We start from the raw sequence: 72,089 nt of genomic DNA, 5'->3' as shown, positions 1-72,089 counted from the left end.
ACAATCCTCATCATGAACCAAAGTATCATCCAAAGTCATATCATTTCTTGAACTATTGACACCCCTCCCCCAGGCCAATTTTTCTTTCACACTTTACCCCACACCTCCAAGGTAATTTACCCCTTCTTAAGTGAAACACAGGATGTTGACCTAATTAATTGTAAGTAACTTGAAGAACTCTTAAGTCCTGGGAGGATCTGGAGGTCTAACTGAGAACTTTACAAATGATTGTAAGTAACAGAGACATTGCTTCAGGTCCTAGCAGATTATGATGACCTCATTAGACAAGGTGCTTAGCATCTTGTGAATAAAGTCAGTCATAGTATAATGAGACACTTAAATTGAACTGAATACTCCTGCTTTTTTTTTTCAGGGCTTTTTGACTCAAACATAGTGATGCGATCTTAGATCTCTTCAATTGAGAGACAGGACCCAATTATACCCATAACTTTTATGTTTATTCTCTTAAATTATATTCTACCCTCTAATTTTCTTTAGAGAAATGAGATTCTAAAGAATTAGAATTGTTATATCTTCCCTTTTAGGGATCAACATTTTTTTAAAGCAATTTTGTTTTTCATGCCCCTTTTCAATTACCTTTTGTTTTTTAATGAAACTCTTCAGTCGTGTATTTGGCAATTGAATTGAATTTTCTGTTCATTTCTAGTCTTTGTGTCAGGAAGTTATGGAAGTCCTGTGTTTCACTGAACATCTATCTTTTTCCCTGACAAGTCCTTAGTTCTCTGAAATATGTTATTCCAGTTCTTCAGATCCTTCAATGTTGAGGGTGATATGTCCTGTCTAATTGTGTTCCATTTGTATTTGAATTGTTTTCATTTTGCTGCTTGCAATATTCTTTTTTTATTTGAGGGTTCTGTAACTTGGCTATTACAGCCCTTGGAGTTTTTATCCTGGGGTTTCTTTCTGGAGGAGTTCTGTGGATTCTTTCAATTGTTATATTGTCATCTTGTTCTAGTAGGTTGGGGCAATTTTCCTTTATAATTTCCTGCATGGTGTTTCCAGGTTCTTTTGTTGGTTCGGGCTTTCTGGAAGTCCAATGATTCATATATTGTCTCTCCTGAATCTGTTTTCCAGGTCATTCATTTGCCCCAGAAGATATTTTACAATTTATTCAATTTTTTCATCCTTTTTATTTTGTTTGATGGAATATCATAGTCTTGTAGATTCATTAGTTTCTGACTGTTCAATTCTAAGTTTTAGGATTTTATTTTCTTCATTTATCTTCTGTGTTTCCTTTTCCAGTTGGTTATTTTTACTTTTAATGGTTCTGATTGCTTTGATCAACATATCACAATTTTCCTGCATGACTTTCATTTCTTTGTTCCATTTTTCTTCTTCCTCTCTTCTTTGGCTTTTAAATTCTTTTTTAAGCTCTTCAATGAGATCTTGTATTTGAGTCCAACTTATAGACTGTTTTGATACTTCCGTGAATAATTTTTTTCTGTTTTATCCTTCATACATGGCATTGCTGTTATCTTTATCTGTGAAGTATTTTTCTATAGTGAGAATTTTTTTTTAGTTTTTTTGTTCATTTTTGTTGTTGTTATAGTTCTGCTCCTGGGGTATATGGAGTATAAATACAAGCTTTTATTTTGCCAGGGCTGGAGTCTGATCCTGGATTGTTGTTGGTCAAAATGTTGCCTATGCAGCCCAGGCCTTGCCTTTGCAGAGGTTTGTTTCATGCTTTTTGTCCACGTTCTGACTTAACAAAGGATTGTTCCACACCCAGACCTGTCTTTTATCCTGGCATTTCAGGGTTCAGATTTTGTTTGGGATTGGGATCCATCCTGTTGGCTTGCTGTCTAGCTGCCTGAACGTCTGTTATTATTAAACTATTGGGAACCGGATGGCACTGTGACTAAAAACCTCCTGCTGGCTCTCTCGGCTCTCTACATCCTGGACTTTACTTTCCCTTTTCCCTCAAAAAGACAGACCTTCACTGAAGATGCTCCATGATGTCTACAATTGAAAACTTTTTTGAATCTTCTCTTTATCTTGGTGGTATCTGTCCCATGAATGTCAGAGTAGAGATTTCATTTATCTTGATAGAGAAAGGCTCCAGGAGCAAGTGAGCTTCATGGCACCACCTTGGCTCCACCCCAGAATTCTCCAACACTAACTTTTTTTTGTTAGAAGGGTTTTATTTATTTTGTGGTTTGAAATTTTTCTCCATTTTTTCTCCATTCTCGCTTCCCTTCCCCCACCCCGCACAGAAGAGAGTCTGTTAGTCTTTACATTGTTTCCATGATATACATTAAATTAAGTTGAAATAGCTGAGAGAGAAATCATGTCCTAAAGGAAGAAAAATAAAGTATAAGAGAGAGTAAAATTACATAATAAGATAATGGGTTTTTTCCCTAAATTGAAGGTAATAGGGGAAGCTAGGTGGCATAAATAAATAAATTAATTAATCAATCGATTAATAAATTAATAAATTAATGGATTAATGGATAAATGAATGAATAAATACACAAATAAATGAATAGATGAAAAATGAATAAATGAATAGATCAATGAATAAATGAATGTATGAATGTATGAAGGAATAAATGAAGGAAGGAAGGAAGGAATGAATGTATGGATAAATGAATAAATAAATAAATGAATGAAAAAATAAATAAATAGGTGAATGAATGTATGTATGTATATATGTATGTATGTATGGATAAATGAATGAATAAATGAATGAATGAATGAATGAGTGAATGAATGAATAAATAAATGAATAGATAGATAAATAGATAAATAATTAAATAGATGAATAAATAGATGAATGAATAAATGAATGAATGAATAAGTGAATAAATAAATGGATATGTAAATAAATAAATATGTAAATGAATAAGTAAATTTATAAGTAAACAAATAAGTAAACAAATTAATAAATTAACTGATAAATAAATAAACAAACAAATAGCTAAATAAATGAATGAATTAATGAATAGGTAAACAAACAAATAATTAAATAAATGAATGAATGTACAAATAAGTAAGTAAGTAAATAAATGAATAAACAAACAAACAAACAAATAAATAAATTGAAGGTGATAGTCTTTGGTCTTTGTTCAAACTGTACAATTCTTTGTCTGAATACAGATGGTGTCTTCATTGCAGATAGCCCAGAATTGTCCCTGATTGTCGCACTGATGGAATGAGCAATTTCATCAAGGTTGATCATTACCCCCTTGTTGCTATTAGGGTGGTTCTGGTTCTGGTTTCTGGTTCTGCTCATCTCTCTCAGGATCAATTCATGCAAATCCTTCCAGGCTTCCCTGAATTCCAATCCCTCCTGGTTTCTAATAGAAAAACAGCATTCCATCACATAAAGCCATTCCCCAATTGAAGGACATTGACTTAATTTCCAATTCTTTGCCACCACAAACAGGCCTGCTATGAATATTTTTGTCCAAGTGATGTTTGTACCCTTTTTAATGTCTTCAGGGTATAGACCCAGTAGTGGTATTGTTGGATCAAAGGGTATGCACATTTTTGTTGCCCTTTGGGCATAATTCCAAATTGCTCTCCAGAAAGTTTGGATGTGTTGACAGGTTCACCAACAATGTATTAGTATCCCAGATTTCTCGCATCCCTTGCAACATTGATCATTGTCCTTTCTTGTCATATTAGCTAGTCTGAGAGGTGTGAGGTGGTATCTCAGAGATACCGTAATTTGCATTTCTCTAATAAGTAATGATTTAGAGCAATTTTTTATATGACTATAGATCACTTTGATTTCCTCAGATGTAAATTGTCTTTCTATATCCTTTGAACAATTGTCAATTGCGGAATGACATGTTTTCTTTGAAAATTTGATTTAATTCTCTGTATATTTTAGAAATGAGTCCTTTGTTAGAAATACTAGTTGCAAAAATTGTTTCTCAATTTACTACATTTCTTTTGATCTTGTTTACAATGGTTTTTCTACAAAACTAACTTTTTACAAAAGATAATTCCCTAAATAAGCTTATGAAAAAGAAAGACTTCCTTGAGAATTATTAAGAGAGGGGCAGCTAGGTGGTGCAGTGGATAGAGCACTGGCCCTGGAGTCAGAAGTACCTGAGCTCAAATCAGGCCATAGATACTTAATAATTACTTAGCTGTGTGGCCTTGGGCAAGCCACTTAATCCCATTTGCCTTGCAAAAACCTAAAATAAAAATTATTAAGAGAATCTGTCCATTGTCTGCTTTTATTCAATCTTTTCTCTTGTGTTCAGATTTTTTTGATCCCATTTGTTATTTCCTTGGCAAAAACAATAGTTAAGTTTTTCATTTCTTTCCTCTTATCATTTTATCAATAGGAACAAACATGGTAAGTGACTTGTTAAAAGTATGTAGAGTCAGATTTCAACTCAGGAAAATGAGTCTTCTTGACTCTCAAGACTGATATTTTTTCTGCCATACCATCAAACTCCTCATCAAATATCTGTCTATAATTAAATTTAATAGAAAATAGAAAAAAATTTGAAATAATTATTATTCAAAACCTTAAGGAAACTTAAAAAAGTGAACTCTTTTTGTTTCAAATGAGAAATAATTCTTTCACTATGAATTCAGTGCTATTTTTTCTACAGTAGATACAAAATATGCAAAAGAAATTTTTGTTCCTTAAATTCTTTTCCTTTATATGTTTAACATTTATAATACCTGAACTTCAATAGCATCATAAATATGCATTATGCTATTATTTTAAGCAAGGTTAATTCTTCTTTATGAGGGAAACTTAATCTGTTGATATGTATTAAAATGAGAAATAAATGTTGATATCAGTGTTGATATCAGTTCCATTGGATCTTTAACAGCAGATGTATAAACACCTCTAAGAATATCATTTTCAATTTATAGGGTCAAGCAACACTTTTCATTCCTCCCATTTCAGATTAGAATTCATAGAATTCATTTTTGTCTTTTAAGTTCATTGTTACTACTAGATTGCAGTACTAAATTATCAGTCTTTTAAGATAACTTAACAAAAATAAAAGGCCTACTAATTCAATAGTTTTTTTAAATATTAATCTATCCTTAAAACTTCAAATGAGTTTTAGTTTGTCTTTTTGTTTTGGTTTCTCTAAGGCAATGGGGTTGTGACTTGCCCATGGTCAAACAACCAAATAATGAGGCTGGATTTGAACTCAAGTCTTCCTGATCCTAGGGCCCAGTGCTCTATCCACTCTGTCAATTAACTGCCCCTACTCAATTGAGCTTTAAGAGTTTTTTTGTAAACTTCACACTCTAATTTCCTTTAAATATAGCATTACAACTATACTTTTTTGAAGTATTCTCTTATATAAAGTATTTTAGCTAGACATAAATTATACTGTGAACACTATTGCTCCTATTTCATGGGATTTTAATTGAAAAAGAAGAAAACTTTTTATTGGTTAGGGAGTGTTGAATTAATTCCCAAATAAATTGTTATTCATGCTCATTCTTCTGTAGGCCTAAGAACAGATATACAGACAGAAAAAAAATAAGTATTATGCCATATTGTATTTTAGCATTTAGAACCTTACTCATAATTAGAAATAATAATTCTACTGTGAAACAGAAAATAGGAATACACATATAATACATACATGCAAATATGTGCTTGTATCTATATCATCTCTAAATCATATCATTATATCTATCTAATCTATCAGTCTACCTAACTTTCCATGCTGGTAAATATAAAAGCAGAATCAAATACTTGAACATACAAAGATTTTAGGTGCATTCCCAGAGCATTCCTCTTGGCTGAACAATAATTTATTTTGCTTCTGTTGTTCAAATTTCATCATTCTTAGATTTTTCAATCACAAACATGTACAGGCAGAAGGTAATCAACAGTTTCATGCTATAGTGTGTGCAAATGTTTTCATACAGCTCTGGTTATTAACAATAATGACTTTAGTACAATGTATTTCAGGGAAATTAATGACTGGGCTTAATGGCTCGAGGCAAACCTAGCCAGTCATGAATCCTTAAGAAATGTCTTTTGCTTTGATCATTATTGTTTCTTTACAACATAGAAATAATCAGTGGCAATTACAGTATACCAAAATAGCTCAGCCTTGAAAATTAACTCTTTCAGACTAGATGTTGCTTTCATGGCCATTATTAGCAATGAGTTTTATCTAAATATATCTTGAAACTAAAGGAATTGATATAAATGATTATGAATTGCAATGTGATTTTCATTGACCAGAATTTCAAACAAATTTGAGAATATGTTACCTGTAGAAAGTAAGTAAAATGAGATTGAACATATGAAAGAACCAGCAACTCACATAAAATGGAGCAGCTCATATGTAGGAAAATGAAAAAATGGACTCAGTGGGGGCCATGTTCTGATGAATCCCAGAAGTGGTATTACTATACTATGCTTTGAAACAGCTAAATTTATTTTGATGGTAGAAACCATGGAATAGATATTATTTTCACAGGAAAAAATCAATATTGGTTTTGAATTAAAAGGAAAAATGAATGAATATATGGATTTTATTCTTTGTATAACTATTTGAAAACTTCCATATTTACACAATTTATTTTTTCCAAAGTAAAGCATTCAGTGCTTGAATAAAAATATTTTAAATATAAATATTTTTGAAAGTTAAAAGTGTTGTATATCCTATACAGAGATTATACAAATACATCTGCCAATTTAAACTTTCTAAGCATTTTCTTATAATGAAATAAAAAAAAACTGAAGACATTTTCATTCGCATTCCTTATAAATTGAAAAATATGTAGACATGCGTTATTGAGTCTAGAAATGCAAATAGACAGTGTTTTATTGTCCTATTTGGCAACTACAGAAACTGTTGGATTTTGGAAAATAAAAATAATTATTTGAATTTCTTTTACATTTTGAGGATATTAATTTCTATTAAGTTCAGTTATTCATAAAAGTAAAAAGTATTATTTTCATATTTCAAAGTAGGTGCCTTTTTATAGGCAATAACAACATCATGCAATAGCTGCCAATGTAATAGGATTTGATGCATCCTTAGGATAAGTATTTTCTGAAATCTCAAGTATATTCCTCTTTTTTAAGGTTTTTGCAAGGCAATGGGATTAAGTGGCTTGCCCAAGGCCACACAGCTAGGTGTCTGAGGCTGGATTTGAATTCAGGTACTCCTGACTCCAGGGCTGATGCTCTATCTATTGTGAGACCTATCCACCCCTATATTTCTCCTTTTTTAAAAAAAAATATTTATTTAAGGCAACGGGTTTAAGTGATGTTGCCCAAGGTTACACAGTTAGGCAACTATTAAGTATTGGAGGTCAGATTTGAACTCAGGTTCTCCTGACACCAGGACCAGTGCTCTATCCAATGTGCCATCTAGCTAACCTCAACTATATTCCTTCTAAAAAACTAAAGAGACTCCCTTGGCTAAATACTTTACCTTAATTTAACCCTAAATATATACCTTTAATAAAAAGGTTATGTGAAACATCATGATATACACTTAATCTTTAGAGTAGACAAATTTGGTGAATTTTAAGCATGGAGAAATGCACAAAATCTATCATCCTAACAGTAGGTTACCATACATACTGCTGTTACTTTTACACCTAATCTATTCCACTATTCCACTATTCCAATTTATTTCTTAGCCAGTACCAGACTCTGTCTTTAAAATATAGTTTATGATCTGATATGGCAAGGCCATCTTCCATTGCATTTTTTTCCTTATTATCCTTGCTAGTTTTGACCTTTTGTTGCTCCAGATGAATGTTATTACTGTTTTTCCCTGATCTTTAAAATAATATTCTGGTAATTTTATTCGTATTCTGAATAAGTAATTAAATTAACATAGAATAGTCATTGCTAGTATATCATCTCACTCAATCCATGCCTAATTGACATGTTTTCAAGGGTTTCTTTGTATGAAAAGTGTTTTGTATAATTTCTGTTTGGAAGAGGGATTTCCAACTATTTTATGTTATCAGCAATTAATTGCCAGGTAATTTCTCTTTTTTATCTTTTGCTGCTGGACTTTGTTGGTTGTATATAGAAATGTTGATGATTTATGTGGGTTTACTTTATAACCTGAAAATGTGCTAAAGCTGCTAATTGTTTCAGTTAGGCTTATAGTTGATTTTCTAGGATTCTCTAAGTCTATAATCTTGTAATCTGAAAAGAAATAGAGTTTTGTTTCCTCTTTGTATATTATAATTCCTTCAATTTCTTTTTTCTTTTTTATTGCTACAGCTAGTATTTCTTTTTTTGTCCTTCATTATTTTAAATTAAAGATTTTATTTATTTTGAGTTTCACAATTTTCCCCCAATCCTACTTCCCTCCCCCCACCCTCTCACAGAAAGCAATTTGTCAAACTTTACACTGTTTCCACGTTGTACATTGTTCCAAAATGAGGGTGAAGAGAGCGAAATCATATCCTTAAGGAAGAAACATAAAGTATAAGAGATAACAAGATCAGACAGAAGATATCAGTTTTTTTCCCCTAAATTAAAGGGAATAGTCCCTGAACTTTATTCAAACTCCACAGTTCTTTCTCTGGATACAGACAGTATTCTCCTTTGCAGACAGCCCCAAATTGTCCGTGATTGTTGCACTGATGAAATGAGTGAGTCCATCAAGGTTGATCATCATCCCCATGTTGCTGTTAGGATGTACAGTTTTTACTGGTTCTGTTCATTTCACTCAGCATCAGTTCATGCAAATCCCTCCAGGCTTCCCTGAATTCCCATCTCTCCTGGTTTCTAATAGAACAATAGTGTTCCATGACAAATATATACCACAGTTTGCTAAGCCATTCCCCAATTGAAGGACATTTACTTGATTTCCCATTCTTTGCCACCACAAATAGGGCTGTTATAAATATTTTTGTACAAGTGATGTTTTTACTCTTTTTCATCATCTCTTCAGGTTATAGACCCGGTAGTGGTATTGCTGGGTCAAAGGGTAGGCACATTTTTGTTGCTTTTTGGACATAGTTCCAAATTTCTCTCCAGAAAGGTTGGATGAGTTCACAGCTCCACCAATAAAGTAATAGTGTCCCAAGATTTCCCACAAGCCTTTCAACATTGATCATTGATCATTATCTTTTCTGGTCATATTGGCCAGTCTTAGAGGTATGAGGTGGTACCTCAGAGAAGTAAAGCTAGGATTTCTAGTACAGTATTGAATAAAAGTGTTTTATCCCTGATCTTATTTGGAATGTCTAGTTCATCTTCATTAGAGTTCATTGCTAGTTTTAGATAGATAGTATTTATCATTGTAAGGAAAACAATTTTTTCATTTACTCTCAAGTGTTTTTAGTAGCAATGAATGCTCTATTCAATCTGATAGTGTACAAGTTGGTATCAGTGTTGTTGTAATTTGCATTTCTCTCATTTCTAATGTTTTAGAGCATTGTTTTTTCAAATGACTATAGATAGTTCTAATTTCTTCATCCAAAACCTGCCTATTCTTATCCTTTTACTACTTGCCAATTGGGGAATAATTTATATTCTGATAAATTTGAGTCAGTTGTCTGTATATATTAGAAGGAAGACCTTTATCAGAAACAGTAGTTGTAAAAATTGTTTCCCAGTTTTCTGCATTCTTTCTAATCTTGGTTGCATTGGTTTTGCCTAGGCACAAAAGTATTTCAATTTAGTATAAGAAAATCATTCATTTTGCATTTTACAATGTTCTCTTTATCTTGTTTGGTTATAAATTGTTCTTCTCCATAGATATAAAAAAGAAATTATTCCTTGCTTTCTTATTTTTATTATCATTTATGCCTAAATAAAGTAGTCAATTTGACCTTATCTTGTGAAAAGTTTGTCTATGCCTACTTTTGTCATACTATTTCCAGCAGTTTTTGTCAAATAGTGAATTCTTATCACATAAACTGGAATCTCTGGGTTGAAAATACTAGATTACTCTAGTTATTTAGAATTGTGGCATGTGTATCTTACCTATTCCACTCTATTTCTTCACTAGTATCAAATAATTTTGATCATACTCAATTTGTAAAATAGCTTTAGATCTGGGATGACTAGACTGTTTTCCTTTGCATTTTTTTCACTAATTCATTGATATTCTTGACCTTTTGCCCTTCCAGAAAAATTTTGTTAATATTTTTTGCTGACTCTGTAAAATATTTTTGGATAGATTGATTTGTATGATAAGTAATTAAATTTAGAATTGTCTTTTTAATTGTTATTGGCTCAGATTAACTGATATTTTTTCCATTGTTTAGATTTTATTAGTGTGAAAACTGTTTTGCTATTTATGTTCGTAGTAGTTCCTGGGTTTGTCTTAGAGCTAAGCCTATTTTATATATAGTTATTTTAAAGGAATTTTGATCATATGTAAAAATGCTGATAATTTCTGTTCAATGTACTCCTAAGTCTCCTTAGTTCACTCAGCATCAGTAAATCTAAGTCTTTCTCAGCTTTTCTGATGTGTACTCATTATTTCTTTTTTTATTTAGAAATTTTTTTATTAAAGATATTATTTGAGTTTTACAATTTTCCCCCCAATCTTACTTCCCTCTCCTCACCCCCACCCTCACAGAAAGCAATCTGTCAGTCTTTAATTTGTTTCCATGTTGTACCTTGATCCAAATTGAGTGTGATGAGAAAGAAATCATATCCTTAAGGAAGAGACGAAAAGTCTTAGATAACAAGATCAGACAATAAGATATCTGCTTTTTTTTCTAAATTAAAGGGAATAGTCCTTGTTCAAACTCCATGGCTCTTTATCTGGATACAGATGGCACTCTCCTTTGCAGACAGCACAAAATTGGTCCCGACTGTTGCACTGATGGAATGAGCAAGTCCTTCAGGGTTGAACATCACCCCCATGTTGCTGTTAGGGTGTACAGTGTTTTTCTGGTTCCGCTCAACTCACTCAGCATCAATTCATACAAATCCCTCCAGGCTTCCCTAAATTCCCATCCCTCCTGGTTTCTAATAGAACAATAGTGTTCCATGACATACATATATCACAGTTTGCTAAACCATTCCCCAATTGAAAGACATTTACTTGATTTCCCATTCTTTTCCACCACAAATAAGGCTGCTATAAATATTTTTGTACAACTGATGTTTTTACCCTTTTTCATCATCTCTTCAGGGTATAGACCCAGTAGTGGTATTGCTGGGTCAAAGGGTATGCTCATTTTTGTTGCCCTTTGGGCATAGTTCCAAATTTCTCTCCAGAAAGGTTGGATGAGTTCACAGCTCCACCAACAGTATAATAGTGTCCCAGATTTCCCACAACCCTTTCCCACAACCCTTCCAACAATGATCATTATCCTTTCTGGTCATATTGGACAGTCTGCCACTCATTATTTCTTAGAGAATAGTAGTATTCTATAGCATTCATGTAACATACTTTTCCAGCCTTTCCACAATTAATGGGCATCCCCTCAATTTCCACTTCTTTGCCACCTCATTAAGATCTGCTTTAAATATTTTTGCACATATGGGTTTTTCCCTTTTTTTCATAATCTTTTTGGAATACAGATCTCCTAGTGATATTACTGGATCTAAGTGTATGGAAAGTCTTATTGCTATTTGGGTGCGCCTAGTTCCAAATTTCTCTCTAGAATGGCTGGATCATTTCATAACTCCACCAACTATGCATTAATGTTCCAGTTTTTCCATATTCTCTGCGATGTTGACCACTTTCTCTTATTATCATTCTAATCAATCTGATTCATGTGATTTGGCCCCTCAGAGTTGTTTAAATTTGCATTTCTCTCATCATTAGTGATCAAGGGAATTTTTCATAACTATAAATTACCTGTTTATACTCTTTTGACCATTTATTAAATGGGGAATGGCTTGTATTTTTTATAGATTTGACTCAATTCTATATATTTTAAAGGCAATCCTTTATCAGAAACACTAGCTGTGAATTTTTTTCCCTAGCTTTTTTCATTTCTTCTAATCTTGGTTGCATTGGTCTTATTTATTCAAAAAAGTTTTTTCTTTCCCTCCATCCTATCTTCCCTATTTGTATTTTTCTTTCTTCTCTGCCCTTATCCCTCCTCATCAATATTTTGCTTTTGTCTGCTACCTGGCTCACACTGTCCTTTTCCCTATTCCCTCCTACTTCCCTGTAGAAGAGAACAAATTTATAAACCCATTTGGAAATGTATAATCCCTCTTTGAACCAAATCTGTTGAGAGAGTAAGTTTTATTCATTGTTTTCATTCCCCTGACTTTTCCTCTGTTTTACTTGTACATTGTAATTCTTCATGTGGTTTCAAGGATCTTTTAATGACTCTGCCTTCTTCTCCCAATCCTTTTTTTCATGTATTAATTGTGTTGTAACTATCTTGTACCCATAATCTTTGTCAAAGTATACTCCTTTCAACTGTCCTGATAAATGCGCAATACTCAAGAGCCAAAAAAAAAAATCATCATAATTATATTCAATTTTTACCCACACTCTATGTTTGACACTCCCTCTAGGTGTCCCAGGAGACATACAAACTTCATGAGTTAAAGTACCATCACATATTGACCACTCACACCATGTCTAATTATGTTCCTTTCAACTGCCCTAAGAGAAATATAGCTCTCAAGAGTTACAGGTATTGTTTTCCTATTTGATCTTATTTACTAACATTTATTACTTTATTCTTTTTAACTAGCATTTTTTTCTTTGTTTACCTTTTTATGCATCTCTTGAGTCTTGTATTTGAAGATCAAATTTTCTTTTCAATTCTGCTCTTTTTTTGAATCAGATTAAGTTTGAAGGTTCTCTATGTCTTTGAAAATTCAACTTTTCCTCCCCAAAAATACTCAGTAGCTAATTTTTGGTTGTAATCCAAGCCCTTTTGTCCAGAATATCAAAATAAAGGCCTCTCATTTCTTTTTTAATATTGAAGCTGACAGGTCTTGTGTATTCTTGATTGTGCCTTCCTAGTATTTAGATTCCTTCTTTTTTGCAACTTGCATTATTTTCTCTTTTAACTGAGAATTCAAAATTTTGACTACAATATTTCTTAGAGTTTTTATTTTGGGATCTGTCTCTCAGGGTTATTTGATAGGTTCTTTCAAGGACTATTTCATCATCTTGTTTTAGGTTGTTAGGGAAGTTTTCAATAATAATTACCTGTCTTATATTATATAGGGTTTTTTTCTGATTTAAACCTTTGAGTAGACTACTTAATATGTAGCTTATCTCTTTTAGATCTGCTTTTCCTGAAATATGCTTTATATTTTCTTCTATTTTTTTCTATTTTTCTTCTAATTTTTTCTATTGGGGGGGTTGTGGAAACTTAGAATGACAAAGTCCATTGTCTCCATTTGTCCAATTCTAACATTTAGATTTTGTGTTCTTCAAATAGTTTTTGTTTTTCCTTTTCAAGTTGGTTGATATTACTTTTCAAAGAGTTGATTTCCTATTCAGTCAAATTTACTTTTAAATATATTATTTTCTTTATTCAATTTCAAAATTCTCCTGCATGACTCATTCCTCTTCTCCATTTTTCTTCTTATTATCTTTTTTTTGGATTTTATACTCCTTTTTGAGCTCTTCCAAGAGAACTTTTGGATTTGAGAAGAATTCAATTTGAGAAAACTCCTTTTGAGAGTTCACATGTAGTATTTGTCACCACTCTCCTCTTCTGACATGGCATTTTTTATCATCCTTATAAGAATAGTAGCTCTTTTTTTGGTTAGTGCTTTTTTATTTTTTACTTTTGACTCAATCTGATAACTGAGCTCTGCTTCAAGATTTTTGCACTAGGACTATGGTTCTCATTTTTGGCTTACATCAATGGCATTTTATTTGATGTTTTAGATGGTAGCTATTTATTCCCTGCATGATGGTAGCCCAATCCAGTCCTATCTATTGCACAAGCATTCTTAGGTCTCAAACTCTTTCTTCTGCGTTGGATTTGGGACCCTCATTGCTGGTTTGCTGCACTACTGACTGACTGAGTCAGCACCTGAATTGTGCTGTAGCTAAGAACACCCCAAAGGCTTATAAGCTATCCCACCTACACTATGCTATACTGCATTTTTACCCATATGAGATAAACCTTTAATGAAATTCTTCCATGGTATCTTGAGATGAGAACTTGTTTGAGTTTGTTTTTTTGTGAGTTCTGTCACTTAAGGATCTGTTTAGAGGTTTAATTTAAAATTTTTTCAGGAAATGTTCTGTTTCCTAGTGTCACATGGATATCTTGGCTCTACCCCCAGGAAATGTGTCTGATATTTATTTTTGAATTTTACAATTTTTCCCCCAATCTCACTTCCCTTGCCTCATCCCCCACAGAAGGCAATCTGATCGTCTTTATATTGTTTCCACGCTATACATTGATCAAAATTGAATGTATTGAGAGAAAAATCATATCCTTAAGGAAAAAATAAAATATGAGAGCAAAATTACATAATACATAAGATAATCCTTTATAAAAAAATTAAAATTAATACTCTTTGGTCTTTGTTTAAACTCCACAATTCTTTCTTTGGATATAGATGGTATTATCCATCATAGATATCCTAAAATTGTCCATGATCAATTGAGCAAGTCAATTAAAGTTCATCATCAGTCCCATGTTGCTGTTATGGTTCTTCAGGTTCAGCTCATCTCGTTCAACATCAGTTCATACATGTCTTTCCAGGCTTCTGTGAATTCCCATCCCTCCTGGTTTCTAATAGAACAAAAGCCATCCATAATGTACATATGCCACAATTTGTTCAGTCATTTCCCAATTGGTGGACATTCATTGATTTCCAATTCTTTGCCACCACAAATAGAGCTGCTATCCATATTTTTGAACAAGTGATGGTTTTACCCTTTTTCATGATTTCTTCAGGGTATAGATCTTGTAATCATATTGCCAGATCAGATTGTATGCACATTTTTATTGCCCTTTTGACCTAATTCCAGATTCCTCTCCAGAAAAGTTGGTCCACCAACAATGTATTAGTGTCCCAGATTTCCCACATCACTTCCAACATTGAACATTGTCCTTTCTGGTCTTATTGGTCAATCTAATAGGTCTGAGATAGAATATTAGAGCTGTTTTTATTTGCATTACTCTAGTAGGTAATGATTTAGAGCAATTTTTCGTATGACTATGGAGAGCTATGATTTCCTCCTCTGTAAGTTGCCTTTGCATATTCTTTGACCATTTGTCAATTGGGGAATGGCTTGTTTTTATATAGATTTGATTCAGTTCTCTCTCTCTCTCTCTCTCTCTTTCTGTATATATATATATATATATATATATATATATATATATATATATATACATATAATATATATATATATTTTTTAGAAATGAATCAGAAGTACTAGTTGTAAAAATTTTTCCCAATTTACTACATTTCTTTTCATCTTGGTTACAGTGGTTTTGTTTGTGCGAAAGGTTTTTAATATAATGTAATCAAAATTATCTAGTTTGTTTTTAATGATGTTCTCCATCTCTTCTTTGGATTTTACTTCTGAATATCATCTTCTTCAGTGTGTTTGTCCCCTTATATCCACCCCCGCCCATCTTTCCCCTTTCCCTTTTGTCCTTCCTTCCCTTCCTTCTGTTTATATTTTATATTTTTTATATTTTATATTTTCCTCTCCCCTTTCCCCTTTTAATATTTGAAAGGTAGGATAATTTTCTTAACTGAGTGTGTTGTTAATCTTATTATTCATTCAATACTGAGAGAGATCTGCTGCCCACACCTGAGCCTGGGAGTGGGGGGGAATTTGTGTTCTCAGAAGAGTCCCTCTCTCTCACACACAGGATGGGTGGGTCTCAACTGGAAACACATCCCCTGGTCTTCCAGGCTGGTGGAGCTGACTGGATTGATGTCTAGCCATGCTGGAGCTCTTCTGCCTGCTGAGCTGGAACTCTCCCCCTAATCTCTCTAGAGCTCTCATGTCTGATTACAAAGCCAAAAGCTTCCATGGCTCTTCTGAAGTTATTCTGGATCTCACTCCACTGCTTCTGTGCTGGTTATCTGCTCTCTGTCCCCAGCTCACCCATGTTCCCCTGAGACAGTTCCTGTTTGTGAATGTTCTTCTCCTTTGTTCTTCTCCAGATTTTGTGGAATTGAATTCTCATATTTATTCTGAGGGAAAGCTACTGGGGTTTGAGGTGTTGGTAGCTTGCCATTTGCTCTGGGTTGATCCAGCATTTTCATACCACTTGTCTTAGTATTCTAACAGACCGCCCCAGTTGACCTGCTTTGTAACTGACCTGTTAAACTGTGACCGAGGGGCTTCTGTGCTGTGTCTGAAAGTTCCTGCCAGCTTGTCAGCACCTGCCTGGGCTGGGCTACTCTACCCCTTTTACCCAAGTGAGACATGCATGTTAATTTTAAATTGACTCAAAATTCTCTCTTTCTCCCCCCTCAAAACTCCTATATCCACTGAGAAAACAAATCAAATTATATTAATAATACATGTGAAATCATGTAAAATGTTTCCATCCAAACTATCTCACAAAAATATTTACATGAACAAATTATATTTCAATTTGCCCAAGACAATTGATTTAAGCATAAAGCGATAGGTCTCAGGAAGAGACAGATCAAGAAGTTTTTGGAGTAAAGGAACTTACTAACCCAGTATTTGACCAAATTGAGAACAAAAATTATTTGGGAAAAAAACTCCATATTAGATAAAAATATTTCCTGGGAAAATTATTAATCTGTCTATACCAAAACATCAAATGATACATCTCAATATATTCAAGTGAATTCATTACCCTGATCCCATAAAATCTTTAAATATAGAGAAGAAACATGTCATGTACCTCTCACAGTGATGAGTAAGAGATATATTCTAAGCCAAACAGTAGTTGGAGACAATTTCAAAAGTGAAATATTTGACTAGATAACTAATTGTGTCAGATAACTTCTCTCTCTCTCTCTCTCTCTCTCTCTCTCTCTCTCTCTCTCTCAGTTTTTACAAAGCAATAGGTTTAAGTGGCTTGTCCAAGGCCAAACAGCTAGGTAATTATTAAGTGTCTGAGGTCGGATTTGAACTCAGGTACTCCTGACTCCAGGGCCGGTGCTCTATCCACTGCGCCACCTAGGTACCCTGTCAGATAGCTTCTTAAATAACTTTGAATACCTGAAACAAAAACTTTTGCCATTTAGAATAAGAAATTATTGATTAGGGGAAATCTTTGTTTCAATTTTTTTCTGATAAAGATTTGGTATTCTGAACACATAATTTTCAAAAGACAAATTGCAAAATATTAATAACCATGTGAAAAAATGCTCAAATTTACTAATAAGGAGATAAATGCAAATCAAAAACAACTCTGTGAAATACCTTGTGAAATAGCAAATATAGTAATAGCAAAAATAGTAATAGTCACTGCCATTGAAGGGACGTTGAAAAGATAAGTGCACTAATCCTTTACTGGTGAAGCTTTTCAAAAGTACTTTGGACTAACAAAAATAAATTGACTAAAATGTCTGTCTCCTTTGAACCAGAGATTTTATTACTGGGCTTAGTTTCTAAGATAGTCATTGATAAGAAAGTCAACATATATGAAATTTTTGAGATATATATATATATATATATATATATATATATATATATGTTAGAAACAAAGTAGATTCCCATCAACTGGGAAATAGCTAAATGAATGGTGGTAAATGAATACAATGTAATACTACTGTGTCATAAGAAATTATGTATGTGATGAATAGAGAAGTTTTGAAAGATATATATGAAATGATGAAAAATGAAGAATCAAGAAAACTATATGCTAAAGTATATTATAACAGTAACTACAGTTTAAGTAGAAAGAATACACCAAAAAATTTAAATGTGGCAAAATTATAAAGTTAAGTTGAACTCAAATGAAATATTTCAAATGAATTATTAAAAAAGAGATTCCCAATCTACCCCTTCATAGAGGGAAAAAGATCTGCAGGTATTACATACTGAGCATGTTTTTGGATTTTCTTGAAAGGTAACTCAGTGGTGCTGACCTTTTTTCCCCCTCTAAAAATTCTTTGTCATATGAGAAAGTGGGGGAGGGAACACAGAGATACATGGGATGTCATGATGATATAAAAATAAGAAAACATCAATAAAAACAAAAATAAATTATCAAAAGAAATTCACAAGCCCTCAGAATTACCTCTAGCATCCTGTAAAAGAAATGTAGTGAGTTTTTGAAGTTACAGTAATTACCATATATATGTATATATTATATATATAGATAGATATAGATATAGATATATAGATATAGATATATACAATGTTAAAAATGAAGAGAAAGTAAAGGATATTAAACTACAACTCTATTAGTTACAGCATGTTCTTTTAAAAAAGTATATAATAAATATAATATGCAATTTTTCAAGGTTATTCAGATCATCTGTGTTTCCTTCTAAACTTCCAAAATAGAATTCAAAATTAGAATCAGAATTTAAGAATTTGGAATATCCTCAGAACTCATCTAATCTAATTCTAATGAGGAAAGGAGTCTTTTAGATATCAACTGATATATATTTAAAAATATCTTAAGCAATGCTACTAGAACTGAGTCAAGTAGCTAGGTTTCCTGATTTCCAGATCAGTATATTTGCAAATGAACCTTTTTATTATTAATCACACTGATATTGTGGGAGTCCCACATGAAATACAATGGGGACAATATTTTCTGGCAAGAAAAGGCAATACCAGTCACTCCTCTAGCAGCAAGCATGTGCACACATCTTCTGTATAAGAAATACTCAGCTTAATCAGTGATGATAATTGTGACATCAAATAATAAATTCTGATTTGATGTCAGGATTGATTTATTCTTTAAAGGAGTCAATTTCATTGTTCCCTTTTCATTTATTCATCAGAAAATCATTAATTTTATCCAAAAAAATATTTGGCAAAGACAGCAAGGTAAATACAATAACATCCTAATATGATAGATGGTCAGCAGCATGATGCATTGTATAAAGTTCTGAACCTGGAATCAGGAAGACCTGAGTTTGAATTTGATCCAAGTCATTTACTAGCTGTGTGACCCTTGGAAAATTATTTTACCCTGTTTGGCTCAGTTTCCTCATGTCAAATGAGTTGGAGATGCAATTGGCAAAATATTTTAGTATCTGTACCAAGAAAACCCTGAATGGAGGTCAGAAAGTCAGACTCAACTGAAACAAATGGACAACTATGTAGTGAGTAGATTTTAAAGAAGTTCCCCAGATGATATACAGACTTTGTTATATAAAAAAGTTATGAGAGTAGCAGCCAATTCCCACATGTAGCTGGTTCTTACATTATATAAATATAAAAGGAAAGCAGTTCTTGATCACTCTCCAGCAATACATTTGAGTCCTAGTATCAGACAGAAAACAACAGTTCCTTTTAGTCACCCTACAAAGAGTTATTGTACTTTCAGTTTCAGTGAAGCATTTTGCTCTTGTGAACAGCTGAAGCAAGTTGTGTTAAGTCAGAGTTTGAATTATGACATGCTACTGTATCTATGAAAGACAGGAGTAGATGATTATGAGCTAGAGTATGAAGTTCATGAGGGACTAATGATTGGTCTCAAGCATTAGTTGTTGTTGGAAAACAACTGCTTTCTTTTCTGTCTCCTCAAAGGAATCTCTTTAGAAATAGGCTTCTGATTGACTCACTCTGGAACAGGTTATTTTTCTTTTTAAATTCTTAATACAATGTATGAATCTGATGATAAATTATTTAAAAGTGTGAATTGATAAAAATCTCAATAACATAAAGGGAAATTAATAAACAATTTGAAAATATACTTCATTCTCAGCATGGAAATATTTCATGGCATTTTATCTATAAATTTTCTTACTTGGAAGCTTCTGCTGTATCTTAATAGAACCAAAGAAAGATAGTGGACAAAGAAATCTGTTCTTTTTTCTTCTCAATCATATCTCTCTTTTTATTTTCATAGCAAAAGTTTTTATTTATCTCAAGTCCCTTGTTGCAGCTAAATTGTCTTTTTTTCTCTTTTTGCTATATCTAGGTTCTTTCATCTAATTTTTCATTCTACAGTCAGCCAAATATCAAAGTTAACAAAGGCTGAATAATATGAACAGTTCTTCATTTATGAATTACTGTGAATATTAGAAACTAAGTAGGAGATCTGCTGTTGTACCAGTATATCACAAACTTGACAGCAAAGATTCCAAGTTCTGTTCTTCTCATTTATTGTCTTATGTCTGGGAAGTTTCCAACCAAAAGGACAACATTCACATGTAGTCTCTCAAGATTCTTAAGTAAGGATGGAAATAGAGCATAGTCTCTAAATTTACTGGGTTGTTACTAAAATTACAATTAAAAAACAGATAATAATCAAGATGACTGTCTAGGCAATCCTAGCCCTCAAAAATTTATCATCAGCAAAAAACTTATACATCATACCACACTGAAAAATCATCAAAAAGCTCCAGAAGAATTTATAGTAGTAGTATATTTTTCCACTATAGATCCATGGCAAAAAACAGCCAGAAAGCAAAAAGTATTAGGAAAAGATACTATTAGCAAGGAAAGTGCTAACTTAGGAATATAAACAATAGCTTCCCAGAGTAACCAAATACGGGTCAGAGATTCCAATTAAAGATTCCCTAACAATTAGAATGGAATAAATATAAATCAAAGGTGAGATGAGAAAGCAAATTGAATATATCTATTTAAAATGATTGATATTTCAAGCAATTATCTACCTAAGATGGTGGCATGAAATTAGGAAGCTTTGAAAGCTTTGACTTAAACAACTTTGAAAAAAGCCTCTAAACAAATTCTAAAGTTAGAGAACTTCTTAAAAACAACAACCAAAAAAAAAAACTCTACTGAAACAACTTTGCAGTGAAATATCTTGGAGGCTCTTTTGGAAAAGTTCTGTCCCAAGTGGAAAACCAGTGTGTGGTTCTTAGCCACAGCACAGCTCATCACTGACTCAGGACATGACACAGGTTCTGGTACATGACTTGGACCCAGCTTTTGGCTCAGGACCCAGCGCTGCTGAAATCTTGACAGAGAGAATATTCCAACATGGCTGAGCTTTCAGTCTATGGCTGAAGTCCTGGCACATGACTGAGGTCCTACAAACATCTGAGTTGCAGAGATGCAACTGAGCAGGGATCAAGCCCCAGGTTACTACTGCAAGTACTGTAGAACATGGAGCAAACAACAGACATCTAGCCCTAGTACAGAAAAGCTTGGGTCCATACACCATATATACCATAGAAGCAGAGCTCAACTATTACAATGACAAAAACAAAACACAGCAAAACAAACAAATATCTAACCCTTGAGAGCTACAATTGTTTTTATTAAAGATTTTATTTATTTTGAGTTTTACAATTTTTCCCCTAATCTTATTTCCCTCTGCCCACCCCCCACAGAAAGCAATTTGTCAGTCTTTACATTGTTCACACGTTGTACACTGATCCAAATTGAGTGTGATGAGAGAGAAATCATATCCTTAAGGAAGAAACATAAAGTATAAGAGATAACAAGATCAGACAATAAGATATCAGGTCTTTTTTCTATATTAAAGGAAATAGTCCTTAAACTTTCTTCAAACTCCAAGGTTCTTTATATGGATACAGATGGTATTCTCCATTGCAGACAGCCCCAAATTGTCCCTGATTGTTGCACTGATGAAATGAGCAAGTCCATTAAGGTTGATCATCACCCCCCATGTTGCTGTTAGGGTGTACAATGTTTTTCTGGTTCTGTTCATCTTATTCAGCACCAGTTCAGGCAAATCCCTCCAGGCTTCCCTGAATTCCCATCCCTCCTGGTTTCTAATAGAACAATAGTGTTCCATGACATACATATACCACAGTTTGCTGTGCCATTCCCCAATTGAAGGACATTTACTTCATTTCCAATTCTTTGTCAACACAAACAGGGGCTGGGCAGCTACTATTCTAATAGGGATGATAAAAATGTAATTTCAGAAAAGAAAACAGTGACAAAATTCCGACTTGTGAAGACTCAAAAGGTTTAATGAATTGGATTCAAATATAAAAGTAATCCAAAAAAGATTTTAAAGCATTAAAAAAAGAAGAAAATGGAGAAAAGAAATGGAAGTTATACAGAAGAACTGTGAAAATTGAGTGAAGAAAACTATAATTTTAAAACTAAAGTGAAGTTGATTAATGGAAAATAAATTTACTAGAAAAGAAACTAGAAACTAGAAAAGAAAATCAACTCATCTAAAAGTAAAATTAATCAACTGGAAAAGAAATAAAGAGCTAACTGAAGAAAATAAAACTCTAAAAACTATAATTATACAAATGGAAATGAATAACTATGACTATCTAAAGTACTTCCTAGAAAAAATAATCAATCCAGAAAACAGATCCAGGAGAAGTAATTTATGAATTATTGGTCCTCATGAAAGTCAAGATCATAAAAAAGAGACTGAACAGTATCTTACAGCAAATTATTGCACAAAAATTGCCTTAATATCCAAGAACAAGAAAAAAATTAGTCCTTGAAAGAATCCATTGATTACTGCCAATAAGAGATCTCTCACCATTGGTGTATGGAATGTATGCATGCTCATGGACAGTGTGAAATTCTGAAAGATAAATAGCTCTTGTGGTATGAGAAATTGGAGATATTGCATGCAAATAACAGTACCAAATGGGAAAAAAGGCTATTAATCAAGACCAGGATAACAAATTTGGATTGGGATACACAAATGGTCAGAGTGATGAAAAGCACTGTGACTGTACTTTAGATTTCTCAATTAAATATAATCCTGTCAACAAGCTTGTATGTCCACCAAAAAGAGTGAATAATAGGTTCCTGACAGTGCAATTGCCACTTTCAGTAAAGCAGCAGGCCACTATCCTTATGTGATGAATATTGATGGGGTCAAAGAAAAAAAAGCTTACGAAAAGATGAAGAGTGTCCTAAACAATGAGCCAAAAGAGGAAGAGCTTATAATTCTGAGTTAAATTAATATAATAGTAGGCTTAGACAATTAGATATGTCAGGGAGTCATTGAGAGTAATGGAATCAGAAACAGCAACAGAAATGATCAATTACTAATGAAGACTTTTGTATCTCATGACCTTCTCATCACCAACAATGTCTTCAATTTACTTAAATGCAACAAATTTTCATGGATACACCCTTTCAGCAAACATGAAAATTTAATCCTTAAGTCATTATAGGAATGCAAGAATGACAAATGTGATAGTTGGCATAAAGTGCTGGACTGATCATGGACTTCTCCTTTTCAAGCTCAACATTCATATTCAAAATTGTAGACTCCAAGACCTAATGAAAATCAAAATATTAAATGTTAATAGATTAGAGGACTTCTTGACAGAAGAACAGTTTATTGATAATTTGGCTGGAAAGCTGAATAAATACATTATTGCAGTAGAAGAACAAAAAAAAAAGGAGTGGAGAATATTCAGATTTTAGATGTACAATACCATATTTACTCACCTGGGCAAGAAAACTCACAAAAATCAGAATTGGTTTGATAAAAAAGATCAGCGAATTCAGAATTTACTAAAAACAAGATCTCCATAGAGTTTATCAGCCAAATAGTTTGTCCGTCTCTAAGAAAGTAGGATTTAACTAAATCAAAAGTAAAGATGCAGGATTCTTGTCTCAGGATGAAGGAGATGGAATTAAGTTTTATGCCAATAGTAATACTTTTATGATACCCTGAAGACTATTTATGGATCAAAGACCTCAAAGTACATCCCAGCTGCACAATGCTGATGACACATATCATTTAGTGATAAGAAGGTGAGCCTTGAGAGATGGGTCAAACATTTCCATAAAGTTCTCAACAAATTGGTGGAGCACTACTGTATACCTCAATTTGAAGTCAATACTTCTCTAGTTGAACTTGCAATTGAAGAAGAGGGTTGAATGCTATTAGGTTACTCTTATTTGGTGCTGATTCTATTTCAGTTGAGAGCTACAAGGCAGGGGAGGGTCTTGTAGTTTACTGAAATCTTCTGGGTTTTATGCAAAAAGAAAGTTATCCCCCGATGCTTCCAGTGTCCATCTCTATAAAGGAAAAGGAAATAGGTTATCCTATAACAATCACAAGGGGTTTTATCTCTTGGTTATTGCCAGCAAGACTCTTGCTAGAGTCCTCCTAGATAGGCAGTTCCTTTAATCTGATAATCTATTTGAGAGTCAGTGTGCCTTTAGGAAGGACCAACGAATGATTGATATGAATGGTTTGTTGCCTGATAACTCCAGGAGAAATACCAGAGCAGAATAGAAATCTGTACACAATGTTAATCAAACTGACCAATGCCTTTGCCAGTTATTAGAGCTCTGGGGAGATCATGGCATCTGATGACTCAAAGAAGATCATAAGTATTTTAAGATACTTTCATGACAGCATACTTTCATGAGTTCTGAATAAAGAACATTTCCCAACTTGGATTGTCAGATTTATTGGCATTCTGTTGTGCAAAATAGTTTAAAATGATTGCTTTAATTTCCTCTTCATTGATGGACAATGCAAACTACTCAATATGCACCTATCTTTATTCTGTTTTGTTATTGCTTTGTTGCTTTGGGTCAGCTTTTGAGCTTCATGCCATTGCATGTAATATTAATGATACTTGTTCCCCCACTTTCTAAGAAGTTAACAGTACCATTACTTTTCATAATGCTTCATAAAGCTAAGGTAAGAATACAAATTAACTATTATATTAATGTACTGCATTTTTTGTTCTGGCTGCAATTCTTGAATGGAGTTATTTTGTTTTGATGCAGTTCTAAAATGACCTAAGGTTGGAGAACCATGAAGCAAATCAAAGGAAAGGAACAATTCTTTCACTTTAGGAACAATCACTCTTCTGTCAATGAATTTGGGGAGGGGGTGGAAAGGAGAAAAGAATAAAAAATGCAAATGGAAGAATGATTTATAGGATAGCAAAAGTATTGAAATACTATGATAAAACATGCAAAATAAGGTAGTGCTTTTTTCCATTTAAATGTTTTTAAACAAATGACTTATTGGTTCTTAATTTAAGCCGGTAGTATTTTCTACCCTAAATATGTAGAATTGTCCAGTATAAGAAAGCATAGCTAGCAAAAACAAAGCAATACTGTCAACAATCCATAGTTCTTTTCACATCTAGTCCACTGAGATGCTGAATGGTTCTGTGAAAAGTACATGGAATCTAAAATTGAAACATTTCAATTCAAATAAAAAATCCAGAATTCTCTAAATATGTTATCTTGAGGAAATCACTCAATTCCTCTAGAGTTCAATTTTCACATCTACAAACTGAGTCAGATGAACTATGACTTCTGATGTCCCCTAGCATTCAGTTTATAATCCTATGACTTTTTTGCCCAGAAGAGAAGAGAAAATAAGAGAAATAGTTCCTGGGTTAATCAAGATTGATAGGTCAGTGATTTAATCAGATTTCTGGTTTTCTTTCTCTACAGTTTTCCTTAAATTGTCTTGCTCAATGCATGATTTATCTTATGAGTCAACTTACCTCAAATAATTTTCAATTTTTTTAATCCAGAAAAAAATCATCTCTTTCCATTTTATCTTCCCCTTCTAAATAAAAACAAAGGAAAAATAAAATTTAATTACATGTTGGTAATATAACAAATATCTAGATGGTCATACTGAGAAAGAGATATGCATGTATACATAGGTATATGTGTACCCATTCATAAACATATGCATATTTTATATTTATGTGTGTATGTATATGAGTGTGTGTTTTTATATGTATGTGTGCATCCAGCATGTTTCATTATTGTTGTTAAATCAGATCCAACTCTTCATAACTCCATGAACCATATCACATCAATTACTATCCATGGGACATCCTTGTCAAATTTGGGGGAGGATTTTGACATTTCCTGCCTCTTTTAAAAATATATATATTTTTTTTCATCCTTATTCAAATGTATATTTTTAATTTAAAAAATTTCCTTCTATCCTCCCTTCCCACCTCCCTCCTCTCGGGGGCAAATGGTCATATGAGCATTATACATATATATTTTTGATATACATGTTTACACAGTCATTTTCAGTATGACGAATCAGGATTAAAGGAAAGAGATACATAAGGGATAATTTTTATATAGTGTTCATCAGATTCTGAAGGGTTGATTTTTTGTTTTGTTTTGTTTTTCTTCCTCTGGATTGGGGTAACATTGATCATAAATATTCTAAAATATTTCTTTGACTTATGGACAGGTTGGCAAAGAGAAGCCAGGCCCTGTGTAAAGGTCTCCTGATCTGCCCTCATAAACAATATGAAACAAACTTCTTAATGGAAGTCCTATCAACAAAACCCAGAAAGTGAAGCTAGGAAAAGAACATTTACTTCAAGGTCTATCTTCAGTGATTTAGGGTGTGGCAAGTGCAGAGCACAGACAGACAGTGGGGGAGGGTTCAGAGCCAAACTAATCTAAGATCAGCCTGTGGGACCCACTTCACTCTGAGAAACAACCAGCAAGTGGAGGTATGGCCATGGAACTTACAGGAAGGTTTGGGGAGGGGGTAGGTTCCAGCCTCTATCACTCCTTACAGGCCAAGAGGAGATATTACATTCAGAGAGAAAAGCCTCAAACACCCCCTACTAATCACTCAGTGAGCAGACTCCAGCACATCCTACTGGCCAGCAGGAGATATTATACTCAGTTAGTAAAGCTGCTAGGAATCTCAGTACCAAACCTCTGTGAACCACTGCTTCCCCCAACACAAGATCTTCAGAAAATGAAGAAAGGTCATTTTAAAGGAGGGACCACAGAAAAATTCCTAGAAGGAAAAGAACCTAATTCAGAGAGATGTAGAAGCTCTGAGGAGAATATGATTTGTTCTTCATCACAGAAATATTTGCTTGAAGAAATTAGGAAGGAGTTTAAAAATAAATTGGAAAATTTGGTAAAAGAAATCCAAGAGAAAATTAACACCTCGCAACAAGAAAATAACTCCTTGGCAAATATAATTGGACAAATGTAAAAAGAAAATCATTCTTTCAAATTCTCAAATGATCAAAGGGAGAACTCTAACAAAAACAGAACTAGCCAATTAGAAAAGTAATTGCAAAACATGAATGGAGAAAATTCTTCCCTAAAAAAAAAACGAATGCAGTCTATAGAAATCAATGACTTCATGAGACAACAAGAATTTGCTAAACAAAACCAAAAAACGGAAAAAATAGAAGAAAATGTTAAATACCTTGTCATCAAAACCACTGACCTGGAGAATATACTGAGAAAAGATAATGTAAAAATTATTGGTCTTCCGGAAAACATTGAAAAGAAAAAAAGATTTGACTCAATATTACAGGATGTAGTAATGGAAAACTACCCTGATTTCATAGAATCAGAGGGCAAAATAGTTATTGAAAAAAATACATCGATCCCCTCCAGAAAGGAATCCCAAAATGAAAACACCACGGAATATTGTAGCCAAATTCTAGAATTATCAGATAAAAGAGAAAATCCTACAAGCAGCCAGAAAGAAACAATTTAAATACCAAGGAGCCACAGTAAGGATTACATAGGACCTAGCAGCATCAACACTAAAGGATCAAAGGGCCTAAAATGCAATGTTACAAAAAGAAAAGGAGCTTGGAATCTAGCCAAAAACCCATTATCTGGCAAAACTGAGCCTTCTCTTCCAGGGAAAAAGATGGACATTTAATGAAATAGGAGACTTCCAACTTTTCCTGATGAAAAGACCAGAGTTCATAGAAAACTTAGACTTCAAACAGGAGACTCAAGAGATACATGAAAAGGTAAAAAGGTGGGGAGGGGAAAAATCTCTTATCAAATAAGATGAAACTGGCAATATTCCTACCTGGAATAAAGACTTTAACATGTCTCAAAAATTGTAACTATATTAGAGAGAATTTAATTAACCAGAAGAGATGAACATGCATTACTTATTTAAGAAACTGTTATCCAATAAGATGAAACTGGATATATTTTTCCCCTGGTGAAAGACTCTAATAACTCTCAATAACTGTAATTCTAGTAGAGAGAACAGCCAGAAGTGATGGACACTCATGACTTTTCTGTGACTCAGATAGAATAATTTAAAAGCAATTCCTCCCTAAAAAGGAGGAGAGTAAAGAGATGGGAAGATGGAGGAGACTAAATGGGGTACATCTCATTACATTAAGAGGTACAAAGGACTTATTGCAATAGAGGGGAAGAAGGGAGGAGGTGAGAACTGCCTGAATGTTACTCTAATAAGACTGGATAAAAGTGAATATACACACACTCAATAAGGTTAAGAAACTTATCTTACCTTTAAAGTGTTAAAAGGGGAAAAGAGGGGGAGGAAAGGGGAATCAACAGAAGGAAGGGAAGGAAGAAGGGGCAAAGGAACAGGGGGAAAAAGTGGAGAAGGGTTGGTTATAGGTGGGCAAACACATTGAAGGTGGTGGTATTCAGAAACAAAATACTGGGGAATATAGATAAATGGAAAAAGACAAAAAGAGGGAAGATAACAAGGAGGGCAATAAAGAATTAGCAATTATAACTTTGAATGTGAATAGGATGAACTCTCCCTTAAAATGCAAGCAAATAGCAGAGTGGATTAGAAACTAGAATCCTATGATTGCTGCTTACAAGAAAGTCATCTGAAGCAAAGAGATACCTATAGAGTAAAAGTAAAAGATTGGAGCAAAATATATTTTCCTTCATCTGAAGCAGGGGTAGCAATCCTTATCTCAGACAAAGCAGTAGCAAAAATAGATAGTGTTAAAAAAGAGATAAAGAATAAAATTATACCTTCCAAAAGGTACCATAGATAAAGTAATTTCAATACTAAATATGTATGCATTCAATGGTATAGCATCCATATTCTTAGAGGAGAAGTTGAAGGAGTTACAGGAAAAGAAAGACAAAAAAATTCTACTAGTGGGACACCTCAACCTCCCATTCTCAGATTTAGATAAATCTAACCATAAAATGAACAAGAAGGAAGTTAAAGAAGAAAATAGATTCTTAGAAAACCTAGACATGATAGACTTATGGAGGAAATTGAATGGGGATAGAAAGGAATATATCTTTTCTGTATTGTATGGTACTTAACACAAAAATTGACCATGTACTAGGGCATAAAAACCTAATAATTGCAGAAAGGCAAAAGTAGTGAATACATCTTTCACAGATCATAATGCAATAAAAATTATATGCAATACTGGACCAGGGAGATACAGACCCAAATTAACTGGAAACTAAATAACCTCATTTTAATAAATGTCTGGATCAAGCAACAAATTGTAGAAAGAATTAATTATTTCATCCTAGATAATGACAATAATGAAACAACATACCAAAACCTATGGGATATGTTCAAGGTGGCTGTCGGGGGGATATATTATATATTTAAATGCTTATATGAATAAATTAGAGAAAGAGAAAATAAATGAAATAAATGAGCAATTAAAAAATTAGAGAAAGAACAAATTAAAAACCCTCAGTTTAAATGAGAAATTCTAAAAATTGAAGGAGGAATTAATAAAATTGAAAGCAAGAAAACTATTGAACTAATAAATAAAACCAAGAGCTGATTTCATGAAAAAAACAATAAAATTGATGAACTTCTGATTAATTTGATTAAAAAATAAAGAAGAAAAAAATTGCTGGAATTATAAATGTAAAGCTGAACTCATGACCAAAGAAGAGGAATTAAAGTAATAATGTGGAATTATTTTGCCCAACTCTATGCCAATAAATTTGATAATCTAAATGAAATGGATGAATATTTACAAAAATATAATTTGTCCAGGTTAAATGAAGAGGAAATTAAATGCCTAAATAACCCTGTCTCAGAAAAAGAAATTCAACAAGTAATTATTGAACTCCCTAAGAAAAAATCTCCAGGGCTAGGTGGATTCAGAAGTGAATTCTATGAAACATTTAAAGAACAACTGCAATTCTATATAAACTATATGTAAAAATAGGTGCAAACGGAATTCTTCCTAACTCTTTCTATGACACCAATATAGTGCTGATACCTAAACCAGGAAGAGTTAAAACAGAGAAAGAAAATTATAGACCTATCTCCCTGATGAATATAAATGAAAAAATCTCAAATACAATCGTAGTAAAACAACTACCTAGCTGTGTGGTCTTGGGCAAACCACTTAACCCATTACCTTGCAAAAACCTAAAAAATATATAACTAGAGAGCGAATTATTCCTTAGAATAATAAACAGTATCTACCTGAAACCTTCCAAAAGCATTTTTATGCAATGGGAATAGGCTAGAGGCATTCCTAGTAAGCTCAGGGGTAAAACAAGGAGCCCATTATCACCACTACTATTCAATATTGTATTAAAAAATATTAGCTTCAGCAATAAGAAGAAAAAGAAATCAAAGGAATTATAATAGGGAAGGAAGGGGCAAAACTCACTCTTTGCAAATGACATCATGGTATAACTAGAAAATCCCAAAAAATTATCTAAAAGCTACTAGAAATAACTAGAAACTTTTGCAAAGCCATGGAATATTAAAACACCCTCATAAATCCTCAAAATTTATATATATGACAAGCAATATGCAACAGAAAAGAATTATAAAGAGAAATACCATTCAAAATAGCTTCAGACAATATAAAATACCTGGGAGTCTACCTGTCAAAGCAGGCCCAGCAACTTTTTGAAAACAATTATAAAAAATTTCTCACACAAATAAAATCAGACTTAAATAGCTGGGCAAATATCAACTGCTCATGGATAGGCCAAGCAAATATAAGAAAAATGAAAATTTTAACAAAATTAAACTACTTGTTTAGTGCCCTACCAATCAAAATTTCAAAAAATTGCTTTATTGAGTTAGAAAAAATTGTAAGGAGAAATAAAAAGTCAAGAATCTCCAGGGATTTAATGGGAAAAAGTGCAAAAGAAGGTGGCTTAGCTCTAACAGATCTAAAATTATATTATAATTCATCAGTCATCAAAACTGTCTGGATCAGTGGAATAGACTAGGTGCAATAGCAGGAAATGATTATGGTAATCTGCTATTTGAGAAACCCAAAGAGTCCATCTATTGGGATAAAAACTCTCTCTTTGATAAAAACTGTTGGAAAAATTGGAAGTTAGTATGGAAGAAACTTTGATTAAACCAACACCTCACACTGTAAACCAAGACAATATCAAAAATGGATACAGGATCTAGACATAAAAAACTATATTATAAGCAAACTAGGAGAACAAGGTATAGTTTACCTGTCAGATCTATGGAAAGGGAACCAGTTTATGACCATGACCAAGGAAGAGATGGAGAACACCATGGAAAATAAACTAGATAATTTTGATTACATTAAATTAAAAAGCTTTTGCACAGACAAAACCACTATAAAGAAAATCAAAAAAAATATTGGGAAACAATTTTTATGACTAGTATTTCTGACAAAGGACTCATTGCTAAAATATACATAGAACTGAGTCAAATTTAAAAAAAAAGACATGCCATTCCCCATTTGACAAATGATCAAAAGATATGAAAAGTTAATTTACAGATGAGGAAATCAAAGCAATCCATAGTCATATGAAAATTTGCTCTAAATCACTAATTATTTATAGAAATGTGAAATAAAACATCTCTGAGGTACCACCTCATACCTCTCAGACTGGCCAATGTATCCAGAAAGGACAATGATCAATGTTGGAAGGGATGTAGGAAATCTGGGACTCCAATACATTGTTGGTGGAGCTGTGAACTCATCCTACCATTCTGAAGAGTAATTTGGAATTATCCCCAGAAAGCAACAGAGCTGTGCCTGCCCTTTGATCCAGCAATACCACTACTGGGTCTATACCCTGAAGAGATTATGAAAAAGGGTAAAAACATCACTTGTATAAAAATGTTCATAGCAGCTCTGTTTGTGGTGGCAAATAAATGGAAACTGAGGAAATGTCCACCAATTGGGGAATTGTTTAACAAACAATTGGATGTGATGGAACACTATTGTTCTATTAGAAACAAGGAGGGATGGGAATTCAGGGAAGCCTGGAAGGATTTGCATGAATTGATGAGCAGAACCAGAACATTGTACATCCTAACAGCAACACAGGAGTGATAATCAACCTTAATGAACTTTCTCATATGAACAGGGCAACAATCAGTCACAATTTTGGAATATCTGCAATGGAAAATGCCAGCTGTATCCAGAGAAAAAATTCTGGAGTTTGAACAAAGACCAAGACTATTACCTTTAAGTTTTTTTTAAAAAAAAAATGTTATCTTATTATGTAATTCTGCTATATCCCATACTATGTTTCTTCCTTAAGGATATGATTTCTCTGGGTGGTTAGGTTGTGCAGTGGATAAAGCACTGGCCCTGGAATCAGGAGTACCTGGGTTCAAATTCCTTCTTAGACACTTAATAATTACCTAGCTGTGTGGCCTTGGGCAAGCCACTTTACCCTGTTTGCCTTGAAAAAACCTTTAAAAAAAAGGATATGATTTCTCTCCCATTACATGCATACTGTGGGAATGATGTAAAGATTAACAAACTACCTTCTGTGGGAAGTGGGGGAAAGGGAAGCAAGAATAGGAGAAAAACTGTAAAACTCAAAATAAATAAAACCTTTCTAAAATTAAAAAAATAAAATAAAGTAAAATAGTTATTCGAGTTCTCTGAACTGCTGAGAGGAGCTACTTCCATCAAGGTTGACAATCTCACAATGCTGTAAGTCATTGCATGCACCTCTAGAGTCCAATCATTTATGGTTTCTTATAGAACAATAATATTGTATGATATTTATATACCATAATTTGTTTAGACTTTCCCAAATTGATGGGTATACCCTCCATTTCCAATTTTTTTTGCCTACAAAAAAGAGCTGCTATGAATAGTTTGGAACATATGGGATATTTCCAATTTTATTATGATTTCTTTTGGATAAAGTCTGAGAATTGGAATCGTTGGGTCAAAGGTAATGGACAGTTTTATTGCTTTTTTGGCATAAGTCCATATTGCTCTCTAGAATGGTTGAATCCATTCACAACTCCACCAGAAATGAATTAATGTCCCAATCCTTCCACATCCTCTCCAGCATTGATCATTTTCCCTTTTTCTCATCTTGGCCAATCTGACAGGTGTGAGGTAATACCTTGTTGTTATTTTAATTTGTATTTCTCTAATCAGCAATGATTGAAGCATTTTCTTATATGGTTATATGTAGTTTAATTTTTTTCAATTAGGAAATGACTTGTAACCTTATAAATTTGAAACAATTCTCTATATATTTTAGAAATGATACCTTTATTGGGTTCCTAGCTGTGAAGATTGATTCCCAGCTTTCTGTTTTCCTTCTAATTTTGGCAACATTGTTTTTGTTATTACAATTCTTTCTTAATTTAATATAATCTAAATCATTAATTTTGCATTTTATAAAATGTGCTCTTATTCTTGTTTGGTTATAAATTTTTTCCCTTTCCATAGATCTGATAGATTATTTCTAGATTAATATTTATCTGTGGTCTAAATGGTCTATTTATGTCTAAATCCTATACACATTTTGACCTTACCTTGGTATAGTGTGTGAGATGTGGGTCTATGCCTAATTTTTGCCATACTGTTTTCCAGTTTTCCCAACAATGTTTTTTATCTAATAGTGAATTCTTATCCCAGAAACTGATGTCTTTGGGTTCATCAAACAGTATATTGCTTTAGTCATTTGCTGTAGTTGCTTATGATCTTATCCTAATCAACTGATGCATTACTTTATTTCTTAACCAGAACCAGGAAATTTTGGTGACTGCCACATGATAATATAGTTTTAGTTTTGGTAAAGCTAGGGCATCTTAAATTTATTTTAATCAGTTCCCTTGCTACTCTTGATCTTTTGTTGCTCTGGAAAAATTTTGTTACTCTTTTTGCCTAGTTGATAAAGTAGTTATTTGGTAGTTTGATTGGTTTGGCATTGAATAGGTAATTGAATTTGAGTAGAATTGTAATTATGATTATATTAGGTCAACCTAAGCATGAGCAATTGACATTTTTTCCAGTTATTTAGATCTGACTTCATTTGGTTGAGAAGTATTTTAAAACTGTGTCCATACAGTTTCTGAGTTTGTCTTGGGAGATAGATTCCCAAGTAGTTAATATTGTCTATAGTTAATTACAATGAAATTTCTCGTTCTATCTCTTGATATGGGCTTTTTAGTTCATATTTAGAAATGCTAATCATCTGTGCGGGTTTATTTTATATCCTACTGCTTTGCTGAATTTGTTGATTATTTCAAGGAGATTTTAATTTGATTTTCTCCATTTTCTAAGTATACCATCATATCATGCATCTGCAAAGAGTGAAAGGTTTGCTTCCTCATTGCCAAATCTGTTTCCTTCAATTTCTTTTTTTTCTCTTATTGCTACAGCTAGAATTTCTAAGATTATATCAAATAATAAGGGTGATATTGGGCATTTTTATTTCACCCCAATTTTATTTGAAATACTTCAAGCTTATTCCCATTACATATGACATTTGTTAATGTTTTAATTAGATACAATCTATTATTTTAAGGAAAATTCCATTTGTTCCTAGTGTTTTTTAATAAGAATTGATGTGGTATTTTATAAAAGCTTTTTCAATGTCTATTGACATAATCATATGGTTTCTGTTGGTTTTGCTATTGGGTGTTTTCCTAAGGTTGAGCCATCCCTGCCAACTGGTATAAATCCTATCTTATTATGGTGTATGAATCCAGTAATAACTTGCTCATTGCTAACTTGCTTGTCTCATTGCTTAAATTTTATTTAAAGTTTTTGCATCAATATTCAATAGGGAGATAGGTCTATAATTTTTCTTTGTTTTGGTTCTTCCTGGTTTAAAAATATTTAGTGTTATAAAAGGAGTTTGGCAGAACTCTTTCTCCTATCTTTTTAAATACTTTTTGTAGAATAGGAATTAATTGTTCCTTAAATGTTTGGTAGAATTCACTTGTTAATCCGTCTGGACATGGATACTTATGTTCAGGGAGTTTATTGATGATTTCTTCAATTTATTTTTCAGAAATGGGGTTAAGTAATTTATTTCCTCTTCTGTTAATCTGAGCAGTTTGTATTTTTGTAAATATTCATCCATTTCTCTTAGGTTATTGACTTTATTGGCATACAATTCAGCAAAGTAGCTCCAAATTATCACTTTAATTTCCTCTTCAATGGGGGTTAGTTCACCCTTTGAATTTTTGATACTGGTAATTTGGTTATCTTCTCTTTTTTTAAATCAGATTAACCAAAGGTTTGTCTATTTTATTGGCTTATTCATAAAACCAACACTTCATTTTATTTGTGAGATCAATGGTTTTCTTGCTTTCAGTTTTATCAATCTCTCCCTTGATTTTCAGGAGTTCTAGTTTGGTATTTAATTGGGGATGCTTAATTTATTCTTTTTCTAGCTTTTTTATTTGCACACCCAGTTCATTGAACTCCACTTTCTCTGTTTTATTCATATAGGCATTTAAATTTTGGTGTGATGTCTCAGTATCATTTTCTTAATATAATTATTGATTATTTCTATTTTTTGCTATTTGATTCTCCCATTATTTAAAATTAAGTTATTTAGTTTACAGTTAGATTTTTTTTATTTCTTTGATCCATTAATATATGTAACTTTTATTGCATCATATTCTGAAAAGTGAGTATTTATTATTTCTGGTTTTGTGCATTTCATTGAAATTTCCTGCTTCAATATATTAAGGTAAGCAAAAACCAATTAACTTGCCTGGGGTCGTAAAGTTAGTAAGTGTCAAAAGTCGAATTTGAACACAAATCTTCCTGACTTCAAGCCCTGGGCTATTAACATTTATCTAGTTAGATACCTCCAATGTTACTGAGTTAACATTTCATCATTAGTTTTTTGAAATCACAATGTTATTATACTTCACAAAGTTCCAAAGTCATTCAATGGATAAATTGATTTCCTAATTTTTTTCACTTTGTATCATTTCATCAAAGTCTTCCCAGATTTCTCTGAAACTATCTCCTTCATTTCTTTTTTTTAAATTTATTTTTATTAAAATATTATTTGAGTTTTACATTTTTCCCACAATCTTGCTTCCCTCGCCCCCTCCCCCCCACAGAAAGCACTCTGTCAGTCTTTACTTTGTTTCCATGTTGTACCTTGTTCCAAATTGGGTGTGATGAGAGAGAAATCATATCCTTAAAGAGAAGAGAAGTCTAAGAGGTAACAAGATCAGACAATAAGCTATCTGGTTTTTTTTTTCTAAATTAAAGGAAATAGTCCTTGCACTTTGTTCAAACTCCACAGCTCCTTATCTGGATACAGATGGTACTCTCCTTTGCAGACAGCCCATAATTGGTACCGATTGTTGCACTGATGGAATGAGCAAGTCCTTCAAGGTTAAACATCACTCCTATGTTGCTGTTAGGGTGTACAGTGTTTTTCTGATTCTGCTCATCTCACTCAGCATCAGTTCATGCAAATCCCTCCAGGTTTCCCTGAAATCCCATTCCTCCTGGTTTCTAATAGAACAATAGTGTTCCATGACATACATATACCACAGGTTGCTAAGCCATGCCCCAATTGGACATTTACTGGATTTCCAATTCTTTGCCACCACAAACAGGGCTGCTATAAATATTTTTGTACAAGTAATGCTTTTACCCTTTTTCCTCATCTCTTCAGGGTATAGACCCAATGGTGATATTGCTGGGTCAAAGGGTATGCACATTTTTGTTGCCCTTTGGGCATAGTTACAAATAGCTCTCCAGAAGGGTTGGATGAGTTCGCAGCTCCACCAGCAGTGTAATAGTGTCCCAGATTTCCCACAACCCTTCCAACAATGATTATTATCCTTCCTGGTCATACTGGCCAATCCGAGACATGTGAGGTGGTACCTCAGGGAAGCTTTAATTTGCATTTCTCTAATAATTAATGATTTAGAACATTTTTTCATATGGCCATGGATTACTTTGATCTCCTCTTCTGTAAATTGCCTTTGCATTTCCTTTGACCATTTGTCAATTGGGGAATGGCTTTTTGTTTTAAAAATATGTCTCAGTTCTCTGTATATTTTAGAAATGAGTCCTTTGTCAGAATCACTAGTTGTAAAGATTGTTTCCCAATCCACTACATTTCTTTTGTTCTTGGTTACATTGGTTTTATCTCTGCAAAAGCTTTTTAATTTAATGTAATTGAAATCATCTAATTGGTTTTTGGTGATATTCTCCAACTCTTCCTTAGTCATAAACTGTTCCTCTTTCCATAGATCTGACAGGTAGACTAGTCCTTGATCTTCTAATTTGCTTATAGTATTGTTTTTTTATGTCTATGTCCTGTAACCATTTGGATCTTATCTTGGTAAAGGGTGTGAGGTGTTGGTCTAATCTAAGTTTCTTCCATACTAACTTCCAATTATCCCAGCAGTTTTTATCAAAGAGGGAATTTTTATCCCTGTGGCCTGATTCTTTGGGTTTATCAAACAGCAGATTACTATAATCATCTCCTGCTTTTACACCTAGTCTATTCCACTGGTCCACCACTCAATTTCTTAGCCAATACCAAACAGTTTTCATGACCGATACTTTACAATATAATTTTAGATCAGGTAGGGCTAAGCCACCTTCTTTTGCAATTTTTTTTTTCATTAAGCTCCTGGCAATTCTTGACTTTTTATTTCTCCATATGAATTTACTTACAATTTTTTCTAACTCATTAAAGTAATTTTTTGGAATTTTGATTGGTAGGGCACTAAACAGAAAGTTAATTTTGGTAGAATTGTCATTTTTTATTATATTAGATCTGCCTATACATGAGCAGTTGATATTTGCCCAGTTATTTAAATCTGATTTAATTTGTGTGAGAAGTGTTTTATAATTGTTTTCAAAAAGATTCTGAGTCTGTCTTGGCAAATAGACTCCCAAATATTTTATATTGTCTGAAGTTACTTTGAATGGGATTTATCGTTCTAGCTCTTCCTGCTGTTTCTTGCTAGACATATATAGAAAAGTTGAGGATTCATGAGGGTTTATTTTATAACCTGCAACTCTGCTAAAATTGCTAATTGTTTCCAGTAGTTTTTTAGATGATTTGTTGGGATTCTCTAGGTAGAGAATCATGTCATCTGCAAGGAGTAAGAGTTTTGCCTCTTCCTTCCCAATTCTAATTCCTTTAATTTCTTTTGCCTGAGGCTGATTTCTTCCCTTGATATACCCTTTGTCAAATCCTTCCTATTTCACTGTCACTAGAAATATATTTTTGTACCCAACAATATGAATAGTTTCTCTCCTTGAATCACTTTAGATGAGAGTGAAATTCAGTCTTCCTTTTCCTTTTTGCATACCCCCATTAATTAAGCTAATTTTTCCTAAGTTTCTTTTCCTTCTTTTACAATATATTTCTTTCCTCCTATCGTTATATTCTTCTTTTAAGATCATGGATAATAATAGAACTATTCCCAGTCTTTCTTTACTGTTATTATATTACCCCCTCCCAAGATGATATGACTCAGAATGCACATACACAATCACATACACACACACCACACACACACACACACACACACACACACACACACACACACACACACACACTCATTACACAATATGCCTATATTGGAATATGAACAGATGGCTGATCTTTGGTACCTTTTGGTTGCTTGATTTTGCATTTTTATGTTTTTTTAGTTCATTTTGCGTAGCTCTGTTCTTTACATTGGTAATTTTTGGAAGCTTCTATTTCATTAAAGATCTTTTTTTCCCCTTCTATATGATTATGCTCTATTTTTCTGGGTAAGTTATTCATGGAAGTAAGACAATATAATTTACTTTTTTGGAATGTCATATTCCAAACTCTCCACTCTTTCAGTTGGCAAATTTCTCTATTCTTATTTGTGATTCATGAATTCTTACCTTTTGATTAATTGTAGCATATTTTTTTCACTTGGATGCTCTGTATATGAATTATAATATTCCTAAGGATTTTCATTCCATGGTTCCCATCAGGAACAATGGATTTGTTTTATGTTTCCAATTTTTTCTTGGTTTCTAAAAGATCTTGCAATTCTCTTAAGATTTCTTGAAATAAGAAAAGCAGAATTTTTTTTTTTTTGGTCATTGCTTTCAGGTAGATAAATTTTTATCAACTTTTTTCCTCCTTGGTCTTTTACCTATGTAAGTTGTTATTGCTATGGAATATCTTGCATTTTGTTTTTTTTTTCTACTTTTGAATTGATTTGTCAAAAGTAGCTTCTTGTCTCATGGAGTCATGGCTCCTATTTAGTGTGTTCTAATTTTCATGGTTTGTTATATTGACAAAGCTTTGTAATTCCTGTGACAGTTTTTAATTTCTTCCCAGTTCTTTCTAAAAACATTCTTCTTTCATTTAAAAAAACATTCTTCCAGTTTAAACATTGATGTGAGTGTGAATGCAGATCAAAGCATTCAATTTAGCACAGCTAGGTATCATAGTGGATAAAGCATTAACCCTGGAATCAGGAGGACCTGAGTTCAAATCTGATCTCTGACACTTAATAATTGCCGAGCTGTGTGACCTTGCACAAGTCACTCAAACCCCATTCCCTTAAATAAATTTAAAAAAATTTACATAAAATATCCATCAATATGTATGTGTGTATTCCTTTTGAGATATTTCCTTTTTCATGAAATGATTAATATGGAAATATGTTTCACATGATGACATGTGTAGAAGCTATATTAAACTGCATTCTCTTTTATTTTTTATTTTTTATTCTCATTTTGTACAAATGTTTTTTTACATGAATAAAATATTCTTGTTTAAGAGTAAACGAACGAAATACCCCTCCCCCCATACATATAGACATGTTTGAGCGATAAAGTAAAAGGGAGAGAAAAAAAATTAAAATTAAGATAAAATAATAGTAATAATTGTAGGTATAGCCAGGTGGCACAATGGATGAAGCACCAGCCCTGGAGCCATGAGCACCCGAGACCACATCCAGCCCCGTAAACCCAACAATCACCCAGCCATGTGACATGCAAGCCACCCGATCCCCACTGCCCTGCAAAAACCAAAAAGAAGAAAAAAAAAGACGAAAAATAAAATAAAATAGTAATAATAGTAGGTGGCTGGGTGGCGAACAGAGCATTGGCCCTTGAGCCAGGAGCACCTGGGTCCAAATCCGGCCTCAGACAGCCAATGATCACCTTGCTATATGTCTCCAGGAAGGTCACCCAGCCCCATTTGCCCTACACCCTCCTCCAAATAATAATAATAATAATAATAAATGTGCTTCAGTCTTTGTTCCAACACCAACAACTCTGTCGTGGGTGGATCACATTCTTTAGGGTAAGTCCATCGCAAAAGTTACTTCCATATTTTTCCAATGTTGCCATTGCTGATTGCAACTCCCTCCTTTCTTATTTCTCTACTACCATGTACTATATTTTCTCTCTCCTTTCACTCTGACTCTGCTGTAGGGTAGCTGAGTGGTGCAGCAGACAGATCCCTGGTCCTGGGGCCAAGTGACACTGATCCCTCATACCACCCCTTAGGCCTAGCATCCACCTGGCCCTGTGGTCCTGGACAGGCCTTTCAATCCCAGCCCCTTGCAAGAAGTAAAAAAGAAAATGTGCTATATCTGACCACTCTTCCCCCATGGTCCATCCTCTCCTCCTTTATTCACATCCCCATCCCTTCCCCCTGCTACCCCCTCCTTCTTACTCCAGATGTCTATATCCCATTGAGTATATATGCTGTTTACTCTCCTAGCTACCTCTGAGGAAAGCAAAGGTTCCTGCATTCCCCCTTGCCTCCCCCCTTCCATATCATTGCAATAGCTCATTGTAATAAAAAAAAATCTTATTATGTGAAATATCTTGGGCTATTCCCCCTCTTCTTTTTCTTTCTCCCATTCCATTTCCCTTTTTTTTCTATTGACTCCATTTTTACACCATATTTTATCTTCAAATTCAGCTTTCTCCTGTGCTTCAACTATAAAAGCTCCGTCTACCTGCTCTATTAACTGAGAAGGTTCACATGAGTATTATCAGTGTCATTTTTCTATGCAGGAATACATGCAGTTCATCCTCATTAAGTCCCTCATATTTTCCCCTTCTCCTCCACTCTCTATGCTTGATTTGAGTCCTGTATCTGAAGATCACACCTTCTGTTAAGCTCTGGCCATTCCAAAAGGAACATTTGAAATTCCCCTGTTTCATTGAAAGTACATCTTTTTCCCTGGAAGAGGACATTCAGCCTTGCTGGGCAGTTCATTCTTGGCTACATTCTAAGCTCTTTGGCCTTCCGGTATATTATATTCCAAGCACTAAGAGCTTCCAATGTAGTTACTGCTAAGTCCTGTGTGATCCTGACTGCAGCTCCACGATATTTGAACTGTGTACTTCTGGCTACTTGTAAAATTTTCTCTTTGACTTGGGAGTTCTGGAACTTGGCTATAATATTCCTAGGGGATGTTTTTTTGGGATCTCTTTCTCTGGGGGATCGGTGGATTCTCTCCATTTCTATTTTGCCCTCTGCTTCTAGAATATCAGGGCAATTTTCCTGTAGTAATTCTTTGAAAATGATGTCAAGGGTCTTTTCCTGATCATGACCTTCAGGTATTCCAATAATTTTTAAATTATCTTTCCTAAGTCTGTTTTTCATATCAGTTGTTTTTTCAATAATATATTTCACATTTTCTTCTAATTTTTCATTTTTTTGGTTTTGAAGTATTGATTCCTGATTTCTGGTAAATTCATCAATCTCCCTGAATTCTATTCTTTGTCTGAAGGATTTGTTCTCCTCAGAGAGTTTTCTTATCTCTTTTTTCCATCTGGCCAATTTTGCTTTTTAAAGCATTCTTCTCTCCTCCTCAATAACTTTTTGAACTTTTTTTTCCATTTGACCTAAGCTGGTTTTTAGCACGCTATTTTCTTCAGCTTTTTGTGTATTTCCTTGACTAAGCTTCTGACTTCATTTTCATGTTTTTCCTCCATCTCTCTCCTTTCTGTTCCCAGTTTTTCTTCTAACTCCCCCATTTGATTTTCAAAGTATTTTTTGAGCTCTGTCGTAGCCTGAGCCCAATTTCTGTTTTTTCTTGGAGTCTTTAGATGCAGGAGCTTGTGCTTCTTCATCTTCCGACTGAGTATTTTGATCCTTCTTGGGCTCAATTGCAAAATATTTCTCAATGGTCTTCCTCTTATTTCTCTGCTTTCTCATTTTCCCAGCCTGGGCCTGGTTTGGGGTGCTTCCTGAGCTTTTGGGACACTCCCACAAGAGTCTCAGTGTGTGAGGCTCTATCCTCCTTCCTGGTCTGTGAATGACCATATGAGCCCCCCTCTGCCACGGGGTTGATGTGGCAGGGGCCCTTGTTGTTCTATGGGGGACCTAGACTGCAATCAGCTTCTGAATGTGGTCAGAGGACAGAGCTCTGCAGTCTCTCTCTTCACTCCCCTCCGTAGGTTCAATGCCCTCATGCCCTGGGGTTCCTGCTTACTGGCTCTGCCTACTTCTGTTCCTGGATCTGGGCTGCTAAAAGACCATGCTGCTCTCTGTGTGTCCTGAGGGCTGGGCTCCACCTGCTCTCTCTGACAGAGGTCCCCCTGCTGTTCCCCCACTTTGTGCTTAGTACTCTCCCGGGGTGTAGCTCAGGAGACTCCCCCGCTGCTGTGAGCTCGGGCTCCCAGTGCCCTGAGGCTGCCTCCAGGAGGCTGAAGTTTCTTCCCTCCAACCCCGGGGAGCAGAGCCTTTCTGCTCTTTTCCATGTTACCTTGAGTAGGAGAACTGCCTCACTGGGTCCCTTTGTGGGTTCTGTCTCTTGAAAGTTTAGTTAGAGTCCTTAGTTTATAAGTTTTGTCAGAGAGCATCTAAGACAGGAAACTTTCTTGTTGACATCTTGGCTCTGCCCATGCATTCTCTTTTAAAGAGAAAATTTGGTACTCATTTTTAAAAAATGTTTAAAATTGTCTTTACATGAAATAGGAAAAATGAAATAATATTTTTAAAAATCTATTAATTTCCCTTTTCTTTTCTAGAATTTTTTTGATTTTCACGTGTTTTATTTCATTTTAGTATTTTTAAATATTTTATTGTATTTTGATGAGATCAAAGTAATGCATTGGAATTGCTATAAATCCTTACTTATTAGGGAAATGCAAATTAAAACATCTCTGAGGTACGACCTCACATCTCTCAGACTGGCCAATATTGCCAGAAAGGACAATGATCAATGTTGGAAGTGATGTGGGAAATCTGGGACATTAATACATTGCTGGTGGAGCTGTGAGCTCATCCAACCTTTCTGGAGAAAAATTTGGAATTATGCCCAAAGGGCAATAAAAATGTTCATACCCTTTGATCCAGAAATGCCACAACTTGGGCTATACCCTGAAGAGATGAAGAAAAAGGGTAAAAACATGCCTTGTACAAAAATATTCATAGCAGCCTCATTTTTGGTGGCAAAGAATTGGAAATCAAATAAATGTCTATCAATTGGGAAATGACTTAACAAACTGTGGTATATGTATGTCATGAAACACTATTGTTCTATTAGAAACCAGGAGGGATGGGATTTGAGGGAAGTCTGGAAGGATTTGCATGAACTGAAGATAAGCAATATGCGCAGAACCAGAATAACATTTTACACCCTAACAGCAACATGGTGGTGATGACCAACCTTAATGGACATGCTCATTCCATAAATGCAACAATCAGGGATAATTCTGTGGTATCTGCAATGGACAATATCATCTATATCCAGAGAAAGAATTGTGGAGTTTGGACAAAGACCAAAGACTATTATCTTTAATTTAGAAAAATAACTGATCTCTTATTATGTAACCTTGCTATCTCTTACACTTTATTTTTCCAGGGTGCGGCTCTTACTTTTCCAAACTTTTCTTAATGGCAACATTGGGGGTACTGATTAACCTTGATGGGTTTGCTGATTCTTTTGGGGACTATTTGGGGCTGTCTGTGATGGAGAATTCCATCTGTATCCAGAGAAAGAACTGAGGAGTTTGAACAAAGACCACCAAAGACCACTACCTTTAATTTAGGAAAAAAAAACAATTATCTTATTGTATGATCTTGCTATCTCTTTTACTCTATGTTTCTTCCTTAAGGATATGATTTCTCTCTCATCACATTCGATTTAGTTCAGTGTATACCATGGAAACAATGTAAAGACTGGCAAATTGCCTTCTGTGCGGGGGTGTTAAGATTAGGGATAAAATTGTAAAACTCAAAATACATAAAATCTTTAAAAAAAAAGAATTAGAATTGGAAAAAATAAATAGCTCACATTCAAAAAAAACTTTATTGTATTTTAAAATTCCCTCCCACAATTTTTACTCCTGAGACTTGATTTCCAAATGTTCTCCCTTCCTCTCACCCTGCTACTCCCATTGAGAAAGTAAGCTACTTGGTATAGGTTAAAAATGTTTAACCATGAAAAAATACTACAATAACCATGTTGCAAAAGTAAATATAGCCCTTTCCCTCTCACAGAAAGAGAACTTCAAGAAAAATAAAATGAGGAAAAAAATATGTTTAAGTCTGTATTCAGCCAACATAAGCTGTGTCTTTGGGATGGATAGCATTCTTTATCAAAAGTCCATCAAAGAAATTGTTTCAACATATTTTCCCATAGTTGCAATAGCTATCTGTATTTCCCTCAATCCTATTACCCTAGCTCCTATTTTCTCAATCTCTTTTCACTCTGCCCCTCCTTAAAAGTGTGTTGCATCTGACTACCCTCTCCCATGATTTTCCTCTCTTCTATCACCTACATCCTTCCTGCTCCCCCATCCCCTTTATCTCATGCTGTTTCTTTTCTTATTTTCCTCTTTGATAAAATAGATTTCTATACCCAATTGAATATTTATGTCTTTTCTGCTCTAGGCTTCTTCTTATAAGAGTAAGGCTCATTCACTCCCCCTCTTCTACTCCACTTCAAAAGCTTTTTCTTGCCTCTTTTATTTAAAATAACTTATCCCATTCTGTCTCCTTTCCCTTTCACCCAGTACATTCCTTTCTCCTCTATTAACTCCATCTATATATGCTCCTTATTAACTGCCCTAATAAATGAGTAGGTTCATAAGACTTATCAGTATCATCTTTACATACAAGAACATAAACAGTTCATCATTAAGTCCCTCATGATTTTCCCTTCCCATCTACCTTCTCTTTACTTTATCTGAGTCCTGTACTTGAAGATCAAACTTTCTGTCCAGTTCTGGTCATTTCTTCAGGAAAGTTTTAAAATTCCCCATTTCATTGTTGTAAAAGTAAACATAGCCCTTTCCTTTTCACAGAAAGATAACTTCAAGAATATGTTAAGTTTTTGGGGCAGATGATTCTCAATTTTAATTCAAGCTCTTTGACTTCCAGAATATTATATTACAAGTCCTATTAACCTTTAGTGTATAAGCTCCTTAATCTTGTGCTGTCCTGGCTGTAGTTCCACGATATTTGAATTGTTTCTTTTTGGCTGCTTGTAATATTTTCTCCTTGACTTGGAAGTTCTGAAATGTAGTGATATAATTCCTGACAGTTTTCATTTTGAGATCTCCTTTAGGAGCTTATTAGTGGATTATTTCAATTTCTATTTTACTTTTTACTTCTAGGACATCAGGGCAGTTTTCCTGGGAAATTTCATGAAAATGAAGTCTAGGATTTTTTCTTTTGGTCATGACTTTCAGGTAGTGCAATATTTAAAATTATCTCTTGTGGATCTATTTTCCAGTTCAATTGTTTCTCCAATGAGACATTTCATGTTTTCTTCTAGTTTTTATTTCTTTTGGTTTTGTTTTCTTATTTCTTGATTTATCACAGTCATCAGCTTCCCTAAGCTCCATTCTACATTTTAAGGAACTATGTTCTTCAGACAGATTATTTATCTCCTCTTCCATTTGGCCAATTCTGACTTTTTAAGGCATCCTTCTCCTCATTTACCATTTTGACTGCTTTTTCCATTTGCCTCAAACTGGTTTTTAAGATGTTATTTTCTTCAGTGTTTTTTGTATGTCCTTCAACAAGGAATTGATTTGGTTTTCATAATTTTCTGACATTGTTCTAATTTCTTTCCCCACTTACATCTAATGCTCCCTTACTTGGTTTTCAAACTCTTTCTTAAGCTTCTATAGCCTGAGATGGGTTCATATTTTAATTGGAGGTTTTGGATTCAAGACCTTTGACCTTTGTTATATCCTGAGTATATATTTTGATACTTCAAGAACCCAAGTAATTGTCTATGGTCAAATTATTTTTCTTGTGTTATTTGCTCATTTCCCCAGCCTATGACTTGATTTTAACTCTTTGTTAAGGTGGGGCTCTGCTTCCAGGGTGAAGGACTTACTTTTCCAAACTTTTGGGGATTTTTGCAGCTATTTTCAGGGATACTCCTTAGGGACCTGCATTTTCTCAATTCTTCCAAAGTCTTTATTTTGTTTTAAGTTTTTTTACAAGGCAATAGGGGGGCGGGGCTAAGTGGCTTGCCTAAGGCCACACAGCTAGGTAATTATCAAATGTCTGAGGCCAAATTTGAACTCAGGTATTCCTGACTCCAGAGCTGGTGTTCTATTCACTGTGCCACCTAGCCACCCCCTTCCAAAGTCTTTTGAAAGGCCTCATGTTCTCCTGGACTGTCCTCTAGTCTATGGATGACCACAAGCATTCCTTTCTTCCCTGGAACTGTGAAAAGAGTCCTTACTACACTGTAGGCAGTAAACTCTATTTTGCTTCTGCTCCTTTTCCTGAGACTGGGACTCCAGACTGTAATACAAGTCTGAGTAAGGGCAAAGCAATAGAGTACTACCTCAGGAACAGCAAAGGGACCTCTACAATCTCCCCCAATTCCCTTAACAATCTGTGAACTGAGTGCCTTGAAAGTAGCTGCTAGGTGTCTCCCCAGGTCTATTCTAGCTCCCCCTGGTTTAGCTGAAGGCCTTGTTGGATTGGGCTCTATTCTCACTCTGGTATAGCTAAGCCCTTCTGCAGAACTTCCAAGCTGTCCTTCATGATCCCTGGATTGAAAGGTATGGAAACTGTCACTGATGCCATAGACCCAGGTGCTCCACAATCTCTTCTTGGATGACTGGAGCTGGTCCACTCTAGCGTCATCCAGCCTGCACTGTAGGCCATCTCCAAGCTGTCCAGTCCTCCAGAAATTCTTGTTGAATTTGCAACCAAACTGAAGGTTTCTGCATTTTTCTTTAGAAGTAGATATTTTGGGATAATTTTCTTCTGATTTTCTGTCTTGAGGTTCTCTATTGTTATTATAGTTTTGATAATGATTTTTTTTTGTTTGCATTCTTTGGATGACTTTAGATTTGATGTGAAAGCCAAGTTGAAGGATTTTAGCCATGTTGTTGCTTTCTTAGGTTTTTGAGAGTTATGTTATTCTAGTATCTCATGAATTGAAAATAGAGACTTCACTCGGGGTGAAATTCTAGGGTGACAGTGTGTAAGCACTATAAAGTGCTTCCAAAACATTCACATCTAGAGTTATGTCTGATCACTGTCCTGTGTTCTCCATGTTCCTCACCTGAGTTTTTGTATGAACAGCACTATCAATCAGCTGTGAAGATTTACTGATTCAGAGGGATAGAACTACAAGTTTCTTTTTGATATGGTATCCCTGCCCTGGTGATTCTTCTGTAGGCTTCAGATAGAGGTAAAACCCAAAACTGAGATCAACCTGTACCTCAGCATACAGGCCCCTTTGCAGTAAGTAGTAGCTTATTTCAAAACTTTTTTTCTCTGCTTGGTACACTGCCCAGAGCTTACAACCGTGCCTCACCTTAGAATTCCACTCATGAGTGAAGTTTCAATTATCAGTCCATTTTGGATCTGTGTAAAATTACTCAATTGATGGCAAAATTGCCAGTTGACACTTTCTTGGATCCTTATATAAAGTCAAAGTGTCCTGGTATGGTTCAGAGACCTCTTCTTGACCTGATAAACATATTCATGTATTGGAGTGTTCCACACATATCCCCCTTGGCCAGAATTTAAACTATCCAAAATATCAATAGTTCTATCAGTTTCACTTTACCAACCCAGTCAGCAAAATAAATTTTTCCCTTAAATTTCCTCATCTAGATTGAGTCTAGAGTATTTTCTAGATTTGTTTCCAGGAATTCAGGATGCAGTGGGTGACCTTAAAATACTGCCTTATGCTACTCTAATCTTGATTATACTTCACAAAAACCTTATTTTTAATCTGAATATGTTTATATATATATATATATTTGTATTATATACATTTATATGCACATGTGCTTGATAATACATATATATATATATATAAATACATAAGATATTTCCTTCTGCTTTTACCTCCTTGAGATATAAGTAATGAGTTACTATTATAAATAGGCAGTTGAATAATATTAGTGATTTTCTTTTTTTTTAAATTATTTTTATTTTATGTTAAAGCAGTGGGGTCAAATGACTTACCCAAGTTCACACAGCTAGGCAATTATTAAGGGTCTGAAGTCGAATTTGAACTCAAGTCAGTATCTTCTTTAGGTTCTAGCTATTTATCAGTGGTAAGAGTTCATAAACCCAAGTTGTAGTTGTGTTGATAACTATTTAGAATAATTCAGGAATATTCTGTCAATTAACCATGAATACTGTTTCTGAAACAAAAAATGTCAGTTATAAAAATTCCTTCTGCCAACAAATGGCAAAAGATGATTTCTATGTGTGATACAATGATGACTAAAATTCTAAGACTACTGTCATAGTGGTTTCAGTTCTTTAGCATATGTGATACTAGTCAACCTTTGGTGGGATACATATTTTGAGCATTGTAATAAATTGTTGAAGTCAGTTCTTTTCACTCTTCTTTAAGTTTTTAATCACATACAGTGTTAAATTGTTTTTATTGAAAATAAATGCAATTAAATTGATATCAATTTATTAGTCTCTTTTAGGTATATGTGTAGCAAAAATTACGAGTTTACCCACAAAAAATTGTTTAAATAAATTTCTGCTTCTGATAAAGATGACTGAAAATAAATAAAGTAAATATATTTTTGCCTACATCATTGTTTCTAATTCTGATTCTTTCTTTTCATCTCAGGGGGAGAAAACAGTATAGAAGGAAACCACACTGAGGTCAGAATATCTGGGTTGCCATTTTGGTTCCGCTGTTTACTATTTGTGACCTTTGATCACTATGTTTCATTTTGTCCATTTGTAAAATGAATGTTGGACTTGACTTCTAAAATCCTTTTCTCCTCAAAAGCTATTATCCCATGATTCAACTAAAATATATGCAACATATGCATATTAATTATAAATATATTAATGTGATCAAGATGTTTATATCTATGACATTTACACATTCATAAACACTATTGATTTTGCTATTATTTTATAAGTATAAAATTTTACCACCTAATTTAATTTGTTATAATTTCTAATAAAATATACAAGATATCCCTAAAGGGATTGTGAAGTTTTTGAATTTAAACACTGACACTCCAGAAAGCTTTGGAACAGTTTCCTGAAAGACAAATATGTGACAACTACATATTGGTAGAGAAATATACCTTTTTATCATCTGACCAGAGGGAGACCTCTGGACTCATGACACTGCATATTTTACCTGAAAGAATTATGAAGGATGATTGGTGGAGAGACTAAAGAGAAAGAGAAGTGCAAAAGAGTTAGGAAAGATAAGGTGAGAAGAGGCAAGAAGTAAATTTGGAATGATGGACTGGAGACTAGAGAGTCTCTTAAAAAGGTTCTGGTATATAGAGAAAGCTATTCTCTGAAATGTTTGTGATTATAAATATATTTAACCCCCAATACTGACAAATTGTGAACTGTGTGAGTTTGTTCACTCTTCATTTTAGTTAAGATTTAATCTTATTCCCAAACCAAAGTTTATCCTTTTGCATGAACATATTCATGAATTCTATAGTCTTAACAGTGGTGTAAAACACAAATGAAAATGGATCAATGAAGCCCCATATTGGGTTAGAAAACCATAATTTAACATTGAATTGTGTTATTATTTTGTTAAAAATTTTCTCCAATGGCATTGATGATACTGGGAGTGTGTGTGTGTGTGTGTGTGTGTGTGTGTGTGTGTGTGTGTGTGTAAAATTATTCTATACAGTCTTCTAATTAGTTCCTTTTTCTGGATGCATATAGCAACTTTCTTCATATGTTATTAATTTAATTATTTACAATGATCAATAGTTAAAATGTTCTCTTGGTTCTACTAATTTCACTCTTCATAGCATGGTCTAAACTTTTTCATATTTTTCTAAAACAATTGAGCTTATCATTTCTTATAGCAAAGTAGCAATTCATCACTATCATATATCACAATTTTTTCAGCCATTTCTCACTTGATGAGTTTTCCCTAAAATTTTCAGTTCTTTGCCACCAAAGAGTGAGGTGCTGTCAACATTTTAGATTGTTTTCCTTTCTTATCTATCTTCATAAATAGACCAAGCAATGGTATTGTTAAATATTGAGCTAGGGTATAGTAAAGTTAATAACACTTTGGGCTTAATTACAGATTGCTCCAAAAATAGTTGGATCGATTCACAATTCTCTGAACAATGAATTAATTAGTGCACCAATTTTTCCACATCCTCATCAACATTTGATACTTTCCCCTTCTATCATTTTAATCAATCTAGTAATTTTGTTATTGGCTCTGACAAAAGTGTTTCTTAGACATATGTGATTTTTTTGACAAGAATAAACTAAGTGTTTAAAGAATAAGCAACTATCCTCATGATCTGTGATGGAATAAAATTTCTATCCAGAGCAACCAGAGAAAGTAGTTTTAATCCTGAACTTCTAAAAGCATATTATACCTAGACTGCAAACATCTAATGTGACATGGGTAGATAATCTACAGACATTTTGGAGATAGAAAAGTGTATGAATGATCCTTCTGCTCCACTTAAAGGTGAAAATGCACACTGGATCTATATCTAATCAATCTAAATATAACGATTCATCTCAGGTCACCCTATATCCTTAACCTTAAGGAGCTTATGTTAGATTGATTTTATGATGTGATTCTACAACATTTTTAGAGTCATGAATAAGTTTATTTTGGTAGTAAATTTTACTCTGATAAGTGAACATATGTAGGAAAAATCTCTTTCATGAATCCAACAAAAATTAAACTACCAGCAATTTCATGGTCATAATGTCTTGAAGGTTAATGCATTAAACAATATTAACTTCGGAGCAAAAATTTCTCTTTTAAAAAGGAAAGAGAGTTTCAACTCTAAGACATTATGCTTCAGTATTAATATATCATATATTAATTAATAAAGGTATTGGAATTTATTATATTCGATTAGTATACCTTTTGGGAAAGAGGTTTTGGTGTTCCTGAAATCATGGCCTAGGAGTGTGTGTGTGGGGGGGGGGGGGGGGGTTAGAACTTAAACAAGGACTAATTGCTGGGGAAATTAGGTGGCATAGTGGAGTCAGGCCTTGGAGTCAGGAGTACCTGGGTTCAAATCCGGTCTCAGACACTTTATAATTACCTAGCTGTGTGGCCTTGGGCAAGCCACTTAACCCCATTTGCCTTGCAAAAACCTAAAAAAAAAAGACTAATTGCTTACATTAATAAAAATACATCATGTTTTAAAATCCCTTGTTATTTGTTTTCTCCATTTCCTCTTGAGTTCATTGGACAGAAAGCTTAAATAATTTTCTAGACCAGAATAATTTCAGACTCAAATGTTTATATCTATAGTTAGTTAGATAGGCAGACAGACAGATAGATAGAAAGATAGATTGTAGATAGCAGAAAGATAGCAAAGACCTAGTAATTGAATTGAAAAACTTCTATTTTTCTTGTGCAGACACAACCTTTCTTACCACAATTTTAAAATGTTCCTTAAGTCATCTTTATAATGGAGAGCCGTTATATGAATTGATAATGTACAAGTAATGTGATACAATTCTATGCTTATTCAATAGCAGTAACAATAAAATCAGTTTTATGTGTAATTTATAGAGATAAATGTCTTCTATTGTTCATATATACTATACATATTTTCTTTCTTCCTTCATTTCATCATTATGTCTTTTTACTTACTTAATTATAAGAATGATATGCTAATTATTCCCCCCAAAAAAGCATGAAAGTTTAGGATATTGCAAGCATTGTAAAGAAGAAAGGGAACTTGTCTTTATTCTATTTCCCACTAATGACCAAAGATAAACGAAATCCAGATAGTGATATTTTCACTACATATCAAGGTTATTTTGAGGAAAGTATTATGCAAATTTTAATGCACTTTATGAATGTATGGAATTAGCATTGCTCCTATTACCCTCATTTGTATAAATTATGCAGGGATAAATTATAATACAGGATTGGAGTTGACTGCAGATTACATGTGCAGAATACCGATTTTAGTAATTCCTTTTAATTTCTATTAAAATTCCTAATGTTTTAGATGAATGAGACATTACATTTAAAAACATTTTAAAAAATTATACGTGGTTTCTTTGTCTCTTGGTGGCCATCTCTGTCTCTATCTCACAGAACTTCTATTATCTCATTCTGAAGCCACATTGTTCATTGTGGCCTATGGATAACATAGATCTAGAAGGCTATGGCAATTAATGTATATCGTAGCATAGCTAAAGAGAGCTTGAGTGAGGTTCCCTGATAGACTACAAATCTGTTGTCTGAAGCATAATCTAAATAAATTTAGAGATTTTAAAATGGTCATAGGAATTCATCAAAATCTACTTAGCAATGAAGGACTGAGTTTTTTAATGTAAGATTCACATAGAATCATAGATACTTGAACAAAATGTGACTGTGTGAATATGTGAAAGAGAGACACAAATATGAGACAGAGACATAGACAGAGAGAGTGAAAGAGACTGAGAGATATAGAGACAGAGACAGAGAGACAGAGAGACCAAATATATATATGTGTGTACATATAAATAGATACATAGATACATAGATGCATAGATACATATATATATACATATATACATATACACATATACATATATACATATATACATATATATATATATAACATATATATATTTATACAGAGAGAGAGAAGGAAGGAAGGAAGGAAGGAAGGAAGGGAAGGAAAAGAGAAAGAAAGAAAGAAAGGAGAGGCGAGAGTTTTATTATATAGTCCCTAGAAAGAAATAACTTTCACTGTCTTCTGCCACACCAAACACTGTAAAGATAAATTTCTTGATTTCATATATGTGTGTATATATATATATATATGTATATATATATACATATATATATATATATATATATATATATATATACCAAATACATATTTGATTCTTTATAGAAACTACATCTAGTTTTTTTTTTTGGTTAAATCACAAAAAACAGAGGTGCTTATTGTGCTTAATTGAAGATTGAGTAAAACTATTAGAGTGATTCTTAGCAAATTCTTATAATTTGCAAAGTACTTTAAGCAAGATGGAATCTAGCCAAGGTTTCAAGCTTATGAAACCATGATTCATGGCTAATAAGGGCAAATGCTGTAGAGAGATTAATCTCTCCTCTCCCAAAAGGCTGACCTTTCCTCAAAGACATAGAAATTTAATTATCTACTTTGAAAAGAACAATTATAGTAAAATTCAAAACATGATTTATAGACAAGGTTCTAAAAATTCTCATCCATAATAAATGTAAATAAGGGCATAGAAGCTGCTTTTGGCTCTTCATTCTAGGAGAAAGTAAGCAAATTCTTAGCAATTAATGAGTCTTTAAAAGATCTCACTTCCTGGGAGTTTATTATTTAATTTACATATACATTATCAGCTATAAAAACATAATTCTACTTGTGCACATTAAATTGTTCTTATTCAGTTAACCTTTCAAAACTTTTCTCTGGATAAAACAGGTGACTGAAATCTCTGAAAACTAAAAACAAATTTCCATATTAGTACATATTTAGACAATAAACTATTGAAAATTGTGTCATTTTTCTTATTACAGTATTCAGTAATGATTTACTTGCACAGTAACATAACTATAAATTTTTTCAAGTGTATTTTATTATACTAAATATTGTGATATTATCCTGAGTTCATTGCATTAATTAATCTACATTTATTTTTATAAGATAGCATAGTATAATGAAATGAATTCAACTTCAAAAATTACGATTGACTTAATTTTAATTTTCAACTTCAGTATTTATTAGGTATCCTACTGGTAAAGTCATCCTATCTCTCTCAACCTCAGTTTCCTGATTTGTCAAATTGCTAAAAATATTTCTACTGCTTTCCTCAAAGAACTTTCTGTAGCATACACACTAACAGAGTGGGTTAAGCAAAATTTAAAGTGATATAAAAAACTTAAGAATTATTGTCCACCTCAGATAATAAATTCAGAATTGGAATGTGTCTAAGGGATGATTTAATCCTTTTTTTTTTTAGATTAACAAATAATTTCAGAGATTTGTTACATTTGTAGACACTCAGATTATAACTGGCACAGTCAGATTTGGAACTCAAGTGCCTAATTTCAAATGTAGAATTTTTTTTTACTCTTTCATGCTGTGGGAAAACATAAGTAAACAGAATTTGACTTGTCTTATACTTAGTATGTTGCTAGAACATAACCTCTCACCCTCCACAGTAAAGGTCATACATACATTATTAAACTGTCTATGTTCCTGGGACAAAATTACAGAGTTATAACCATCTATGTTCATGTATTGGAAAGTAGATAACTACATCTGTCTGGACGCAAAAGGAGTTGAGTTCAAATCTTGCATTGTTTACTATTTTTGTAATTGTTGGAATCCTCCTCATCTGTAAAATGAACTGGTGAAGAAAATGTAAACTACTTCAATATATTTGTCAAGAAAATTTCAAATGGAAGATGGTAAAGGGAGGAATTTGCCCAAGCTCTCCCCCAAACCCCTTCAAATAATGACTTTGAACAAGTAATAATGGCTTAAAATAAATAATGACTTTAAATAATTAATCTAAAAAATTCTGGAATGGTAAACCTTAAAAAAAGATGGAATGAAACAATTTTCCAGTCCTGGACAACTTGGAAGATGAGCAAGAAAGGTCTGTTGTGTTGAGGTAAAAGAGGAGCAAAATGCAGCACACAGGTCACACCAACAGATTGACTCCAACAATCCAGAAACAGGCAGTGGAGTGATTGGGTCAATGGCAGGGATGGGGTATCCATACTTCTCAGCGCAGAGACTGCCAGGGACACCTTAGAGAGTCAAAAAGGAAAAGTCTGTCTCTACCAGCTTGAGAGTTGATCACAGTCCAGCTCAGGCCCAACCCCCCCCCCCATATACCAGGAACAGTCCTTGGGACTGCAGCTACTTCTTAACCTCTCCACCCACAGATGGTTTGGAAAGAGATTGCAGGTGTCTCATTGCTATCACTGAGGCAAAACTCTGTTATTTCAGAGTTTTGGGTCTTAGGCTTTAGTCATGGTTGCAGAAAGAGAATGAGCAGCATCAAACCAGAGCTTGCTACCTCAGGGGAGCAAGCATGAAAGCCATAATCAAAAATGAACTCCATATTATTTTTCAAAAAATTATTGATTCCTGGTCAAGGTGGTGCTGCAAAGTGAGAAAGCTCCTAGAACTCTTCTCAAAATAACTTTAAATGAAGTCTCTAAACAGACCCGAAACCAAAAGAGCCATAAAAAATAGTGAAATAAGTTCTCAACTTACAATATAGTGAAGGAACTTCAGAAAAGCTTCATCTCAAATGCATAAAAGGGGAGTATAGCATAGGCAGGAGATCTTGGCAATCAGTGGATATTCTTAGCCACAAAACAGTTAATGTCCCAGCTCAGAAGGCCAATGAGAGTTCCAACTCCAGATCAAAAGACAAAGTTTAAATCCAAGAATACTAGCACAACAGGAGCAACTGGGTCAGGCAACCCTATCTTTACTTGATAATAGAGGATTCCTCAATCCACAGATCTCATAGTTAAATTATTAGAGAATTACCCTTTGCTTTTAAATTATATATTCATTTTTGACCTAATCTTCATATAGAATATAAAGTTTTTTCTGTACCTAATTTCTGCCAAACAGCTTTCTAGTTCTTAAACCAAAATCTGGATCTTTGCATTTACCAAACACAAGATCATATACTACTATGTATTTTGTGCTTATTCTATTCCCATAATTGCTGTCCCATGTGTTTGCCATCATCAGACTGTTTTGACCATTACTGCCTTATAATAAATATAGTTTTAGATGTAGTACTACTAGGGCAACTTTCTTCACATTTGCATTTTTATTAATTCCCTTGATATTCTTTCTTTCTTTCACTTGAATTTTGTTATTATTTTTATAGTCCTATAAACTACTCTGGCAACTTGATTGATATAGTCCTGAATAATTAAATTAATAAAGGCAGAATTTTCATCTTATCATACTGAATTCATGGGAATTTATGTCCATGAGAAATCAAAAGTTTTCCAAATTTGTTTTAACTTTGTATTTCTGAAATGTGTTTTATGGTTTTGTTCATATAATTCCTAGACTTATCTTTGAAGGCAGCCAGACAAATATTTTATATTCTCCATAGTTGTTTTAAATGGAATTTCTTTTATTAATCTCTTGCTGTTGGACTTTGTTTGAAATGCAGAGAAATGCTAAGAAATTTTCTGGGGGGAGCAAAGATAGTGGCATAAAGATTGTAAAGTTCTGGAACTCTTCACAAAACATATTTTAATGAGGCTTCCAAACAGATGCAAAAGTGACATAACCAACAAAAAAAATGGCTAGAAACATGTTCTCGATTCAAGATGTTGTAGAAAATCTTTAGAAAAGGTCATTCTCAAGCAGATAAAAGAGAAATATGGCATTAGCACAAAGACTAGGAAGGAAGTGGCAGACTCTTAGCCACAGTGCATCTAAGGTTGCAGCTCAGCAGGTCAGCTGTGAGAGTCCCAAGCCCAACTCAGAAGACAAGGATAAAGTCAGGAAATGCTAGTGAAACAGGTGGGATTGGTTTGGGCAATGCTAATGAAGTAATAAAGTGATAGCCTCTGTAACCCCATAATCAACACTTTAGGCAAGCAATAAGCTAACCCCTGGCAACAGCACAAAAAGCTTGGGACTATAAACTCTGTGCCTCAGGAGCGGGGATCAACAATCAAAATGAGGAGTTCCGGGCAAGATGGCAGAGAGAAGACAGGCACAGTTCTAAAGTCTCCTGATCTTTCACCATCTATCATATGAAGCAAAACTCTTAAAAAGAAATCTGACCCACAAAACCCAGAAAAAAAGCCAAGAGAAAGAACATCTACCTCAGGATTTGTCTCCCTCAGCAGCACTGGATGAATTCCAGTGGGTGAGTCTGGGTTCAGAGGGAGGATCAACCCCGGATCAAACAGATTAACAGCTGAATTGGAACAGGGAGTCTGAGGGTCCGAGAATCAGACCTGCTGGATCAGTGGTGGGGCTAGATGGCAGGGGCTTGAGTCAACTAGGGAGTAGAGGCACTGGTATTGGTGCTATCCCCTGGGGGGTTGCAGACAGGGCTGGGGGGAGAGTTCCAGTGCAGGAGAGCTGTGGACACCATCCCTGGGCTCCTCTGGTATGAGGAACTCTGAGTCCACCCCTCCATTACAGTTCAGATCTCCTCTGGGAACAAAGATATGAAGACTACTTCTGCCTCAGGCCCAGGTGTGTGAGCAGAAGAACCAGCCCAGCTGAAGAATGACCTCAGGCCAGGGTAAAGAGAACCATTGATTGAAGGCAAAAGAATTCAATAGCTCCAACTCCTCCCTTCAAGCAAAGGGAGAAGTCCTCAATCAATGTCACAGACACTCCAGAGAAAACAACCACCTCCTACTGGCCAGAAAGAGAAATTGCACTCAGTGAGTAAAGCCCTTAGCTATCCCAAGCCCCTGTAAACCAGCCCCTCCCCAACTCAAGGTCTTAGCAAAATGGAGAAAGGTCAGCGGGAAAGGTGGATCCATAGAAAAATTCTTGGAAGGGAAAGATACTAACTCAGAAAGAACCAGAACCTCTGAGGAGAATATGATCTGGTCTTCAGCACAGAAAGACTTCCCTGAAGAAATAAGGAAAGAGCTTCAAAATTTGGGAGAGACAATTAATAGCTTGCAACAAGGAAACAAATCCTTAGAAATTACAATTGGAAAAATACAAAAGGAGAATAAATCTCTCAGATCCTCAATTGGACAAATGCAAAAAGAAAATAATTCTCTCAAAACCTCATTTGGTCCAATGGAAAGCTCTTTCAAAAGTAGAATTGACCGATTGGAAAAGGAGTTGCAAAAGGTTAATGAAGAAAACTCCTCCCCCCCAAAAAAAGACTGGAGTCTACAGAAACTAATGACTCAATGAGACAGGAAGAGTCAGTTAAACAAAATCAAAAAAATAGAAAAAATAGAAGCAAATGTAAAATACCTCATCAACAAAACCACTGACCTCGAGAATTGATTGAGGATGGGCAACCTGAAAATTATAGGACTTCCTGAAAACACTGAAGAGAAAAAAAAAGCCTGGACTTAATATTACAGGATCTAGTGATGGAAATCTGCCCTGATATCATGGAATCGGAGGGCAAAGTAGTTATTTAAAGAATACATCGATCGCCTCCAGAAGCAGATCCTAAAATGAAAATACCAAGCAATGTTGTAGCCAAACCCCAGAACTATCAGATAAAAGAGAAAATCCTGCAAGCAGCCAGAAAGAAACAATTTAAATATCAAGGAGAGACAGTAAGGATCATGCAGGACAGAGCTGCATTAACATTAAGGGATCGAAGGGCCTGGAATGAGATATTTTGAAGAGCAAGGAATGCAGCCAAGAATCTACTTTCCCACAAAGCTGAGCCTTCTCTTCCAGGGAAAAAAGATGGACATTTAACAAAATGGAAGAATTCCCAAAATTTCTGATGAAAAGACCAGAGCTAAATAGAAAATTTGGACATCAAACAGGAGGTTCAAGAGACACATGAAAAGGTAAAAAAAAAAAAATGGGGGGTGGTAAAAGGGAAAAAACTGCTATCCAGTAAGTTGAAACTGGCTATATCCCAGCATGGAGAAAAAAAGATTCTCATAAATTTTGAGAATTGTAACTCTAACAGAGAAAATATACCTAGCCAGAAATGATGGACATTCATGATCTATCCACGAGACTACTATCTAAAGAGAAGTAACTGGCTTTAACCCCACTTGGGAAAAAGACTCTAATGACTCTCAAGAATTTTAAGTCTATTCAATAGAATATACTGACCTAGAACTGACAGACACTCAGAATTTTCTTTGACTTAGATAGAATGATCTAAAAAAACACTACCTCCTAAAAAAGGGGGTCAGGAAAGGGCCGGGAGGAGGGAGGGGATTGAATGGGGAAAATCTCATTACACTAAGAGGTACAAAAAACGTATGGTAATAGAGGGGAAAAAGGGAGCAGATGAGAAATACCTGAATATTCTTCTCATCAGACTTGGCTTAAAGTCAATCTACACAAACTCAGTTAACTTATAAAACATCTAACCATTCAAGTATTAAAAGGGGGAAAAGGGAGAGGGGATGGAGAAAGGGAAGGGGAGTGGGGGGGATGGGGAATAACAAAAGGAAGGGAAGGGAAAAGGGAAAAAGGTAAAGGGGGAAATAAAGGAGAGTGTGTGATATAGGAGGGCAAACACACTGAAGGGGGTGGTATTCAGAAACGAAATACTGGGCAATATAGATAAAAGGGGGAGGGGGAAAATACAAACGGAGGGAAGACTGCAAGGAGGGCAATAAAGAATTAGTAATCATAACTTGGAATGTGAATGGGATGAAGTCTCCCTTAAAATAAAGCAAATAGCAGAGTGGATTAAAAACCAGAATCCTACAATATGCTGCTTACAAGAAACTCATTTGAAGCAAAGAGATATGTATAGAGTGAAGGTAAAAGCTTGGATAAATATATTTTGCTTCAGCTGAAGTAAATAAAGCAGGGGAAGCAATCCTTATCTCAGACAAAGCAGCAGCAAAAATAGATAGTGTTAAAAGAGTTAAGGAAGGAAACTTTATCCTCCTAAAAGGTACCATAGACAATAAAGTTATTTCAATACTAAATATATATATGCACCTAGTGGGACAGCACCCAAATTCTTAGAGGAAAAACTTATAGAACTACAGGAAGACCTAGACAGCAAAACTCTACTGATGGGAGACCTCAACCTCCCGATCTCAGATCTAGATAAATTGAGTCATAAAATAAATAAGAAAGAAGTTAAGAAGGTAAATAAATTGTTTGAAAAGTTAGATATGATAGACTTATGGAGGAAACTGAATGGGGATAGAAAGGAATATCCCTTTTTCTCTGTAGTACATGCAACCTATACAAAAATTGACCATTTACTAGGACATAAAAACCTAATGATCAACTGCAGAAAGCAGAAATAGTGAATACATCATTCTCAGATCACAATGCAATAAAAGTCATATGCAATATTGGGCCAAGGAGATATAGACCCAGAACAAATTGGAAACTTAATAACCTCATTTTAAAAAATGAGTGGACCAAAAAACAAATTATAGAAAGAATTAACCATTTTATCCTAGATAATGATAATAATGAAACAACATACTAAAACCTATGGGAGTCATTCAAAGCAACTCTCAGGGGATATATTATATCTTTAAATGCTTACATGAATAAATTAGAGAAAGAGGAAATCAATGAACTAACCATGCAACTAAAAAATTAGAGAAAGAACAAATTAAAAATCCACAATTAAATAACAAATTAGAAATTCTAAAAATTAAAGGAGAAATTAATAAAAGCAAAAGCAAAAAACTATTGAATTGATAAATAAAACCAAAAGTTGGTATTATGAAAAAAACAATAAAATTTATAAACCTGTGGTCAATTTGATTAAAAAAAAAGAAGAAAACAAAATTGCTAGTATCATAATAGAAAAAGGTAAACTTACCACCAATGAGGAGGAAATTAAAGTAATATTTCAATATTATTTTGCTCAACTCTATGCCAATAAATTTGATAATCTAACTGAAATGGATGAATATTTACAAAAAAATATATAAGTTGCCAAGGTTAAATGAAGAAGAGATTAAATACTTAAACAACCCTATCTCAGAAAAAGAAATTCAAGAAGCCATAATTGAACTCCCTAAGAAAAAATCTCCAGGGCCTGATGGATTCACAAGGGAAATCTACCAAACATTTAAGGAACAATTGGTTCCAATTCTATGTAAACTCTTTGAAAAATAGGGAAAGATGGAAGTCTGCCTAACTCTTTCTGTGAAACCAATATGGTGCTGTTACCTAAACTAGTAAGAGTTAAAACAGGGAAAGAAAATTATAGATCTATTTCTCTGATGAATATACATGCAAAAATCTTAAATAAAATCTTAACAAACGATTACAAGTTATCACTAGGATAATGCATTATGATCAAGTAAGATTTATTCCAGGAACACAGGGTTGGTTCAATATTAGGAAACCTGTTAGTATACTCAATTATATCAACAACAAGCCTATGAGAAATCATATGATCCTATCAATAAATGCTGAAAAAGCTATTGACAAAATACAGCATCAATTCCTATTAAAAACACTAGAGAGTGTAGGAATAAATGGACTCTTCCTTAGAATAATTAGCAATACCTATCTGAAACCATCAACAATCATTATATTCAATGGGGAGAGGGAGGCTAGAGGCATTCCCAATAAGATCAGGGGTGAAACAAGGGTGCCCATTATCACCACTACTATTCAATATTGTATTAGAAATGTTAGCATTAGCAATTACAGTAGAAAAAGAAATTGAACGAATTAGAATTGGGAATGAAGAGACAAAACTCTCACTCTTTGCAGATGACATGATGGTTTACCTAGAGAATCCCAAGAAATAATCTAAAAAACTACTGGAAACAATTAGCAATTTTAGCAAAGTTGCAGGTTATAAAATAAACCCTCATAAATCCTCAACTTTTCTATAGATATCTAGCAAGATACAGCAGGAAGAGCTAGAAAGAGAAATCCCATTCAAAGTAATTTCAGACAATATAAAATACTTGGGAGTCTATTTGCCAAGACAGACTCAGAATCTTTTTGAAAACAATTATAAAACACTTCTCACACAAATTAAATCAGATTTAAATAACTGGGCAAATATCAACTGCTCATGGATAGGTAGAGCTAATATAATAAAAATGACAATTCTACTAAAATTAACTTTCTGTTTAGTGCCCTACAAAAGTTCCAAAAAATTAAAGTTAGAAAAAATTGTAAGTAAATTCATATGGAGAAATAAAAAGTCAAGAATTGCCAGGAGCTTAATGAAAAAAAGTGCAAAAGGAGGTGGCTTAGCCCTGCCTGATCTGAAATTATATTATAAAGCTTCAGTCATCAAAACTGTTTGGTATTGGCTAAGAAGTAGAGTGGTGGACCAGTGGAATAGACTAGGTGTAAAGGCAGGAGATGATTATTGTAATCTGCTGTTTGATAAACCCAAAAAGTCCAGCCATTTGTATAAAAACTCCCTTTTTGATAAAAAACTGCTTGGATAATTGGAAATTAGTATGGAAGAAACTTAGATTAGACCAACACTTAACACCCTTTACCAAGATAAGATCCAAATGGTTACAGGATTTAGACAAAAAAAACAATACTATAAGCAAATTAGAAGATCAAGGACTAGTTTACCTGTCAGATCTATGGAAAGGGGAGTAGTTTATGACTAAGGAAGAGTTGGAGAACATGCCCAAAAACCAATTACATGATTTCGATTACATTAAATTAAAAAGCTTTTGCACAGATAAAATCAATGTAATCAAGATCAAAAGAAATGTAGTAAATTGGGAAACAATTTTTACAGCTAATGATTCTGACAAAAGAATCATTTCTAAAATATACAGAGAACTGAGTCATATTTTTAAAACAAAAATCCATTCCCCAATTGACAAATGGTTAAAGGATATGCAAAGGCAATTTACAGATTAGGAGATCAAAGCAATCTGTAGCCATATGAAAAAATGTTCTAAATCATTAGAGAATTGTTAGAGAAATGCAAATTAAAGCTTCTCTAAGGTACCACCTCACACCTCTCAGATTGGCCAATATGACCAGAAAGGACAATGATCATTGTTGGAAGGGTTGTGGGAAATTTGGGACACTATTACACTGTTGGTGGAGCTGTGAACTCATCCAACCTTTCTGGGGAGCTATTTGGAACTATGCCCGAAGGGCAACAAAAATGTGCATACTCTTTTACCCAGCAATACCACTACTGGCTCTATATCCTGAAGAGATGATGAAAAAGTGTAAAAACATTACCTGTACAAAAATATTTATAGCAGCCCTGTTTGTGGTGGCAAAGAATTGGAAATCAAGTAAATGTCCTTCAATTGGGGAATGGCTTAGCAAACTATATAGCCTGGAAGGATTTGCATGAACTGATGCTGAGTGAGATGAGCAGAATCAGAAAAACACTGTATACTCTAATAGCAACATGGGAGTGATGATCAACCTTGAAGGACTCACTCATGCCATCAGTGCAACAATCGGGAACAATTTTGGGCTGTCTGAAAAGGAGAGTGCCATCTGTATCCAGATAAGGAGCTGTGGAATTTGAACAAAGTTTAAAGACTTTTCCCTTTAATTTAGCAAGAAAATAGGTATCTTATTGTCTGATCTTGTTACCTCTTAGACTTCTTGTCTCTTCTTTAAGGATATGATTTCTCTCTCATCACATCCAGTTTGGATCAAGGTACAACATGAAAACAAAGTAAAGACTTACAGATTGCTTTCCATGAGGGGGGTAGGGGGAGAGAAGTAAGATTGGGGGTAAAATTGTAAATCTCAAATAATATCTTTAATAAAAATAAATAAAAAAAACAATCAAAATTAGCAAAAAAAATCAAAAAGTGCTAATGATAAATTGCTACTATTCAGAAAGGGATGATAGAAAGGTTATCTCAGAAGAGGAAAGCATTGTCAAAATATCTAAATGTGAAGTCTCAAGGGGCTTTATGAATTAGCCTCAAATAGAAAAAGACATCTTAGAAGAGTTCAAAGTAATTTTAAAAAGCAAAGAAGAGAGGAAAAAGAAAAAATGGGAAAAGAATTGAAAAACATGCAGGACAATTATGAAAACATGAATGAAGAGAAAAATACCTTTAAAAGTAAAATTGGTCTAAGAAGCTGCCTAAGGTTACCAAACCAAGTAGGAGCTTGTGGATTCTCAATAAACAGAAATTATTTTTTAAAAAAATAAAATTGGTCAAGTGAATAAAGGAAAACTTTTTAAAGTAAAATTGACCAACTAGAAAAGCAAGAAAATCTAACTGAAGAAAATTAAACCCTGAAAATTAGAATTGAAGAAAAGGAAACTAATGAATCTGAGATTCCAATATTTCATTAAAAAGACAGAAAAAAAAGAGAAGAAAATATAAAATACCTCTCAGTACTACTGACCAACATGGAAAGTAGATGTAGAGGAGATGATTTAGGAATTATTGGTAGAACCACGGCCACAATCTCTTATGTCCAACAATAGTACTCTCCTTTATTGACCACTTTTTGTTCTTGTAACCTGCTTGCAGTGCATTGACAACATAGTTGTCCATGATTTTATTTCATGATTTTTTTACCCAAGTCATGACACTAGCAGGCTAGACTTCACAAATTTTTCCAGATTGATTTCTCTACATTCTATTTTCAATGTGTAAATCATCCTTTAATGGCTTTTTTATTGTAATATCAACAGTCTGGAGATAGGCAATCATTTCTGCAGGAATCATCAATTGATCTTTCCTTCTCTCTGCTAGGAAGTTCATGTCTTTAGTGAGCTAAGTAATGCCTGAAACCCAGACCAGAAGAACTCTTTGATCACTTCACAAGACAAGTGGCAATATTAAATTGACCCACTTTCTTATAACTGCTTGGTGGTATCAGTGCTTTTTGGTTTTAAGAACATAATGCTTAAAACAAATTCAGTTTTAACTTCTTTGTCCTTAGTGATGATAAGAGATGGGTCTTTCTTTCCATCCAAATATTATCAAGTGCTTGCAGTATTCCTGTGTTAGGTCTGTACTTTTGTTGATCATTGGGCCATAAATTTCTATTTCATCTGTTTACATGGGCATTTATCTCTCATCCAAAGGCTCCTGCTTGAATATTTACAAATACTTAATTATAATTCATATTATCACTTAAGTATTAATATCAATAATATTATTTATTCATATATAGTTGTGTATTAATATCATTATTTCACAATTCAATATGTCCTTCATATGTTGCATTGGACATGCTAAATATATTTATCTGGCTCATGGTCTTATTTTTGGAGTAGGCTTTATATTACAAGCATCCTGAAAATCATATTAGGGCTTATTTTCATGAAAATATGGTATATTTCTATTCAGGAAGCCAACATTTGTAACTCTTGAGAATTCTATTTCTCTTAAAAAAATTAAAAGAATCATAAAAGAAATAGAGAGTGAGGGGATAAAATGATTATGAAAGTGTTTTTTTTAGCTGATACTTTAGTTCATGAGGGTTGTATTTCTTTTGGGACAGTTGAAGGGAGAATGTGGTTATAAATGATACATGAACTGTTTTACTTTCCATGATACTTCATTTCATGAGGGTTATATTTCTATAGGAGGGAGTATAGATATAAAAATATAATTTGATCATATTTATGACTCTTGAGAATTGTATTTCTAATGGGTCAGTTGAAGAGAATGTACTTGTATAGAAGCTGTGGGTGTGAAGTGATTATGAAATAATCACATCTACAAATCAATCAATCATTCAATCAACCATTGGTAATTATACTTTTATCAGGACAGATAAAAGGAGTATACCATATCAAAGGTTGTGACTAAAAGACAGGTAGTCCTATGAAAGACATGAAAAGAAGGATTATGCTGGGAGAAGGCAAAGCATTAGAGGACAAATTACACTACTTGTTGAAGCACAAAGGACTTATTTTAGTAGGGGGAGAAAAGGAGGTTGTGAGTACTGAAAAAATCTAATTCTGGACATATTTGGCCCCAAATGGCAATAACATACATTACTTATTGGGTTAAGAAATATATTCTACCCTTTGGGGAGGGGGGAAAGGGAACAAGGAGGTACACTTTCCTGTTGAAACAACCAGACATAAACAGAAAGTTTGATCTCCAAGTACAGGACCAGGTGAAGCATAGAAAAGGCCAACAGGAAAGGCAAATTATGAAGGATTTAATGATGCCGAACTATTTGCTTTTCTGCATGGGAAGATGATATGGATAATGATCATATGAACCATCTCTATTAAAAGAGCAGTTAAAAGAAGCATATTTAGACCAGGCACAGGATAGAGCTGAACATGAAGATAAAATATACTATAAAGATGGAATCAATAGGTGAAAAGGGAATGTACTGGGAGAAAGGAAAAGGTGAGGTAGAATGGGCTAAGATATTTCAAGTAAAATAGTTAAAGAAAAGCTTTGGAAACAGAGTAGAAGGAGGGCAGGCGAGGTGAAATGAGTGAGATTTCATTCTCATTGGAAATAACTCAGAGAAACAACATACACTCTTAATAGGGTAGAGAGATCAATCTCACCCTAGAGGGAAAATGAGAATAAGGTGATGGGAGATAGGGGACAGGGGGACAGGGATGGGAGGAGGGTTATAGGTGATGGAGGAGAGGGAAGATCAAGGGAGAGGTTGGTCAGATACAGTACACTTTTTTGGTTTTTGTTTTTTGCAAGATGGTGGGGCCTGCCTGCAACCATGCAGCTAGATGGTTTTGGGTGTCTGGGGTGAGACTTGGACTCTGGTCCTTCTGAACTCAGGGCTGGTGCAGTCCTCTGCATTGACTGGCTGCCCCATAGCACACCTCTGAGGAAGGACAAAGTGAAAGTGGAGAGAGAATAGAATAAATGGGAGTGGGGAGAAATGAATGGAGGGTAATAAAATTAATAATAGCAACTGTAGGAAAAAAATTGAAGCAACAATTCTGATGAACTTATGACGAAGAATGCAATCTGTCCCAGAGGCAAAGCTGATAGAATCGGAACATAGACTGAAATAATTCTTTTTCTTTTTTCTCAATTTATTTTTCATGAAATTTTTCTGCTTTTGTCTTTGGGGGGGGTTATGTTTACTGTTTTGTTTTATTGTTTTTTGCAAGGAAATGAGTTTAAGTGACCTGCCCAAGGTTACCCAGCGAGGTAATTATTAAGTGCTTGAGGTCAAATTTGAACTCAGCTCCTCCTGACTTCAGGGCCAGTGCTCTATCCATTGCACACCTAGTTGCCCCTGTGCCACCTAGATTCCCTAAGTTTACTCTTAAACAAAATTATTTTAGCAATGTGCAAAGAAATAAATTAAATAAATTAAAAAGTAAATAAACTAAAATAAAATAATTGGAAACTAAATAACTTAAATGTAAGGAATGAGCAGATCAAACAATAAATCATAGAAATAATCAACCATTTCATGAAAGATGAAGAGAATGATGAGTCATACCAAATTTATGAAATACAACCAAAGCAATTATTAGGGTAGATTTTATATCTCTAATTGCTTATATGAATATAATGGGGGGGGAGATCAATGAATTAATCATGTAACTAAAAAACTTAGAAAAAAACAAATGAGAAATTCTTAAATTCACAGAAAAAATAATAAAATTGAAAGGAAAAAATTATTGAGGAAATAAAACTGAAGTGGATTTATGAAAAAACAATAAAATAAATATAACTTTGTTCAATCTGATCAAAAAAGAAAAAAAATTCCAAATTGCCATTGTCAAAAATGTAAAAGATAAACACCATAAATGAAGAGTAAATTAAAATATTGATTTAGAGTACTTTTTCCCAAATTAAATGCCAAAAAATCAGAGAACAAATATTTACAAAAACTATGAACAATGCAGATTAACAGAAGAAAAAAATAATTAAAAAACCCATTTCAGAAAAAAGAAATGGAACACTCTATCAATAAAATCCCTAAGAAAAATATTGAACACCAGATGGATTAAAGGTGAATTCTCCAAAACATTTAAGAAACAATGAATTCCAATTCTATATAAACTATTTGAAATAAGTGAATGAGTTATGCAAATTTTTCTTTTATGAAACCAACATTATGCTGATATCTACACCAAGAACCAAAAGAAATTTAAAAAATAATAGACTAATCTTCTAAAGAAATATTGATGCAAAAATTTGTAAATAAAATTTTAATATAGAAATTGCAAGTTATTAATAAGCTAATACATGAACATCAGGTAGAATTTATACCAGGTGTGCACAGATGGTTCTATATTAAGAAAACAAACAGGATGGATGGCTGTATTAATAACAAAATCAATGATGATCATATGATTATCTCAATAGAAGCAGAAAAATCCATTGACAAAGTATAGAACCTGAGAGAATAAGAATGAATGGAGCTTCCAGAGAACAAGAACAATTATATTAACACATAGGAAAAAAAAATAGCCCTTCCAAATCTGATGAACACTTATTATGAAAATTTTCACATGTATCTCTTTCCTTAATCCTAATTCCTTATGCCAAAATATATTAATTTGTAAACATGTTTAACAAAATATGTATGTAAAATGCTAACGTGAATGTTTCCTGATGGGGGTGGGGGATGGGAAGGGAGAAAGGAGGCATATTTTGTAACTTAGAAATATGCATATATATATATATATGGATGAAAATAAATAATTAAAAAAAAAGAATGAATGGACCTATCCTTAAAATAATGAACAGTATCTTTCTAAAATGACCAGCAGGAATTATATATAATGGGGATAAACTAGAAGCATTTCAAAAAAGGGGTGATTAGCACCACTATTTTTTTCATTTCTCTACTAAAAATGTTAGCTTTAACAATAAAAAAGAAAAAGAAATTGAAAGAATTATAATAAGGAAAGAGCAAACAATACTCTTAGTTGGTATACTTAGAGAAACTGAAGAAAATCAACAACATAAAAGCAAAGCCATTAAAAAAAAGAAATTCTATTTAAGATACTTGTAGACAACAAAAAATACTTGGGATTCTGTCTCCCAAGATAAATCCAGAAACCATATCAAGGTAATTACAAAAAGCTTTTCCCAAAGAATTGAGAGTTAAATAATTGGAAAAATGTCAATTGATCATGGGAAAGCTGTCATTATAATAAATAAAATAATATAATAAAAATAATGATCCTACCTAAATGCTAATACTTATTGTCAAACTACTAAAAACCTATTTTACAAAGCTAGGAAGAATAGTAAAAAAAAATTATCTAGAGAAACAAAAGGTAAAAAATGTCAAGGGGATTAAATGAAAATGATACAAAGAAGGGTAGTCTAGTTCTACCAGATCTAAAACTATATTATGAAGTAGCTTTCTTATACTAGTTAATAAATAGAGAAGTGGCTAGTGGAATAGGTTATACAAAAAAAAGAAACAGTAGTAAAATGACAATAGTAATCTGTTTGATAAGGCTAAAAGTTCTAGCTCCTGGGAGAAGAATTTACTCTTTAACATAAAATACTAGGTTGACTGGAAAATAGTTTGGCAAAAACTATTTGGCAAAAAGTAGGCACAGATTCACATCCTATACTCTATACCAAGATAAGGTTGAAATGGTTCCTAGAATTAGACATATAGTGTCTGAATGTCCAAAGGCCAATTAACAGAACAGTTCTTCTGTAGGATTTATGGAGAAAGGAATAGTTTAAAACCAAACAAGAGGTAGAGAATACTAGAATGGATTATTTAAATTATATTAAATTAAATCATTTTTTGCACAAACAAAACCAGTCAACCAAGATTAGAAGGAATGAAGAAAGCTGTGAAACAATTTTTCACAACTCCCAATTCTGATAAAGGACACTTCTAAAATATACAGAGAATTAAGTCAAATTTGTAAGAATAAAATAATTCTTCAATTGATAAATGGCTAAAAATATGAAGAGGCAGTTATCAGATGAAAAAAGTTAAAGGTACTATAATATAAAAATTCTCCAAGTCATTAATGATTAGGGAAATGTAAATTAAAATAACTTTGAAGTACCACCTCTTATCTAGAGGATTGGCTGAGATGACAAAAAAAAGATCAATGTTGGATATGGCAATACTGGGACACTAGTGCACCACTGATGCAATTGTGAAGTTATTCAAACATTCTGGAGAGTATATTCATATAACATAATTTATTCAACCATTCCCAATTGATTCTCATCCCCTCATTTTTCTATTCTGTGACATTACAAAAAGAGCTACTATAAAGATTTTCCCTTTTTTATGATCTCTTTGGGATACTGACCTAGCAGTGGCATTGATGGATCAAAGGGGATGCACAGTCTTCTTGTATTGGGGCATAGTCCTAAATTACTCTCCAATCAATGATGCATTAGTGTCCTATTTTTCCTAAAATAGGTAATACATGTATAACTATGCTAAACACATTTCCATTCCAATCATATTGTTAAAGAAGAATCCAAACAAAAAAGGTAAAACACAAGAGGAAAATAGCATGAAAAAAGCAAACTGAAAAAAATTGAAAATAGCATACTTTAGTCCATATTCCAAATTAATAATGCACATGGATGTTATTTTCCATCACAAATTCTTTAGTATTATCCTCTGGATAGGAATAACATTGTCCATAGCCAGTCTAATATAGTTGTCTTAGCTCTCTGAACTGAGAGGACCTGCTTCCATCAAGGTTGATAATCTCACAATGTTGCTGTTAATGTCTACATTATTCTCTTGGTTCTGCTCCCTTCACTCAGCATCAGATCCTCAGCATCATTCCATGCTTCTCTAGAGTCCAACCATTTATGGTTTCTTATAGAACAATAGTATTCCATAGTATTTATGTACCACAACTTATTTAACCATTTCCCAATTGATGGGCATCCCCTCAATTTCCATGTTAGAAATATTTTGTACATTTGGCCTTTTTATCTTGTCTTAAGATTTCTTTGGGACAGGGACAAAATAGTGGAATTGCTGGATCAAAGTGTACACACAGTCTTATTGTCCTTTGGGTGTAGTTCCAAATTGGTGTCCAGAAAGGATGGATCAGTTCACCATTCCAATAATAATGCATTTGGGTCAATTTTTTTCCTTTTCCCTTTCACACCTTTTATCTTTCCTTCTCCCCTCTCTTCTATCAGTTTTTCCCTTCCTTTTTTCCCCTTTAGGCTTCCTAATTTCCTGTAGGAAAAATTTCTAAAGCAACTGAGTATATATGTTATTTCATATTTGAGCCAAATCCCATCAGAGTAATATTCAAGCAATCCTCACCCACTCCTTTAATTCTACTGTACTAGGTCTTTTGTACCACTTCATAAAATGTAATTTTTTCTAATCTGATTCCCTCTTTCCTCTTTCCTAATACAATCCTTTTTCTTAATGACAATATTTTATATCATTCCATCAAAATCAATATATGCTCTTACCTTCTAAGTATACTCTTTCTAATAGAGATACAATTTCCTTTATTTTCTTTTTTATTGTTTATTTTTTCATCCATATACACATGTATATTTTTAAGTTACAAAATTTTCTTCCACTCTCCCTTCCTACCCTCATCCCCTCAGTGGCAAAGAGTCAAGTTAGCATTGTACATACATATTTTTGATAAACATGTTTACAGAGATTTTCAGTATGACAAATTAGGATTAAGAGAATAAGAGATAATTATTATAAAGGGCTGTTTTTTGTTTTGTTTTGTTTTACTTTGCTTTGTTTTCTTTCTCTTCATGTCCATAGTCGCCTATGTCCTAGCTCTCTGAACTTCTTAAAGGAGCTGCTTGCATCAAGATTGATCATCTCACAATGTTGTTATCAACATGTACATTGTTCTCTTGGTTCTGCTCCCTTCACTCAAAATCAGATCCTGTAAGTCATCATTCTTCTCTACAGTCTGACTGTATATGATTTCTTATAGTAAAATAGTATTCCATAGTATTCATGCACCATAACTTCTTTAGAGATACATTTTCAACAGTTCTAAATATCATCCTCACATGTAGCTAGGTTACTCTTATTGCCTAAGATTCTTTTTTCCACTTTTTACTTTTTTGTGTATCTCTTGAGACTCATGTTTGAAGATTAATTTTTTGCTCAGTTCTGCTTTATTTTTCATCTGGAAAATGTTAAAATAACATTTCATTAAATGTCTATCTTTTACCTAGAAAGAGTATACTCAGTTTTACTGGGTAATTGAATCTTGGCTATAGACCAAGCTCCTTTC

This window comes from Macrotis lagotis, chromosome 6, assembly GCF_037893015.1.
Source record: "Macrotis lagotis isolate mMagLag1 chromosome 6, bilby.v1.9.chrom.fasta, whole genome shotgun sequence".
NCBI lineage: Eukaryota > Metazoa > Chordata > Mammalia > Peramelemorphia > Peramelidae > Macrotis > Macrotis lagotis.
This window is presented reverse-complemented; position numbering follows the sequence as displayed.